Source organism: Rattus norvegicus, chromosome 2 (assembly GCF_021556685.1).
Source record: "Rattus norvegicus strain SHRSP/BbbUtx chromosome 2, alternate assembly SHRSP_T2T, whole genome shotgun sequence".
Taxonomy (NCBI): Eukaryota; Metazoa; Chordata; class Mammalia; order Rodentia; family Muridae; genus Rattus; species Rattus norvegicus.
In genome coordinates this window covers 130,885,996-130,958,084 of record NC_141535.1, presented here as the reverse complement: position 1 = coordinate 130,958,084, position 72,089 = coordinate 130,885,996, and the positions used below count along the sequence as shown (strand labels likewise).

Genomic DNA, 72,089 nt, shown 5'->3' with positions numbered 1-72,089 from the left:
GGCTAAACTCTATCAATTATTAATTTTCATGTCCATACTGTTTATAAATTTTGAAATTTTTGAAAACAACTACTCTTTTAAAAAAATTTGAGTACTTCATTTAAATTAGATAAAATATGCTAGCAATTTTTATCATAAGTAAATGAGGATGTTTGCCTTTCTCAATTATTATTATTAAGAATTTCGAACAATTAAGGAAATAGTAAAAATCACTGAAAATTAACTATGGTAATATCCCTTGAGACATTTTATTGGGAGGGTTGGCCAGGTATTTGGGAACATGAAGTACAGGTCAAATATCTACACATATGATACACATTTGGCCAGAAATGATAAATGTAAACTAAGAAAACAGTGCTGTTACAGAAAGTGCTACAATAGGCAAATTTAGAAGATATAAGCATAAAACTAAAGGTCTGTAGGAGCAGTTAAAAAGCATCTTGAGAGATACGGCACAGATAAAATTGCCCTCTCAAAAGTCAAGAGGAACACACTGAGCAATGACATCAATGACTTTTGTCACCCACATGCACACACACACAGACACACAGATACAGACACACAAACACACACACACTCATACACACACACAAACACATGGAGAGAGACAGAGACAGAGACAGAGAGAGACAGAGAGAGGAGTGGCACACGAGGAAGGGGAGAAGGAGGAGGAGGAAGAAAAAAAGGGAAGATTGTAAATCACAATCATAAAGACTGCAAAAAAGAAAACTTGTTTACTTGCTATTTTAAACAGGGAAATAAGCAAAAAAATTAAGTAAAATCTAATACTGATAATGGTAAATACTTGATAAAGAAAGAACAGCACCCAGTTTCTGTTTTAACACATTGTAATTTTGTTATTTTAAAGTTTGATTTCTCTTCTTTTTCATTTTTATTGGATATTTTCATTTATCTATATTTCAAATATTAACTACTCTGTGGCTTCCACTCTGGAAACTCCTTATCATATTGCTCTACCCACTGTCTCCATGACGGTGCTCCCCCACCGACCCATTCTTTCCTGCCTCCCAACCCTGGCATTTCCCTAGACTGGAGCATCAAACCTTCACAGGACAAAGGGCCTCTTCTCCCATTGTTGCCCCACAAGGCCAGTCCTGTGCTACGTATGCTGATGGAGTCATGGGTCTCTCCAGATGGACTCTTTGATCTGTGGTTTAGTCTCTGAGATCTCTGGAGGGTCTGTTTGCTTGATATTGTTGTTCTTCCTATGGTGTTGCAAAACCCCTCAGCTACCTCCCTTCTTTCTCTAACTCCTCCACTGGGGACACCATTCTGATTCCAATGGTTTTCTTTGAGCAACCTCCTCTGTATTTGTCATGCTCTGACAGAGCCTCTCAGGAGACAACTATATCAGATTCCTGCCAGCATGCACTTCTTGACATCTCCAATAGTGACTGGGTTTGTTGACTGAATGTGGGATGGATACCCATGTATGGCAGTCTCTGGATGGCCTTTCCTTCAGTCACTGCTCCACACTTTTTATCCATATTCCCTCATGTGACTTTTTTCTTCCTCCTCAGAAGTATTGAAGCATCCACTTTTTGTCTTTCTTCTTCTTGAGCTTCATGTGGTCTGTAAATTATATCTTGGGTACACTGAAATTTCAGGCTAATATTCACTTATCAGTGAATGCATCCCATGTGTGTTCTTTTTTGATTGGTTTACCTCACTCAGGATGATATTTTCTAGTTCCTTCCATTTGCCCAAAACTTCATGAAGTCATTAGTTTAAATAGCTGAGTAGTATTCCATTGTGTAGATGTACCACATTTTCTGCATCCATTCCTCTTTTGAAGGGTATCTGGGTACTTTCCAGTTTTTGCCTATTATAAATAAGGCTGTTATGAATATGCTATGAGCATATGACCTTGTTACATTGTTGGAGCATCTTTGTGTATATGCCCAGGAGTGGTATAGTTGGTCCTCAGTAGTGAAATGCCCAGCTTTCTGAGCAACTTTCAGACTGATTTCCAGAGGGTTGTACCAGCTTGTAATCCCACCAACAATGGAGGAATGTTCCTCATTGTCCACATCCTTGACAGTATCTGCTTTCCCCTGAGTTTTTTACATTAGCCATTCTGATTGGTGTGAAGTGGAGTCTCAGGGTTGTGTTGATTTGCATTTCTCTGATGACTAAGATGTTGAACAATTTTTTAGGTCCTTCACGGAGATTCATTATATTCCTCAATTGAGAATTCTTTATTTAGCACTGCAGCCCTTTTTTAATAGGAATATTTGGTTTTCTGGAGTCTAACTTCTTGAGTTATTTTTTATATATTAGGTATTAGGTCTCTATCGAATGTAGGGTTGATAACAATCTTTCCCAATCTGTTGGGTGCCATTTTGTCCTATTAAAAGTGAACTTCGTCTTACAGAAGTTTTGCAATTTTATGAGGTCCCATCTGTTTATTGTTGATCTTAGAGCATAAACTATGAGTGTCCTATTCAGGAAAATTTCCCCCCTGCCCATGAGTTCAAGGCTCTTTCCCACTTACTCTTCTATTAGTGTCAGTGTATCTGGCTTTATGTGGAAGTTCTTGATTCCCTTGACCTTGAGCTTTGTACAAGGCAAAAAGAACGGATCGAATTGCATTTTTCTACATGCGGAACCCAAGTTGAACCAGAACCATTTGTTGAAAATGCTGTCTGTTTTCCACTGGATGGTTTTAGCTCCCCATAAAGATCTAGTCACCATAGTTATGTGGCTTCATTTCTGGGTCTTCAGTTCTATTCCATTGATATATGAGCCTGTCTCTAAAGCAATACCATGCAGATTTTATCACGATTTTTTTCTGTAATAAAGCTTCAGTTCAGGAATAGTGATCTCCCCAGTAGTTCTTTTAGTATTAAGAATAATTTTTGCTATCCTGTTCTTTTTACCTTTTCCAAATGAATTTGCAAATTGGTCATTATAACTGTATGAAGAATTGGTTGGAATTTGGATGGGGATTTCAATGAACCTGTAGATTGCTTTTGGCAAGATGGCCATTTTTGCTATAATCTGACCAATCCATGAGCATAGGAGATCTTTCCATCTTTTGAGATCTTCTTTGATTTGTTTCTTTAGAGACTTGAACTTTTTTTCATACATATCTTTTACTTGCTTCGTTATATTCACACCAAGGTATTTTCTATTATTTATGAGTATTTTGAAGGGGTTCCTTTTCTTATGTCTTTCTCAGCCTGTTTATTTTTTGAGTAGAGGAAGGCTACTGATTTTTTTGAGTTAATTTTATATCCAGTCACTTTGCTGAAGTTTTTTTTATCAGGTTTAGGAGTTATGTGGTGGAATTTTTGGGGTCAATTGAGTATAGTATCATATCATCTACAAACAGTGATATTTTGACTTCTTTTCCAATCTGTATCCCCTTGATCTCCTTTTTGTTGTTTGATTGCTCTGGCTAGAACTTCAAGAACTATATTGAATAAGTAGGGAGAGAGTGGGCAGACTTATTTAGTCTCTGATTTTAGTGGGATTGCTTCCAGATTCTCTCCACTTAATTTGATGTTGGCTACTAGTTTGCTGTAGATTGCTTTTCCTATGTTTAGGTATGGGTCTTGAATTCCTGATTTTTCCAGGACTTTTAACATGAAGGGGTGTTGAACTTTGTCAAATGCTTTTTCAGCATCTAATAAGATGATCATGTGCATTTTTTCTTTGAATTTGTTTACATAGTAGATTACATTGATGGAATTTCGTATATTGAACCATCCCTGCATCTTTGGGATTAAACCTACCTGATTGTGATGGATGATTGTTTTGATGTGTAATTGGATTCAGTTTGTGAAAATTTTATTGAGTAATTTTACATTGATATTCATAAAGGAAATTGTCCTGAAGCTCTCTTTTTTTGTTGGATCTTTGTGTGGTTTAGGCATAAGCCTAATTTTGTTTCATAGAATGGATTGCATAGTGTCATTTCTGTTTTTATTTTGTGGAATAGTTTGAAGAATATTGGTATTAGGTCATATTTGGAGGTCTGATAAGTTTCAGCATTAAACCCTTCTGGTCCTGGGCATTTTTTTTTTTTGTTGCGAGTCTTTTCATGCTTGCTTCTATATCTTTAGGGGTTATGGTACAGTTTAGATGGTTTATCTGATGCTGATTTAACTTTGGTACCTTGTTCCTATCTAGAAAATTGTCCACTTTATCCTAATATTCCAGTTTTGTTTAGTATATGAAAATTAACACTTTGTCCTTTCAGAGAGAGCAGTGTTCTGCTGAGGACTATAATCTCCTAAAGTAGAATAGATAGTTTTTCTTTGAAAATACCAGATTCTGTCTTTCTGTGTAATGAAAATCCATTGGGACATATTTTTACTTATGATTTCATGAATAAAGTACATATTCTTAATATTTATATCTAATAAGCTTATGTATATTATAATTAAGTATATTTAATATAATTAAATTAATATTTATATGACATTTATAAAATTAAATTGGCTATTGGCATGATGAACATGTTTAATTATACAAAGCATATTTTAAATTATTTACTTTTGATAGTTTAACATAATACATCATCTCCACTTCTGTTCTTCCTTCCAAACCCTTACATATATACTCCCTTACTGTCTTCCAAACCCATGATTTTTTAAATTATTTGTTGTTACATAAAGATACACACAACCACATAATACACACACATACTTACCCTCATATATATATATATATATATAATATTCATCCTGTATGGCATTATAATGTGTACTTTTTACTCATGTGCTTTGCTCACATTCACTCCCTCACATAAATCCTCCCAGATCCATATCCCCACGTCCAATCATCCAAGTTAAAATCCTCTTTTTATAACCTATCAGCAATTTTTTGAAGCTTATTACTGTTTTATTGAGCAATATATAATAACCTCCCTTTGATGTACACATATAGACATACATATACAAACAACTCCTTATTTTCAACATCTATCTATTGTGATATTTTAACATGTATTTATTTTTTATGCATATGGTTTGCTTTGGAGTGTGTGTGTGTGTGTGTTTGTGTATGTTTGTGTGTGTGTATGTGTATATGTCTACTTATGTGTGTGTGTGTGTGTGTGTGTGTGTGCACGCATGAGTGTGTACCACAGCATGACTTTTTATTTTATTTTTTGCATCTTTATTAACTTGAGTATTTCTTATTTACATTTCGATTGTTATTCCTCTACCTGGGTTCTGGGCCAATATCCCCCTAGCCCCTCCCCCTCCCCTTCTACATGGGTGTTCCCCTCCCCATCCTCCCCCCATTACCACCCTCCCCCCAACAATCACATCCACTAGGGGCTCAGTCTTGGCAGGACCAAGGGCTTCCCCTTCCACTGGTGCTTTTACTAGGCTATTCATTGCTACCTATGCAGTTGGAGTCCAGGGTCAGTCCATGTATAGTCTTTGGGTAGTGGCTTAGTCCCTGGAAACTCTGGTTGGTTGGCATTGTTGTTCATATGGGGTCTCAAGACCCTTCAAGCTCTCCTAGTCCTTTCTAAGATTCCTTCAACGGGGGTCCCATTCTCAGTTCGGTGGTTTAATGATGGCATTCGCCTATGTATTTGCTATATTCTGGCTGTGTCTCTCAGGAGAGATTTACATCTGGTTCCTGTCTGCTGATCTGAAACGACTTAACTGTCTCTTCAGTTCATTGTAACATATCTTGTTTTAAATAATATACAATACACATTCTACACATGAAAACTCTGTTTACATTATTTCTACTCCCCACTGTTCTTACTTCTCTCATGCTCTACACTGTTTCTAATTATTGACCACTTCTTCTGATAATTATTGGTCCTACAGATTTTTAAACAACATAAAAGAATTTTAATTGCTTGCTTTTTTCTACTAACTAAAACACTGTATAGCCTTCTAAACTATATTACAATTTTTAAAAAATATTCCTACATTTTATGATTTCAAAGTCCCATACAAAAGTTTTATCTTCTTTTCTCCTAAAGATATTAAGTTTTAATACAAATTTATGGAAGTATATGATAGTTCTCAATGATGTGCTGTAATCAGGAAACATAATTCAAAGAAATCCATTTCTCCTTATGTTTCTTTGGACAATTGTGCTTGTCTTAGTGGTATAAAACAAATTAGAACAATGCAATAGGATAAAAGGGCTCGACTATATAGGAGGAATTATATATATTCTTTGTTTTCATCAAAGATCTTCTATCCTCCCTTCCTGCCATTTTCCTCCCCTTTTTCCTGCCTTCCTCCTTTCCTTTCCCTGTGCCTATTTCTCTACTTCCTTTTGATCCCCATATCGCTGAATGTGTCTATAGATGTCTTTCTTTTGTTATTATTCAACATATCTCAATAACACCTTTTCATGATCTTCTTTCTTTTTGGATTTTGCATCCATGACTTTATCCATTAACTTAAATTTACTTTTGATTGCCATGTAAACCCTGGTGGTCAATTAATGATGTAAACAATAGTGAAACATCTCCAGTACCTGACAGGCATTTCCTTGATGAAGTGAAATATGCTCTCAGCAGCATCAATGTTTCAACCTAGGATACAAGCAAGTGTTCTCTAGTGATCTATGGATTTCAATGTCTATATGATTTGGGCACATTTTCTTATTTGTTTTCCCATTTAAAATGTTCTCCAAGAATAAGGCTTTCATGTTCCTCCATATAGAAATTCAATGTTAGGCCTAATGGAGTGAAAAATGTTACACAAGCTTTGTGCTGATATGAATTATAGTATGGTAGGCCATAGACTTCAATGTTAATAAACTAAAAGCCTACATGAGATAAGGTCTCTTTATGTAGAAGCACATATAAAACAATGTTACATGCAGAGGGAGGATGTCACCAAATAGAGAGTTACCTCTCTTTTTTCTAAGAGGAAGTGCATGTATATACAAGTTTATTTCATATACTAACCTTGTCATTGCATTATTTTCTAATGTGAATAATGTGGATTGGCTATATTTGGATATTGAAAAGATTAAGATACATGTATAACAATATGAGTAAATACTTGGAAAATAATGACAAAGGGTTTATATATGAGTATATTTATATCAGCACTTGATATTAAAACTAACTCTAAAACATAACAAACTCATCAATTCATAATGGGGAGAATATAAGAAACCAATTATTAAAGTAATTTTATAATGTAAATTTACAACACTATGAAAGATTTACTATAAATTTATGCTGCAAGGAATCAGATCATAATGCTCTGGGAAAACATATTGTTAGGAGGCATTGGTATATCAATTCATTTTAACAGTGACAAAAATGGAATTGCGTTTGTTTTCAAATTGTAAGATATACCTAGTGATTCCAATAGAAATGGTTTATGTGGAAGCACAAAGTTGTCACTAACCTAAGCATTCCTAAACAGCAGGAATCAATCTAGGATACCATAATACTAGATTTAAAAATACACTTGGGAGGTGTGTAAGACACAAAACAGCATGGGGTTGCTATAAAAACAGACAAGCAGAAAGATAAAACTGAATGGTGAACCCACAAATGAACCAATGCAGCTATAATCATTTGAATATTGAAAATAACACTAAAACCCATTTTAGTGAAGAGTTGCCTACTTAACAGATATCACTAATGCTGAGTGCCTATGTATAAAAGATCAAACAATCTCCATTGCCTCTCTAAAAAAAATCAACTCGGTGTGACGGTCAGACTACCTGAAAGTATCAGAGGGTGAAATTGATCCTAGAAATAAGTTCATAAATGGGATTCAAAGGACATAGGAAACAAAAGAAAAATAGACAAACGAAGTGATAACAAGTTATAATGGCCTATAGATATTTTTAAAATAATATACAACCATCTCAAGATTTCAAGATTCCACCCATCAGTTTGTTAGTGCAAGAAAAAAGAGTCAGTAACATAGGAGGAAAATATAAGTGCCCATTTTTATTGTGGCACTATTACATACATACATACATACATACATACATACATACATACACACACATACATACATATGCATACAAGTAGAAAGAGAAAAACATTCAGACAGACAGACAGACATAGAGAGACAGAGAATGACTATTCAAACATTACTCAATTTTGAGGATGAAATACTGGATTGTTTGGAGATTTTCAAGGAGTTCTTTGTTGAAACTATTCTATTAGATATAACCCAGTTTGTGTGCTGGAAGCGTCATTTTGTGGCAAAAGATGCCCAGTTTGTGCTCTGTCTCCCTTATTATCTGGCAATTTTATTTAGATCACCTTCATATATGTATAGATTCCTGAATGCTTCTACTGTGTTATGATTACATAGTATCCCTCAAATTTCCCTTAGTTTTATCTGACTTGCCCCATTAATTCTTTCCTGTCCCCCTCTTCTCTTCCCATCTTTACTTTATCATTTTGTTCCAGTCGGCTCCTTCACCAGCCTTACTATGTATTCCATTTCACTCTCTGAGGGAGATCTATATGAACTTGGCCCTTGAAATAACTTTCTCTAAGAATTGTAGCTTGATTATAATTGACTTAAAAGTTTAAATTCACAAATATGTAGATATATATCATATTTATCTCTGCTGAGACATCTTTTTCAATACTCCTCCTTTTAAACTCTTTCTATGTCTCTGGGATATGACTAGTAGACTATTCTTAAGATCCATATGCTAAGAGTACTTCCCTAAGCAGATTATTAGAGGTTTCTAGCACAAGCCTCAAATGATACAAACAGTCAGATCAAAACAAGAGAACACATTATTTTTTAGTACACTTATACATAGTTATCATGGTTCTGAGGACTTCAAACTATTTTTGGAAAAATAATATAGCAAAATAAGAAATCATTGTCACTTTGCTTTCAAACACTAGCAATTTACTTGATCAAATGTTTTCATCCTTTCTGCCCTCTTCTCCATTTACATTGATGAATCATCTTATAACACACAAGAGACAATATCATTCTTTTCAAACCAGATGGTCATTGTCTATTACTAATTGAGAATGTGCCAGTTCAGTGAATCAAGCTAGGGAATATGTTCTTCAAATAGGCCATGGAAATTCGGGAGGTACAGTACAAGGAGATAGTCCTTACGGGAATTAGTTATTCATTGAAGAAAACTAGCTAGAAATATCAAATTTGAATATATCATCATTAAGATGTAAGTGATATTTTTCACATTTGAAATCCTTGATTAAAAAGATGAAAATGTAAATTTTTCCATATAGAAATCTTTGTATTGTCTCAGAGTGTTTTCAATCTAGCCATGAACTTATATTATCATAAAGAAGTCATGGAAAAGATAGCATCTCAAATCAATAAGCTTTTGTTTGATATAGTCAAGAAGGCAGCATATGTAGTCATGTGCATACAGGCTGTAATCTACCACACACAATACAAAAGCAAAAACAAGAAAAAAAAACAATACAACAACAACAAAACCAAATATCAAAGCTATAAACATTACTGAACTTGTTTTTGTCTTTTTAAGAAAAGTAGGAACAACAGCAATGACAAACTTGTAGAAGGTTTGACATTTTAACCTAAGTACAAGTGACTGTCAGACTGTCACTATTGATAGGTGTTGGAACAAATCAGCACACTTTGGGGGCAGAGCCAAAAGAATGGATTTATGAACAATGGTAGAATATCATTGCTGTTGACATTTTTCTTGGGCCTTCTTAGGCACAGTAGTAAAGCACAGACTGGACTATCCAAATTCTATCAAGTGACAAGTACAATGTGCTTGATAGAGCCAAAGAAAACAAGGATTTACTCTATTCCTCACTGCAGTTCACACTAACTACAGATGTAGAAAATTTATTCCTTGTATCCAAGATAGAATACGCAGTAATTGCCAAACTCAATTCTCTTTGCAATCCTCTGAGCCCTGATAACTGGCGTGTATGTATTTCAGGTGTAATGTATGGCTCACATTGTCCTTTATTGACATACTAGTCATTTCTTCAAATTATATTGTGTAGAGATGAAGATGAAAAGCTTTGCTCTTTGTGACCTTACCATCGATGAGCTCTGATATCAACCTCATGTTACCTGAAACTTCATTCTTGCTGTGTAGTAAAATAGCTCATATGGGGAGGCTTAGAACAATGGTGGGGGGAGGGCGGCAGTGGGGGGAGGGTTGGGAGGGGAACACCCATAAGGAAGGGGAGGGGGGAGAGGGATGTTTGCCCGGATACTGGGAAAGGGAATAACACTCGAAATGTATATAAGAAATAATCAAGTTAATAAAAAAAATAAAATGTAAAAAAAAAAAAAGAACAATGGTCTTATTAGCTCTCATGGTTTCTGTGGTCAGAAAATTAAAAGAAATTAAATTATGAGTATATTAATATCTCTGCTAGGGGTCATACACCTGGTCCCAGACCCATGGATAGTATACCTCACAGGAAGATGGAAAAATGTGTGGACTGCCTAGGAGGGACTAGGTATGAGGGCTCTTTCAAATCTTTCCTGCTTCTGATACCAGTTTTGGTCTTGACTAGACTAAGTATAACAAAGATGAGTGTCCAGAAAGAAAGATAGGAATATGTTTTATCTATTAGCTAAGTTTTGCAAATGGCTTAATACTAAGGAGAGCATATTCAGACAGCAGATGGAGAACACCTGATGCTCCATTATGGCAGGCTTCTCCAGGTTTGGATGAAGTATGGAAGAAATAACTTGTAATGGCTTTGATTTGTAAATAGGAAGATCATATTGTTTTCTATAAAATGGCTGAAACATCAGATGACAGAATGAAGTAAAAGAGAGACCAAAAGGGGCAAGAGGAAAATAGAAAAGTGTAACAAAATAAATGTCAACACATACAATTAATTAGAGAGAATTAACACAATTCTTTCATTGAGAATGTATGGATCTAATTTGTGTATCCATTCTATAAATACAATTGTTAGACATCTAAGCATAAAATGAAATGATGAGCAGAAGTCAAACATTTTGAAATCATATTAAAATAGTTTCCTAGCTTAAAGGATAAGATATGAATCTCTGAATTTGGAAATAAATGTATTAATCTTAATATTGTTAATATTTTCCTCTTGGGACATTATTGCTTCTCCATTTTTAATAATAATCTAGGTCAAGTACCAGTGTGAATGAAACAAAAGTTGCAGTATTATGATCAGAAATGTAAATAACTAAATAAATGGGAACATACCACCGTCAACTTCAGCTGGTTACTAGGTCAGTGTTTCATCCTCCACTTTAGGTGATTTTAATAATTCCATCTGCCTTTAGTTCTCAACAAAGCATTCTTGGATTTTCTAGTTTACTTTTTAGTATTTGAAAAGTAAGATAAAAATCAGATAATGTGTCTCTTAGCACCATCAGACACTGAGTTTTATCATTTTTCTTTTGACTTTTGCTAGTATCTCTGATTATAGTATGATGTGTAATTTACTTACGTGAAGTGTGACTGACTCTTCACTTTGGCTCTGTATTAATAAGCTGAATAAAATGTTACCAGTAACATCCTGAACCCTGTGACAGATCTGCTGGTGATAAAGCTCATGGAATATAAACATGTAGTCCTTCACTCGGGCTTTTCCATATTACTTCTTTTTCCTTTCTTGGTCTGCAACATTATGAACCTAATTCACTTTGGCAAATTTTTACCAATTAAAAATGCTCTGTTTCATATGGAACCATTGAAAATCAATTAATCCATTTACAGTTAGCAGTACTCCTCTGCAAAAATCTCATCAGAAGTTATTCCCTTATAGCATTAACATTTTTTTTCCTTTTTCTAGGAAAAGGGTTCACATCTCCTCTATTTTCAGTTGTGATAGTATCTGATAATACCATTCTAATTAAAATATTCTTGAGGTACAGATTAGTCTACAGTGTACTTTGGAATCTCCAGATGAATCATAGCCCAGAGCTCTTCTTTTTGGGTCACATTATGACACAAGACATCAGTGACTCTTCCAGTAACTGTCTCCATTATCTGTTTTGAGATTCACGGCGGCAGTGACTCTCCCAGTATTTGCCTTTGCACTATGCATTTTCAAGTCAAAAGGAACAGTTTCCTGGAAGTAGCTTTGCTCTATTATCCATTAGAATATTCAATACAGCTTTTGCATATTTTGAAAATCTTTCCTTAGTGTCATCATATGTTGTTAGCCAAAGTCACTCCATTTGGTAAAATGCTTTCATTTTGGTTAAAGTATGGGAGATCCTATATCTAAGGCATTTGATTTTCCAGATACAGTACTAACACAAATTTATTTATGTATTTATTTATTTATTTATTTATTTACTTTGTTCTCCATATCTTCATGATTTATTCAGTGACTGTAAGCCCATACTGTAGACTATGCTTTATTTGCAGGCCTTAAAACTTTCCCCCTTCCTGTGAAACCTATTCAAAAGTATTCAAAGTACACAATGTGAGCATGACTGCCAAGGTAATTATGCTCTAAATAAATCTCTTACCCAAAAGGGGAATCCATCTCAGCCCCTGAGTCCCAGACTAAAATCTTTCCTGTTAGACCTATTGATACATTGCAATGAACCTTGCTTCCTCCCTGAAGGATGACATCACTTCCTGAATATCAGGTTCATATTCTATTATCTACAGAATGCACTATATGCTACACTTTATTTTGTCTTCTCTGTTCTCTTTCCTTTCCTTTTCTTCTTCTTTTTTTCTTCTCCTTTTGTCCATATCTCTGTGTCTGTCTCTGTCTACAAACATCCCCCCTTTTTAAAAAATATTATTCTTGGATATTTTATGCATTTACATTTCAAATGTTATGCCCTTTCCTCCCTCTCCCATACATCCTAGACACTCACCCTGCCTCTGCAAGGACACTCCCACACCCACCCATTCACTTTCACCATTCCCCATATTGGAAAAACAAGCCTCCACAAGACGGAGGACTTTTCCTCCCATTGATGCTGGACAATGCCATCATCTACTACATTTGTATCTGGAGTTGTGGATCCCTCCGTGTGCACTCACTGGTTGATGGTTTAGTCCCTGAGAGCTCTGGTGTGGTTTGGTTTGTTGATACCATTGTTCTTTCTATGGTGTTGCAAACCCCTTCAGCTTCAAACATTTCTCTAACTCCTCCATTGGCTTTCCATTTTTCAGTCAAATGGTTAGCTGCAACCATTCTCATATGTATCAGTAGGGCTCAGGCAGAGGCTCTCAGGGGACACTGATATCTGGCTCCTATCAGCAGGCACTACAAGGCAATAGTAGCTGGTCTTGGTGTCTGCACATGGTGTGGATCCCCAGGAGGGGCTGTTTCTGGATGACCCTTTCTTCAGTTTCTGTTACACTCTTTGCCCCTGTATTTCCTCAGTGAATATTTTGTTACCCTTCTAGGAAGGAATGAAACATTCACATTTTGGTCTTCCTTCCTGAGCTTCATACAATCTGTAAATTTTTTCTTAGTTATTCCAAGCTTTTGGATTAATATCCACTTATCAGTGAGTATATACCATGTGTATTTTTTTGTGAATGGGTTACCTCACCCAGGATGATATTTTCTAGATCAATCCGTTTGCCTAAGAATTTCATGTAGTCACTTGTTTTTAATAGCTGAGTGGTATTCCATTGCGTAAATTTGCCACATTTCTATATTCACTCATTTGTTGAAGGATATCTAGGTTCTTTCTAGCTTCTGACTATAGTAAATAAGGCTACTATGAACATAGTGAAGCATGTGTTCATGTTATATATGGGAGCATATTTTGGATGTATTCCCAGTAGTGGTATAGCTGGGTCCTCAGGTAGTACTACGTCCAATTTTCTGATGAACCTCCAGACTGATTTAGAAAGTAGTTGTACCAACTTGCAATCCCACAAACAATGGAAGATTGTTCGTATTTCTCAACATCCTAGCCAGCATCTGTTGTCACCTGCGTTTTTGATCTTAGACATTCTCACTGGTGTGATGTGTAATCTCAATGTTGTTTTGATTTGCATTTCCCTGATGACTATGGATATTAAACATTTTTTAGGTGCTTCTCAGCCATTCCCTGTTAATCAGTTGAGAATTCTTTGATTAGCTCTGTACCCCATTTTTAATAGGGTTATTTGATTCTCTGGAGACTAACTTGAAGAGTTCTTTGTATTTATTAGATAATAGACCTTTATCAGATGTAGGATTGGTAACGACTTTTTCTCAATCTGTTGTTTGCGGTTTTGTCCTTTTGACGGTGTCCCTTGCCTTACAGAAGCTTTGCAGTTTCATGAGGTCCCATTTGTTGATTCTTGATCTTAGAGAGTAAGCCATTAGTGTTCTGTTCAGAAAAAATTTCCCTGTTTCTATGTGTTTGAGACTCTTCCCCACTTTTTCTTCTAATAGTTTCAGTGTATATGGTTTTCTGTTTAGGTCTTTGATCTACTTGGTTTTGAGCTTTGTACAAGGAGATAAGAATGAGTCAATTTACAATCTTCTACAGGCAGACCTCCAGTTGGACCAGCACCATTTGTTGAAATTCTGTCTTTTTCCCATTGGATAGTTTTAGCTCCTTTGTCAAAGATCAAGTGACCATAGATGTGTGGGTTCATTTCTGGATCTTCAATTCTATTCCATTTATTTACCTGCCTGTCTTTGTACCAATCCCATGCAGTTTTTATTATGATTGCTCTGTAATACAGCTTGAGTTCAGTGATAGTGATTCTCACCGATTTTCTCTTGATGGGAATAGTTTTGCTATCCTGGAATTTTGGTTTTACAAATGAATTTGAAAATTGCTACTTATAACTCCATGGATAATTGAATATGAATTTTAATGTTGATTATATTGAATCTGTAGATTGCTTTTGTCCAAAGAGCGATTTTTACTATATTAATAATGCCAATACATGGGTATGGGAGATCATTGCATCTTCTGAAATCTTTTAGATTCATTCCTTCATAGACTTGAATTCTTGTCATAGAGATCTTTCACTTGCTTTGTTAGAGTCACACCAATGTATTTTATATTGTTTGTGACTATTGTGAATAGTGTTGTTACACACATTTCTTTCTCAGCCTGTTTATCCTTTTAGTAGATGGAGGATATTGATTTGTTTCAGTTAATTTTTTACCCAGCCACTTTGCTGAATTTGTTTAGCAGGATTAGGAATTCTCTCGTGGAAATTTGTGGGTCACTTAAGTAAACTGTCATATTATCTGCAAATAGTGTTATTTTGACATCTTCCCTTCCAATTTGTATCCCTTGGACCTCCTTTTGTTGTCTGATTGCTCTGGCTAGGACTTTGATGTTGAATAAGTAGAGAGAGAGTGGGCGGCCTTGTCTAGTCCCTGATTTCAGTGGGATTGCTTCAAGTTTCTCTCCATTTAGTTTAATGTTAGCTACTGGTTTGCAGTATATTGCTTTTACTATGTTTAGGTATGGGCTTTGGATTCCTGATGGTTCCAGGACTTTTATCATGAAGGGGTGTTGAATTTTTCAAATGCTTTCTCAGCATCTAATGAAATGATCATGTGGTTTTTATCTTTCAATTTGTTTATATAATGGATTACGTTGATGGTTTTCCATATATTAAACCATCCCTGCATCCCTGGGATGAAGCCTACTTGATCATGATGGATAATTGTTTTTATGTGTTCTTGGATTTGGTTTGCAAGAATTTTGTTGAGTATTTTTGTATCAATATTCATAAGGGAAATTGGTCTGAAGTTCTCTTTCCTTGTTGGGTCTTTATGTGGTTTAGGTATAAGAGTAATTGTGGAGTCATAGAAGGAATTTGATAGCGCTCCATCTGTTTCTATTTTGTGGAATAGTTTGGATAGTATTGGTATGTGCTCTTCTATGAAGGTCTGATAGAATTCTGCACTAAACCCTTCTGTTCCTGGACTATTTTTTGTTAGGAAACTTTTGATAACTGCTTCTATTTCTTTAGAAGTTATGGGGGTATTTAGATCATTCATTTGTTCCTGATTTAACTTTGGTAGCTGGTATCTGTCTAGAAAATTGTCCATTTCCTCCAGATTTTCCAGTTTTGTTGAATATAGGCTTTTGTAGTACTATCTGATGATTTTTTTCTAATTTCCTCACATTCTGTTGTTATGTCTCCCCCTTCATTTCCTATTTTGTTAATGTGGATACACTGTCTGTGACCTCTGGTTAGTCTGGCTAAGCATTTATCTATCTTGTTGATTTTCTCAAAGAACCAGCTCCTGTTTTGGTCATTCTTTGTATAGCTCTTTTTACTTCTACTTGGTTGAATTTGATTATTTCCTGCTGTCTACTCCTCTTTGGTGAACTTGCTTCTTTTTGTTCTAGAACTTTCAGATGTGCTGTCAAACTGTCAGTGTATGGTTTCTACAATTTCCTTTGCAGGCACTCCAAGCTATCAGTTTTCCTCTTACCACCGCTTTCATTGTGTCTCATAAGTGTGCGTATGTTGTGCCTTCATTTTCATTAAATTCTATTTTTTTTTTGGTTCTTTTTTATTTTTTTTTTTTTTCGGAGCTGGGGACCGAACCCAGGGCCTTGCGCTTCCTAGGTAAGCGCTCTACCACTGAGCTAAATCCCCAGTCCCTTCATTAAATTCTAAAAAGACTTTAATTTCTTTCTTTTTTTTTTCTTCATTGACCAAGTTGACATCGAGTAGAATGTTTTTCAGCTTCCATATGTGCGTTGGGGCTGTCAGATGTTTTTGTTGTTTTTGAAGACCAGTGTTAGTCCAAGGTGTTCTGATAGGATAAACAGGATTATTTCAATCTCCCTGTATCTATCGAAACCTGCTTTGTGACCAATTACATGGTCAATTTTTAAGAAGGTACCATGAGGTCCTGAGAAGAAGGTATATTCTTTATTCTTTTTTTTAGGATGAAATGTTCTATAGATATCTGTTAAATCCATTTGGTTCATAACTTCGGTTAGTTTCTCTGTGTCTCTGTTTAGTTTCTGTTTCCATGATCTGTCCATTGTTGAGGGTGGTGTGTTGAAGTCTCCTACTCCCCTCATTTTCTTACATGGTATAGAATAAGCTTAATGTGGATGGAGACCAAATTTGCCTCATCACCTCCTGATGACTAAAATTCTGCACTCTGCTTAATCCATTTCATGTGCATTATAAGTAATGAATGGATCTTTTACATTCGTAGGTAATATTCTAGTGTTAAATTCTTTCACAGTTTGTATCAATTCTATGAAAACATATTTTCTGAGAAAGAAGAGAAACAGTGGATGAGGGTAAACAAAATAAAACTGAAAAGACTATGGATATTTATGATGTAGGAACAGTGATAAATGAAGTATATTAAAGGAAGATCAAAGAACAGGAAAGTTGCCTCAGTGGGTAAGCACACTTGCTAATTTTGCACAGGAATGAGCTCCTGTTTCCATCACTTACATGGCACCTCCTAGCTATTCATTCCTTTTTTTGTTATGGAATCAGACATATTTTCTCTGTTCAATGAACTCAGTCACACACATACAAATTAATAAAGTAAATGATTTTTTAAATTGTGTTACTTATTTACATTCCAAATGTTGCCCTCTTCCAGGCCCTCCTCCAAGCATTCTTTACCCCATCACCCCTCCGCTTTGCCTGTGAGAGGATACTTCCACACTCACCACCCTCCCCCACTACCCACCCCCTCTACTACCCACCCATCTTTACCACACCATCACTACTACCATCCTGCTTCCTTCAGGCATCAAATCTACAGAATTAGGCACATTAGCTCCCACTAAAGCCAGACAAGGCAGTCCTCTGCTACATATGTTTTGTGGTCTATGGACTATTCCATGTATGCCCTTTAGTTGGCAGCTTAGCCTCTGGGAGGTCGCTAGGGTTCAGGTTAGTGAACAATGATGTTCTTTCAATCGGGTTTCCATCCCTTTCAATTCCTTCAATCCTTTCCTTAATTCAACCATAGAGGTCCCAAACTCACTCCAATGATTGGCTGTAAGTATCTGCGTCTGTCTCAGTCAGCTGCTGGTAAAGGTCAACAGAGAACAGCCACACTAGGCTCCTGTCTGTAAGCACAACATGGCATCAGTAATAGTGTCTGGGTTTGGTGCCTACCTATTGATTTGATCTTAAGTTTGGTGGGCCACTGGATTGCCTTCCTTCAATTCATGCTCCACTTTTTTGTCCCTGCATTTCTTTTAGACAGAAATAGTTATGGGCCAACATTTTGAAGGTAGCTTGGTGACACCATTTAATCTACTGTGGGCCCTGTCTGTCTATTGGAGGTGGTCTCTTCAGGTTTCATCTTTCCACTTTTGGGCACTTGGGCTGAGGTCATTCCCAATGTGTCCTGGGAGCTTCTCACATTCCAGGTCTCTGAGACTTTCTAGAGGTTCCCCTCAATCCCCCACCCCTCACAATTGTATATTCCCATTCATTCTCCTAGGTCTCTGTGCTGCTCTTCTATGTCCCACAATACATGACCCTGCATCCCTTTTAAGGTCTTATGCAAGTTGTGGTACATTCCTTGTGATAAAGGAAAGACTTATCATAAATGTGATTAAAAGAATTTTTTATTTCAGACTCCCCTCTTATCTGTTCTAAAATTTTTTAAATAAAGCATACCAACATTTTAATTACAAAACATTGCATTTAATTTGCATTGCAAATGAAATGGAATAAATTAATTAAATGGCCAAAACTTTAATCTTATGACCTATCCAAATACGCATATACTTTATAATTTTGCGAGTTCTTTGCTTTATCCTATCTAATTTAAAGCTCTAGGGTAGGAAGAAATCAGTGCACATGGAACACGTTTTGGAACTCAAAAATTCTCTTCTTCCTTTTACCATGCTCAGTTCTTCATTTTAATTCTTTTATTTATCTAATTTCTATTTGATTTCTTTGTGTCAAGGGAGGGCCAGTTTATGTGAAGTTTGGATAACTTTCAGGATTCATTTCTTTCCTTATACTATATGACTTGGGGATTGAACTCACATTATCAGGCTCTCTGAGAACCATGCATACCCACTAAATCATACCCCCAGTGCCAATATGCTTCCTATTTCTAAGAGAAGTTTCAGATAGCTTCAGTTCCTCTCCAGTGTTTTTACCCTCTGCGCACCTTCCAAAGCACTTCCAGAATGTTCTTCTAAGATTGAAAATTTATCATAACACCCAGCTTTAAATCTTTCAGTGGCTTAGTCTCATAAGTAGGGAAAGGTTGGGTATAATTTGTTGCCTGTCTTATTTATATTATCCTTTTTCCATTATGCCTCCCTCTTCTCACTACACCTATGATTATTTATAGATGCTTGAAAATGACCTTCTCCCTTGCTCCTCTGGGCCTCTATGCAGGATTTTTGCTGTGTAGAATGACTTTCCCCCACATTTTGCACTTGGTTAAATACCACATGTGTTCAAATTTACAGTTCAAGTGTTTTCAAGTGGTGGGTTTTCTGGAGCTCCTCATACAAATGTGTTCACTCTCTTACTTTCCAAAATGTGTGCATTATATTCTGTATGATCACATTTAGCTCTTATTACAATGCTGTGTTCCTATTGCAAACACTCTGAGAAATATAAATTTTTCTGTCACTTACAGATTCTGAAAACTGACATCTAGACAAGCATTCCATACCTAATGCAGGTAATAAGTTGGATATTCTGCTTATAAAATATTTTCCCTAGGTTAGTAATATTAAATATCCACTTGACATAAAAAAATTCTACTAAAATACAAAAAAGTTAAACAAATGTGTTTTTGTAATATTATTCTTCTTTCTCTGATTCATTTTGTCACCTGCCAAACATATTCTCATTTCTTACTTTATGGATGTTCTATCACCATGGAATTGAGAAACAACCTTATTGTTTGTTATTTGTTATACTTCACTTGTTTGGATGTGCATAGGTAGTTGTTATGATAGCTGTTGTGTGTGTAAGCTAGAGGTGTTTGGTGTTGGCTGTTAAGTTTCAACAACTTTTTGGGTTTAGATCTCTGGATTTTGCATACAACTTTGGCCACATTCAATGTCTTCTTCATCTCACTGAGTATCTATTCCCCTTTCATGTGCACCCAACTTTGAGTCCTCATTATTTTTATCTATCACAAGCAGTTGCTACAGGATATATGGTGATGGATGTGCAGTTTTTCTCTGGTATATGATAAATCCTCCAGTGTAACTTTTAGGGAGAGCAGACTTACTCCCACAGCAGCCAATTTTTCTGCTATATCTCCTCAGGTAGGAGTAAACCTTATGTCTAATTCTGCTCTCCATGCTGGAATTTCATGTGACTTGACATTGCTTAGAACATTGTTGTGTATGATTTTATGACTGGTGTGATTTCATGTCCTCAGTTGACGTGATTTTCAATAAGACACTATTTCTTTGTAATGAACAACAGCCTCTTATTCTCATGTTCAGTCCACAACTCATCTACAGTGGCCCCTGAGCATTGACATGGTGGTATATGGAATTGATGTTGCCTTTAAGGCTGAGCATTCTTATGGGATAAGGTTTCTTGCTGTCCTGAGACATACCAAGTATTCTCTGTGGGCTGAACAGTAAATCTCAGAAATCTGCCCATTTTGCCTCTTTAAAGATGAATTTGCAAGTGTGAACCATGTGAGTTTCCATGTGAGTTCTTAGGATCAATTACAGTTCATCATGGTTGAAGAACCAGTATTTAACCAATTGAGCTAACTCCCTAAGCTCCCTTATATTTATTTAATTATAAGAGAGTCAGAGAATGATGCCTGGGCCATGAAATTAGACTTCATCAATATATGTTTCCCAGGTACCTAGAATTATAATCCCATACTACTTAGAGGTTTGTTTTCTTCATATAGATCTACTGTGTTATAAATTATTTAAAAACAGTATCTTTTATTACATTTTTAAAACATATTAAATTTTTATTTTTTGTTGTGAAATTTATTTCTCTTTTTCATCATTATTAATTGGGTATTACTTCTTTACATGTGGATTGTTATTCCCTTTCACATTTTCCTGGCCAACATGCCCCTAACCCCTACCTGTCCCCTTCTATATGGGTGTTCCCCTCCCCACCCTCCCCCGATTAAACCTCCCCCCAACAATCACGTTCACTAGGGGTTCAGTCTTGGCAGGACCAAGGGCTTCCCCATCCACTGGTGCTCTTACTAGGCTATTCATTTCTAACTATGCAGTTGGAGCCCAGGGTCAATCCATGTATAGTCTCTGGGTAGTGACTTAGTCCCTGGAAACTCTGGTTGGTTGGCAATATTGTTCATATGGGATCTCAAGCCCCTTCAAGTTCTTTCAGTCCTTTCAAAGATTCCTTTAACAGGGGTCTCATTTTTAGTTCAGTGGTTTAATGATGCCATTCGCCTATGTATTTCCTGTTTTCTTGCTGTGTCTCTCAGGAGAGATCTACATCTGGTACCTGTCAGTCTGCATTTCTTTGCTTCATCCAGCTTATCTACTTTGGTGGCTGTATATGTATGGGCCACATATGGGGCAGGCTCTGTATGAGTATTCCTTCTGCCTATGTTCTGAACTTTGCCTCCCTGTTCCCTCCCAAGGATATTCTTGTTCCCCTTTTAAAGAAGTAGTGAAGCATTCGCATTTGGGTCATGCTTCTTGAGTTTCACGTGTTCTGTGCATCTACGGTAAATAGAGCATTTGGACTAATATCCACATATAAATGAATACATACCATGTGTTTTTTTTTTTTTGTGATTGGGTTACCTCACTCAGGATGATATTTTCCAGTTCCATCCATTTGCCTATTAATTTCATAAAGTCATTGTTTTTGATAGCTGAGTAATATTCCATTGTGTAGATGTACCACATTTTCTGTATCCATTCCTCTGTTGAAGGGCATCTGGGTTCTTTCCAGCTTCTGACTATTATAAATAAAGCTGCTATGAACATAGTGGAGCATGTGTCTTTGTTATATGTTGGGGCATCTTTTGGGTATATGCCCAAGAGAGGTATAGTTGGGTCCTCAGGTATCTCAAGGTCCAATTTTCTGAGGAACCTCCAGATTGATTTCCAGAATGGTTGTACCAGTCTGAAATCACACCAACAATGGAGGAGTGTTCCTCTTTCTCCACATTCTCGCCAGTGTTTGCTGTCACCTGAGTTTTTGATCTTAGCCATTCTCACTGGTGTGAGGTGAAATCTCAGGGTTGTTTTGATTTGCATTTCCCTTATGACTAAAGATGTCGAACATTTCTTTAGGTGTTTCTCAGCCATTCAGCATTCCTCAGATGTGAATTCTTTGTTTAGCTCTGAACCCCATTTTTAATAGGATTATTTGTCTCCCTGTGGTCTAACTTCTTGAGTTCTTTGTATATTTTGGATATAAATCTTCTATTTGTTGTAGGATTGGTAAAGATCTTTTCCCAATCTGTTGGTTGCCATTTTGTCCTAACAACAGTGTCCTTTACCTTATAGAAGCTTTGCAGTTTTATGAGATCCCATTTGTCGATTCTTAATCTTAGAGCATAAGCCATTGGTGTTTTGTTCAGGAAATTTTCTCCAGTGCCCATGTGTTCGAGATTCTTCCCCACTTTTTCATCTATTAGTTTTAGTGTATCTGGTTTGATGTGGAGGTCCTTGAACCACATGGACTTAAGCTTTGTACAGGGTGATAAGTATGTATCGAACTGCATTCTTCTATATGTTGACCTCCAGGTGAACCAGCACCGTTTGCTAAAAATGCTATCTTTTTTCCATTGGATGGTTTTGGCTCCTTTGTCAAAAATCAAGTGCCCATAGGTGTGTGGGTTCATTTCTGGGTCTTCAATTCTATTCCAATCGTCTATCTGTCTGTCTCTGTACCAATACCATACAGTTTTTATCACTATTGCTCTGTAATACTGCTTGAGTTCAGGGATAGTGATTCCCCCAGAAGTCCTTTTATTGTTGAGGATAGTTTTAGCTATCCTCGGTTTTTGTTATTGCAGATGAATTTGCAAATTGTGCTGTCTAACTCTCTGAAGAATTGGATTGGTATTTTAATGGCGATTGCATTGAATATGTAGATCCCTTTTGGTAAAATGGCCATTTTTACAATATTAATCCTGCCAATCCATGAGCATGGGAGAACTTTTGATCTGAGATCTTTAATTTCTTTCTTCAGAGGCTTGAAGATCTTATAGAGATCTTTCACTTGCTTGGTTAAAGTCACACCGAGGTTTTTTTCTATTATTTGGGACTATTATGAAGGTTGTCATTTCCCTAATTTCTTTCTCTGATGGTTTCTCTTTTGTGTGGAGGAAGACTACTGATTTATTTGAGTTAACTTTATACCCAGCCACTTTGCTGAATGTGTTTATCAGGTTTAGTAATTCTCTGGTTGACCTTTTCGGATCACTTAAATATACTATCATATCATATGCAAATAGTGATATATTTACTTCTTCTTTTCCAATCTGTATCCATTTGATCTCCTTTTGTTGTCTGTTTGTTCTGGCTAGAAGTTAAAGAACTATATTGAATAAGTAGGAGAGAGTGGGCAGCCTGGTATAGTTCCTGATTTTAGTGGGATTGCTTCAAGTTTCTCTCCATTTAATTTAATGTTAGCTACTGATTTGCTGTAAATGGCTTTTACTATGTTTAGGTATGGGCCTTGAATTACTATTCTTTCCAGGACTTTTATCATGAAGGGGTGTTGAATTTTGTCAAATGCTTTCTCAGCATCTAATGAAACGATCATGTGGTTTTTATCTTTCAGTTTGTTTATATACTGGATTACATTGATGGTTTTCCGTATATTAAACCATCCCTGCATGCCTGGGATGAAGCCTTCTTTATCATGATGGATGATTGTTTTGATGTGCTCTTCGATTCGGTTTGCCAGAATTTTATTGAGTATTTTTGCGTCGATATTCCTAAGGGAAATTGGTTTGAAGTTCTCTTTCTTTGTTGGGTCTTAGTGTGGTTTAGGTATAAGAGTAATTGTGGCTTCATAGAAAGAATTCGGTAGTGCTCCATGTGGTTCAATTTTGTGAAATAGTTTGGATAATATTGGTATGAGGTCTTCTATGAAGGTCTGATAGTGTTCTGTACTGAACCCATCTGGACCTGGGCTCTTTTTGGTTGGGAGACCTTTAATGACTGCTTCTATTTCTTTAGGAGTTATGGGGTTGTTTAAATTGTTTATCTGTTCCTGATTTAACTTTGGTACCTAGTATCTGTCTAGGAAATTGTCCATTTCCTGAAGATTTTCAAGTTTTGTTGAATATAGGCTTTTTTATTAGAATCTGATGATTTTTTTTGAATTTCCCCTGATTCTGTAGTTATGTCTCCCTTTTCATTTCTGATTTTTTAAATTTGGACACACTCTCTGTGTCCTCTCGTTTCTCTTGCTAAGGGTTTATCTATCGTGTTGATTTTCTCAAAGAACCAACTTTTGGTTCTGTTGATTCTTTCTATGGTCGTTTTTGTTTCTACTTGGTTGATTTCAGCTCTGAGTTTGATTATTTCCTGCCTTCTACTCCTCCTGGATGTATTTGCTTCTTTTTGTTCTAGAGCTTTTAGGTGTGATGTCAAACTGCTGATATATGCTTTCCCCTGTTTCTTTCTGCAGGCACTCAGAGCTATGAGTTTTCCTCTTAGCACAGCTTTCATTGTGTCCCATAAGTTTGAGTATGTTGTACCTTCATTTTCATTAAGTTCTAAGAAGTCTTATTTTTTTTCTTTATTTCTTCCTTGACTAGGTTATTATTGAGTACAACATTGTTCAATTTCCATGTATATGTGGACATTCTTGCCTTATTTTTGTTAAAAACCAGCTTTAGCCTGTGGTGATCTGATAGGATGCATGGGATTATTTCTATCTTTCTGTGTTGCTTGAGGCCTGTTTTATAACCGATTATATGGTCAATATTGTAGAATGTACAATGAGGTGGTGATAAGAAGGTATATCCTTTTGTTTTCAGATAGAATGTTCTATAAATATCTGTTAAGTCAATTTGGTTCATGACTTCTGTCTATGTCTCTGTTTAATTTCTGTTTCCATGATCTGTCTATTGATGAGAGTGGGGTGTTGTTATCTCCTACTATTATTGTGTGATGTGCCTTGTGTGCTTTGACCTTTAGTAAGGTTTTGTTTATGTATATAAGTGTCCTTGTATTTGGAGCATAGATATTTAGGATTAGAGTTCATCTTGGTGGATTTTTCCTTTGATGACTATGAAGTCACCTTCCTTATCTTTTTTGATGAATTTTGGTTGAAAATAGGTTTTATTCGATATTAGAATGGCTACTCCAGCTTGCTTCTTCAGACCATTTGCTTGGAAAGTGGTTTTCCAGTCTTTACTTTGATGAAGTGTTTGTCTTTGTGCATGAGGTGTGTTTCCTGTAGGCAGAAGAATAGAGTCTTCATTGCGTATCCAGTTTTTAAATCTGTTTCTTTTTATTGGGAGTTGAGTTCATTCATGTTGAGAGATATTAAGGAATAGTGATTGTTGCTTCCTGTTTTATTTGTATTTGGATGTGAGATTATGTTTGTGTGCTTTTCTTCTCTTTGTATTGTTGCCAAGATGATAAGTTTCTTGCTTTTTCTAGGGTGTAGCTTGCCTCCTTTATTGGGCTTTACCATTTATTTTCCTTTGTAGGTCTGGATTTGTAGAAAGATGTTGTGTAAATTTGGTTTTTTCATGGAATATCTTGGTTTCTCCGTCTATGTTAACTGATAGTTTTGCAGGATACAGTAACCTGGGCTGGCATTTGTGTTCTCTTAGGGTCTGTATGACATCTGTCCAGTATCTTCTGGCTTTCATAATCTCTGGTGGGAAGTCTGGTGTGATTCTGATAGGTCTGCATTTATATGTCACTTGACCTTTCCACCTTACTGCCTTTTAATATTCTTTCTTTGTTTTGTGCATTTGGTGTTTTGACTATTATGTGATGGGAGGAGTTTCTTTTCTGGTCCAATCTATTTGACGTTCTGTAGGCTTCTTGTATGTTTATGGGCATCACTTTCTTTAGGTTAGGGAAGTTTTCTTCTATGATTTTGTTGAAGATATTTACTCCTCCTTTGAGCTGAGAGTCTTCACTCTCTTTTAGACCTATTATCCTTAGGTTTGATATTCTCATTGAGTCCTGGATTTCCTGTATGTTTTGAACCAGTAGCTTTTTCCGTTTTACATTATCTTTGACCATTGTGTCGATGATTTCTGTGGAATCTTCTGCTCCTGAGATTCTCTCTACTATCTCTTGCATTTTGTTAGTGATGCTTGTATCTATGGCTCCTTGTCTCCTCCTTTCATTTTCTATATCCAGGGTTGTTTCCCTTTGTGCTTTCTTTATTGCTTCTATTTCCATTTTTAATTCCTTCACCTGTTTAACTGTGTTTTCATGGAATTCTTTCAGGGAATTTTGTGATTCCTTTCTATAGTCTTCTATTTGTTTATTTATTCCTCTGTTTCTCTAAGTGAGTTCTTTATGTCTTTCTTGAAGTCCTCCATCATCATGATCAAATGTGATTTTAAATCTAGATCTTGCTTTTCTGGTGTGTTTGGATATTCAGTGTTTGCTTTGGTGGTAGAATTGGGCTCTGATGGTGCCATGTAGTCTTGGTTTCTGTTGCTTGGTTTCCTGCGCTTGCCTCTCAGCATCAGGTTGTCTCTGGTGTTACTTTGTTTTGCTATTTCTGACAGTGGCTAGAAAATCCTATAGGCCTGTGTGTCAGGAGTGCTATAGACCTGTTTTCCTGTTTTCTTTCAGCCAGTTATGGGAACAGAGTGTTCTGTTTTCAGGCGTGTAGTCTTTCCTGTCTACTGGTCTTCAGCTGTTCCTGTAAGCGTGTGTCCTGAGTCTACCAGGCAGGTTGCTTGGAGCAGAAAAGTTGTTCTTACCTGTGGTCCCAGGCTTAAGTTGCTCCTGGGAGGCTGCTTTTGAGTTCTCTGTGAGGGCAACAACCAGGAGGGTCTGTGCTGCCTTTTCCTGGGGCCCCCATGCACCAGGGTCCCAGATGGCATTAGGTGTTTTCCTCTGGATTCAGAAATGTGGGCAGAGTGTAGTCTCTTCTGGCTTCTCAGTCATATCTGCCAGGTGAAGCTTTAGCTCTCCTTCCCACAGGATTTGGGTGCAGGGAGCTGTTGACCAGGTCCCTTCAAGTCTGTCAGAGTTGGAGTGTAGGGGCTCTGCCAGTATCTTTTATTTCTTAATTAAAATTTTCACATATTTGTGCAACATATTTTGATCTCATACAGAATCCAGCATAGCTGCTTAAAGGGGAAGTGTGATACATTCCTGCCTGTAGAGCATCACCAGGCCTTTGATCCCCACAATCCCCAGGTGTGCTGGTGACTGCTGTTGCCCTGAAACTCATCTACTGTCTCCTGTATTTACTTTCAATCTTTGTTCCTGAGAAGTACACCTCCCCCATTACTCAGAGCTAATGATGCCATAATACATGAAACAGATGTAGTTCTCCAGAATGAGGAATGTAGGTAGTCAAGAGTCTGTGGAGTTCAGGAAACAGGTCTTCTGCTTGGCCAGGGGGAAGGATCTAGACAGCATAACCATAGAGGCCATAAAATCCTATATGGTTCTTTGCAGAATAGTTCTTTGTCAGATACATATTCCTTCTGGTCCAGTGGGTTAACTAGCCAGCATAACCTTGGGGACATCAAGGAGGAATATTAAAGTGGTCTCAGGAAGAAAAGTTATGGATAGGAAAGGAATGAATCTATAGAAAACAAGCAAATGATAGATGGATTTATTTTCCAGGAGAAATACTTGCATAATCTCTAGAAATTTAGAGAAGAGTATATGAGGCCATGGAATTGCTAAGAGAGGAAACAAAGATTAGAGGCATAAATTATGACATATAAACATATAAAAAGTTAATACTTCATTCTCCTGGCTACTTTGAGGATTGAAGGTGACAATAGCTAAAGAGATAGGAGGGAGGGAGGGAGGGAGAGAGAGAGAGAGAGAGAGAGAGAGAGAGAGAGAGAGAGAGAGAGAGAGCTAGCTAACTGGATTACTTGCATGAATTTTAAAATTTTATAAGGAATTATTTTAACCTTGGTCTTCTATCACATTTCTGTTATTACATGAAAATAGTTACTAAAATCTGCTCTCTGCTGTACCACAAAACTTCAAGAACTGTGTTCAGCTACCTGTGAATAATAGGCTGTGTAAAAACTATAAGGAAATGTGCTTTATTTTGGTGTTTAGTTTCAGTTTTAAGGAAGGGTGTTTGGGACTATTATTCTGGTACTCTGAATTTATGTAAATATTGAAATTTAAAAAAATATATTAATAAAGATCAAAGCTTTGATGTTGTAACTTTAGTAAACAAAAGAATGGGCTTAGGCTGTGTGGTTGGGAGAAGGCTAAAGAATGGAATTGGGGAAGACAAAAGAATGAGATGGAAAAATGAAGTCAGGAAAAGATTGATGACTGATGAGAACCCCTAGGTACAGAGAGAATACTTGCACTGACAGTTTGTATCCACTACTGACACCAAGCTTCAAACTGTCCCATATCCTCTTTCCTTCCCAACTTCGTGTCCTCTTGTTTTCACTATTAGTAAACCTTGAGTCCAATTATCATTACCCCATGCACTTAGATCTGAAGTTATTCACTCAAACATCAACAGCCTACCAGCATGCCTATCCCTAATGAAGCATGATTCTTATCCTCAGAGAAGCATGGTTACTAATAGAGCCTCTGTATAGTGTGTGGCCTCAGAATCCTCTCCCTATTTGTATGCCATACATGCAGAGCCCAACATACATTGATATGGAAACTCTTCCTGTTCATATAGTGACAGTAGTTCCATGTAGTCTGTGGTGGAGAAGATATCAGTGGTCTTACTTAGCCCAGAACTGCTCAAAAACACATTATAATATACAGTAATTTCTGGTTTTAGTATTTATTTTCTATTTTCAGTATATTTTTATTGTGGTTAAAAAGTTTCAAAAAGGTGTGTGCTCTTTGTGATCAGTTTCCATGAGCACTGATTTACACCCTCTCTTCTGGGCTCCCTGTGACCCAGGAAGTCTGTGAGCTGTTCCAGTACAGCACCTTGTCCGGCTGCTCCACTCTCACTCACAGTTCCCTTTGCAGGTTGCCACCATGCCAGGCACACACATCCCAAACTTGGTGGGCTGGTTCGTCCTGCCACCATATACTCACTTGAACTTAACTAAGTTGCCATATGAATGAACACACCATACGGTAACCTCTGATTCAATTGAAAATATGTAATTTGACCATCTAGACAACACAAAATCTCGTACTCATCTATCTCTTAAAAAATAAGGACAAAAGGACAACCAACAGATTGGGAAAAGATCTTTACCAATCCTACAACTGATAGAGAATTCATATCCAAAATATGCAAGGAACTCATGAAGTTAGACCACAGGGAGACAAAAAGCCCTATTGAAAGATGGGGTTCAAAGCAAAACAAAGAATTCACAGCCGAAGAATATCGAATGGCAGAGAAACACATAAAGAAATGTTCAACATCTTTAGTAAAAAGGGAAATGCAGATCAAAACAACCATGAGATTCCACCTCTCATCAGTCAGAATGGCTAAGATCAAAAACTCCAGCAACAGCAGATGCTGGCAAGGATGTAGAGAAATTGGAACACTCCTCTGTTGTTGGTCGGATTGCAGACACGTACAACCATTCTGGAAATCAGTCTGAAAGTTCCTCAGAAATGTGGACATTGCACTACCTGAGGATCCAACTATACCTCTCTTGGGCATATACCCAAAAGATGCCCCAACATATTACAAAGACACGTGCTCCACTATGTTCATAGCAGCCTTATTTATAATAGCAAGAAGCTGGAAAGAACCCAGATGCCCTTCAACAGAGGAATGGATACAGAAAATGTGGTATATCTACACAAAGGAATACTACTCAGCTATCAAAAACAATGATTTTATGAAATGCATAGGCAAATGGAATGGAACTGGAAAATACCATACTGAGTGAGGTAACCCAATAACAGAAAAACACACATGGTATGCACTCATTGATAAGTGGATATTAGCCCAAATGCTTGAATTACTCTAAATGCACAGAACACATGAAACTCAAGACGGATGATCAAAATGTGAATGCTTCGCTCCTTCTTTAAAAGGGGAACAAGAATACCCTAGGGAGGGGATAGGGAGGCAAAGTTTAGAACAGAGATTGAAGGAATGCCCATTCAGAGCCTGCCCCACATGTGGCCCATACATATACAGCCACCAAACTAGATAAGGTGGAATAGGCAAAGAAGTGCGGGCTGACAGGAACCAGATGTAGATCTCTCCTGAGAGACACAGCCAGAATACAGCAAATACATTGGCGAATGCCAGCAGGACATCACTGAACTGAGAAAGGGACCCCCGTTGAAGGAATCTTAGAAAGGACTGAAAGAACATGAAGGGGCTTGAGACCCCATATGAACAACAATGCCAACCAACCAGAGATTCCAGGAACTAAGCCACTACCCACAGACTATACATGGGCTGACCCTGGCCTCCAACTGCATACGTAGCAATGAATAGCCTAATAAGGGCACCAGTGTAAGGGAAGCCCTTGGTCCTGCCAAGACTGAACCCGGAGTGAATGTGATTGTTGGGGGGGATGGGGAGGGGAACACCCATATAGAAGAGGAGGGGGAGGGGTTAGGGGGATGTTGGCCTGGAAACCGGGAAATGGAATAACAATTGAAATGTAAATAAGAAATACCCAATTTAATAAAGATGGAGAAAAATAGTCATAACATCCTCTATCTATATCCAGAGAAGAATCTTAATATTTGCTGCCATGTTCCCCAGGTCCTATTCCTCTCCCTCTCCCTCTCCCTTTCCCTCTCCCTCTCCCTCTTCCTCTCTGCTCCCCCCTCTGTCCCAAAACTTTGTCCCTGCCCATCCTCCCTTCTCATCCAATGACAGGACTCATTTAATCTGCCTTAACCTGTATAATGACATGAACCCACATATTTCTATCTCCATTCTCTTTTATGGTTGTTTTCTTTTTTATCTTATTTTTACTATTTATGTTTAAATAAATTTTGATCATATTCTTCCCTTCCTCCAAATACTTTAAGAATCTCTTCCCATCTCTATCCCACAAACTTCAAATTCTTTCTTCAAAAAAAGAACCAAGTAACCAATATAACAACAACAAAAACAACACTAAAACAAAATAAATAGAACTAAGCCCCCAAATTAAACAAACAACCAATCTGTAACCAAATAAAAGCCCACATATACATACCCATGAATGAAAACAAAAGTTATGTGATCTATTAATGTTGGTCACTCCTGAACATGAGGCCTCTTCTGGAGTCACTGATATACCCAATGTCTAATGAAGAAAACTGATTTTCCCCTCTCCCACTAGGTATAAATGACAGTACAGTGGTTAAGTATTACTCTAGTGGCTAAATTTTCATTCACTTGTTGTTTACAAATATAACAAATTGAGAAAATAATAAGATAAAGCAAAAGCTATCATATTGAGGTTGGACTCTGTGTTTTAATTTCTAAATTTCTAAGTCAAATTTTCTTTACTGTTTAAATATTGGTCTTTGATCTAAACCACAAAATATCACATTTAAAGTGGTTATTTAATCTTTTTTGTAACCATAATTCTTGGTAAAGAATTTTGGAAATCTTAGGGTCAAAATTAAATCATCCACATGGAAAAATTATAAGACTGTTTTAAGTACAATGATATTTGTGTACAGGGATGCCATAAGGAGGGTTTTGTAAACCAACTAAAGTATTAAAAAACAAGAAACAGTGTTTCAAAACTATTTTCTTTATGATTAATGCAAATAAAATAAATAGACTCTATGTGTATGATTCTTTTGTTAACCACACAACCCTTCACAAAGATAGATAGATAGATAGATAGATAGATAGATAGATAGATGATAGATAGAGACAGAACAGAGAATTCGTTTGTATGTTTTATATATCTCAAAATAAATATTTAATTTTACATACCATTATAATATTCCTGGGCTTTTAGACATTCAGAAATGACTGAAAGATGGGTTGGAGGGCTCTGGCCCCATGGATACAATTTGATTCTGTACCTTTATAAAATGGCTTTAAGGAGGGACTTCACTCCTTTTTTTCCTGTGAACATTCATGGATAACACACACCCCTCACTCCACCCACACATACACAGAGACCACATGTGTCCCATGGTGCTATTTAAAGTTTCAATTTAAAATCTTTGTGAAAGCACATCCATGTAACTCTCATATTCTGCTTTCTGCTGCATAAGGGCAGAAAACCTGTTTTCTTTGTGTGGTCTGGAACTCAAGATATCATTTGAAAGCAGGGGCAGAATCCTGAAGCTATCCATATCATGATAGCAGATAGTGAAAAATACATTTTCATTCTTTATAAATAACCCAGTCTCAGGTACTTTAAAAATATACACACAAACTCTGTAATGTCCATGCACACTCATGAATAACACACACCCTTCTCTCCATTCATACGTACACATAGATCACATGTGTCTCATTGCTTTATTTAACATTTCAACTTAACAACATTGTGAAGGCATGTCCATGAAAATCTTCTTATACCATTTAAAGTATAATAGTCAGTAAATTACCTGAGTTCTTCATATCATTTAATAAGTTGTTGGTTTTGTTGTATTAAATGACCTTTGTTCATTTTTATGCTAATACAGGATTGCTGTATTAGCACACTTAATACAGACAATAGCATTAATCCAGTTGGTCAGGTGAAGTGACAGAAATGTGTGACTTGTCTTATTTTGAGTTTGTGATAGTTTAATCAAACATAGATCCAGCCATAAAATGTGTTTATTTCTGTGTATGAAAGGAAAAAGGGAGGGGCAATTTGACAGAAGAGGTGTGGAGAGAAAATGGGAAAAAGCAGAGAAGAGAGGAGAGAAGAAAAGGGAAAGAATGGGAGGGGGACAGGATTAATTTTAAGTAATTAATTTAGGTTAGAACCAAACCCTAGTAAGGGGTATTATTTCTTTTATCCACAAGCCCTACAGAAAGCTAGAGTGAGAATTCTGTCTCTCTTAGATATTAGTGTTTTGTTGATGTTGTTGTTTTTGTTGTTTTCATTTCAGAAGTACAGATTAAATTAAACTGACTTTATTACACAAACATATCTTAATTTCCTATGGTTTTCATCTTAAAAAATGCCATGGCCATTAGAAATTATTGATCAGAAGCATATTTTGTATGTACAGGTTTTATTGTCCTTTCTAGTGATCTGCCAAGTGATCTGCTCAGTTGCATGGTCATCACTACTCCAGAAGGATGACCAAAAAATTGCTGTATTATCATCAGATGGGTAAATATAAAACTTTAAAACTCGAAATATGGTTAACGAAAAGCAAGTGTTGGTTTTTCTCCACATCCAAACAGAACATTGCAAATCAAGCTGCTGATTCATCAACAGGGATGATGTGTTCAGGCCAACTCAGGTCAGAGGTAATCACATCATGGTGAAGATTATGGTTAAAATCAAGGTCTCAGGAGCCAGAAGAATATGATTTGAATGCCATATTTTATATTTTTAAGGTAATTACTTATGGACTGACATGGATTGTTATATCTTCCTTCTTTTACAGAATTAAGATGAATAGGTGTGAAGTATGTAGGAAATGAGGCTCCCAGGGACTAAACTGCCAACCAAAGAGTACACATGAAGGGACCCATGGCTCCAAATGCATATGCAGCAGAGGATGCTTTCGTCTGGCATCAATGGAAGGAGAGGTCTTTGGTCCTGTGAAGGGTCAATGCCCCAGTATAGGAAAATGCCAGGACAGGGAGGTGGGAGTGGGTAGGTGGGTAGGGGAGCATCCTCATAGAAGCAGGGGGAGGGGATGAGATAGGGGGTTTCTGGAGGGGAAACCAGGAATGGGTATAACATTTGAAATGTTAGTAAATAAAATATTCATTAAAAATAGAATATTTTCCCATGTATAGGTGGTTGCAAAATGTCAAATTATAATATGGGAATGCATGAATAGTTACATAATTAATTTAAATTTCTGTGTCATGGAGTAAAACTTCTTGAACATAGGATAACTGTTTACATATTCTTTCATGGTTGCCATTCTCCAAATTAAGTTGCATAGTTATGGGAAAAGCTATGGGTCCTAAAATTATTAACTATAATATACTTCACTGAAAAATGTTTACTGCCTCTATGTAAGTTCCAGCATTCATTTTTACCACTATTATTATATTAAAATTATACTTGAATTGCTATTGACCTTAGTACTGTCCATTTCTGAACACAACATTTGAAATAAGTAGATATATAACTTAACATGCAACATATATAGAAATGAAAGCACATGTAGATGACAATTTTCTTTAGCAGTATTTAAATGGTGGTATGACTTGAAATCTTAATAGTGCATGAAGAATACTGATGCAGTAATAATAATGGTTTTCATTCAATCATTTGAAACCTACAATGGTTAATTGTCAAAATAACATATTTTAAACACATGTCCTATGTTATAAAACAATGATGTCTGTAAAAAAAATTGAATAATAAGGCCAGAAAAATAGCTCAGTGGGTAATGGCACTTGCTATCACAGAAAGTGTAGAGCTCAGTACCCAATTTCCTCAATGGGGTTATTTCACTTGTTGGTGTATATCTTCTTGAGTTCTCTCTATATTTTGGATATTAGTCCTCTGTTTGATGTAGGGTTAGTAAAGATCTTTTCCCAATCTTTAGTCTGCTGCTTGGTCCTATTGACTGTGTCCTTTGCCTTGCTAAACATTTTCAGTTTCATCAGGTTCCATTTATCAATTGTTGATCTTACTGCTTGGGCTAAGAATGTTCTGGTTAAAAAAATTGTCTCCATGCCAATGCCTTGAAAGTTAATCACCCCATTTAGTCTTCTGTTAGAATTATGTGGATTTATATGAATTATTCTACATGCAGATATCTAGTCAGACCAGTATCATTTGTTGAAAATGCTTTCTTTTTTCCATTGTTTTGCTTGGGATTCTTTGTCAAAAGTCAAGCAACTGTAGTTGTGTCAATTTATTTCTGAGACTTCAATCCCATTTTATTGATTATTCTCTTTGTTTCTATACAAATTCCATGTGGTATTTTTCACTGTTGGCACATGTATAGCAGATGTGCAGCTTGGTGGTCCCCCAACACCTGGAGCAACCAGTGTTCCTGATTTTGTTTCCTGCCTGTGTTTCCATTTCCCCTAACTAGACCACCTTGTCTGTCTCAGCAGAAGAGTCACCTAGTCCTGCAGTGACCTGATGCACCATTGTGAGCTGATAACCAAACGGCTATCCTCTTGTCAGAGGGAAAAAGAAGGAGAGGAAAGAACGGGGAGGAACTTCGATAGGATTTAAAGTGAATTAATTTATTAATTAATTAAGGAAAAAAACTAAAATATAATGTGACTGGATTCTCAATTATACAAATGAAAAAGAAAGAAACAAGTTAAATCATTAGAAATCACACAATAGGAGAGATCAGATTTCAGAAAGTTATCCTTTGATATTCACATTTCTATATTAACATAACTGAACACACACACACACACACACTTTCTCTCTCTCTCTCTCTCTCACACACACACACACGCACACACACATACACACACACAAACACACACATACACATACACAAATACACACACATGCAAGTATAAATATATATATATATATATATGTATATATATATATCATGAAATAAATAATGTGATTTTAGGCCTATCAATAATTTAAACTATATTAAATCCATGCAAGTGTACTACTTATTTAATATTTAATATCCAGGATACTTATAACTTAAGTTGAAATAATCTTTGTATTAATTACAAATAAGGCATTATGAGTCTGTATTATATATAAAATTGCAAGCTTTTGATAAAATGTTTGAACTGAGACTATAGCATACTTTAAGTATCACCTTGGGTAGCTTACTGATATTTAGAAGTATTATTTGCTCAACATGAAATTTGAGTAAAAGCCTTTTTAACAAAATAATAGAGAAAGTTCTTACAGTCAGTTGCTCAATAAATTTAGTGAGTTTTTCTTTGCTTCCCGGTTCAGATTGGGTGTAATTACATACTACTGGATCATAAAGATGGTTTTTACCAGGTATTTTACTGGAACATGTCCATTATTCAGCTTGAATTCAATTCAAATTTATTACTTTATTACCTTAGAATGAACAAAAATTATACAAATAAATGAGCTAATTAAGTATAACTTTAAAGTTCTAGAGTGAGTGAAGAAAATATTAACCTATTAAACACAGTATCTTAACTTTGAAGGGAATTTTTTCTTTATTTCTTCATACTTATTTAATTGTATTATTAAATAATTTATTATATTATTGCATCCCTTTTTCTGTGAAGGGTTGGGGGTCCTCCTGAGTATCCCCCCACCCTGGCCCTTCAAGTCTTTATGTGGCTAGGCACTTCATCTCCCCCTGAGGCCAATGTATATCCCAGCTAGAAGAATATGTACATATAACAGCTTTTAGGATAACTGCAGCTCTAGTTGTTTGGGACCCACATGAAAACCAAGCTGCACATATGCTACATATGTGTAGAGAGGCCCAGATCCAGTATATGTATTTTCTTTGGTTGGGAGTTCAGTCTTTGAAAGCCCCAAGGATTGAGGTTAGATGATTCTGTTGGTCTTTCTGTGGAGTTCCTATCACCTTTCAGGAGTGGAGGTGAATGAAACCCTTCCTCCTAGTTTTCCATAAGAGCCCCATTTACTATTTTTCAGTGGACTGTAGGTGTATAACTCTATCTAGGTCAGTTGGTAGGTGGAGCCTCTCAGAGGACAGCAATGCTAGATTCCTATCTGCAAGGATAACAGAGTATAGTTAATAGTGGAAGGCATTGAGCTTGGACATGAGATGGATCACAAGTTAGGCTAGCACTGGTTGACAAACCTTCCGTCTTGATTCTAACTGCAATCACTACATTTCTTTTAGACAGGATACATTTTGGGTTGAAAATTTTGTGGTGGACTAGTGTAGATCTAACTTCACCAGGGTTCCTGCCTGGTTTTAAGGAGACAACCTCCTCAGGTTCCATTGCCCAGTTCTGTGAGACACAGCTAAGAATACCAGTTCCGATTCTTCAGCACTTCCCCTATCTCAGGTCTTGGTCTCTTCCTGGAGAAGATGTATATCTACCTCCCACCCCAGGTTTCAGATTTCCATTCACTCTCAGAGCCATCCACCCATCCCCCTGCCCCTCCCTACACCAGACACTGAATCCCCACTTCCCTTCTAATCCATTCTCTCATTTATTTCCCTCCCTCAATATGCTTTCCATGACCTTTCCATTCCCCCTACAAAGTCAAGGTCCAGCATTCTTCCTTGTGCTTTTCTTCCTGTCCAGCCGCCTTGGTCTGCAGGGCATCCTGCATTTTATGGCTTTATCCACTTATAAGTGAGTACACAGTGTGCATGTTCCTTTGGAATTGGGTTGCCTCACTCAAGATGATATTCTCAAGATCCATCCATTTGACTACAAAATTCATAATGTCTTTGTTTTTTTTATAACTGAATTGTATTCTATTGTGTAGATATATCACATTTTCTTTATCCATTCTTTAGATGAGGGACATCAGTTTCTGCCTATTACAAAGAAACTTGCAATGAATATAGTTGAGCAAGTGTCTTTGTGGGATGCTGGAGCAGCTTTTGCATATATACCCAAGAACGGTATAACTGGGTCTTGAAATAGGAATATTCCCATTTTTCTGGGAAACTATTAAATATATTTCCAAATTGGTTGTACAAGTTTGTACTCCCACCAGCAATGAAGTGTTCTTGATCCACATTATTACCAGCATGTGCTATCTCTTAAGTTTTTATCTTAGCCATTTTGATGGGTGTAAGGTAGAACAGAGGTTTGTTTGTTTGTTTGTTTGTTGTTTTTTTTGGTTTTAGGTTTTGTTTTTTTGGGGGGGGGTTTCATTTCCATGATGGCTAAGGAATTTGAACATTTTTTAAAAAGTGCTTCTTGGACATTCAAGACATCTGTTGAGAATTGTCTGTTTAGCTCTGTACCCCATTTTTAAATTGGGTTATTTGGGTTTTGGCTATCTAACTTCTTCAGATCTTTGTAAATTTTGGATATTAAACCTCTGTCAGATGTACAGTTGGTAAAGAACCTTTTTCAAAGCAGTTTTGCCTTATTGACGCTTTCTCAGCTATTGTCAGTTCCTATAGAAAATGTACGGATTCTGACATTTCTAGGACGTAATGCAATGTCTAATTTGAAATGATAGGAGAGGGAGGGGGAGAAGATCAGGTAGGGGAGAAGATGGGGATGATATACAGAGGATCAGAAATTTGAACAGAGGTGTGTAGCAATGGGTGATGGGGAACTGAGGGTAGCCACCAGCAAGTCCCAGATGCCAGGAAGGCAGGAGGCTCCCAGGACCTGACAGAAAAGAGATTACCTGAAATGCCCAACAAAGGGAGGGAGAACCTGTAGAAACCATATCCAGAAGTTAGGCAACTTAGCAATGCTCCCAGTTGGTTCACTCACTCATTTCCAAATTCTTAACCCAGAAGAGCTCCTGTCTAAAGGAAATACGGGGGAAAAGTATGGAGTAGAGACTGAATGAAATGGCATCCAGAGACTGCCCCACTTGAGGAACAATCCCATATGCAGACACCAAACCCAGACACTATTGTGGATGCCAAGAAGTGCTTGCTGACAGGAGCCTGATATAGCTGTCTCCTGAGAGTAGTAGGCTCAAAACCAATCACTGGACTGAACACAGGGAAAACAATGGAGGAGTTAGGGAAAGAACTGAAGGGGCTAAAGGGGTTTGCAACCCCATAGGAAGAACAACGGTATCAAGCAACCAGACTACCCCCCCCCTGAGCTCCCAGGGACTAAACCACCAACCAAAGAGTACACATGGAGGGACCCCTGGTTCCAGCTGCATATGTAGCAGAGGATGGCATTGTCTGTGATCAGAGAAGCCCTTGGTCCTGTGAAGGTTAGATTTCCCCCCAGTGTAGGGGAATGCCAGCAGGAGGTGGAAATGGGTGGGTGGGAGGAGGAGAGCAGCCCTACAGAAGCAGGAGAGGCATGGAGGAGTTAGAGAAAGAAATGAAGGGGCAGGGGATGGTAAAGGGGGGTTCAGGAGGGGAAACCAGGAAAGTGGTTAACATTTGAAATGTAAATATATAAAATATCCAATAAAAAAGAAGGAAAGAGATGACAGACCATTTTCATTTCTGAATGAATAAAACATTTTGAAACATAAATGGCATTTTATTAAATTGCTCAAATATAGTAAATTAATGAAAATATCTGCTTTTTTTTTCACTCCTGTGATTTAAAGTATCTATTTCAGAGTCCCAGGAGGCCTGGTTGCAAGGGAATGAAGCCTAGGCCTTCCCCCCTGTAGAATAATTTAAATATGGCTTTGGAAAAGTGTCTGCTTCTAGTGTAACTGGAGGCTCAAGAATATCAGATGAATGAAAATCACTATCAACTGTTGGTTCTACTTGAGATATTGAAGAAGTGATGTTCTCTGTGGCAACAGTTTGAATGATGACTCTTGGTATATGACACTGTACTGTGACATTGTCACTTGTGTTCAAAAAATGTTCTTAGGATGAAGCATGAATAATGATCTGCTCAGGAAAAGCAAGCAACAGCTGCCAGGGTTACTGTAGGACTTGTGAAAGAGAAAGGCGTTGGCTTGAGCTGGTAGGTAGGTGCCTCGAGTACTAGTGGGCTGTAAATGGAAAGATGGTGGAATCTCAAATGTTTGTAGTGTGCCACTGTTTAGTGTTATTGTTTCTGAGTCAACAGAAGCAGCAGGGGATTCTGTTGAAGCAGGAAACAAAACATCCTTATGGTTTGTAATTTGCCTTTTAAGGGTCCACCAGTTATTTCGAAGCCATTGTGGTGAACAGACACTGCTTCATCCCTTAGCTAAAAGATCCCAGCTTATGTCATTTTCATCAGCTTCATCAAGCTCAGCTATCCTAAGGATACGATTGATTTCATCTTCCTTAGTCCATTCAGCACCCCCAATCTGTTTCCAGTTCAGGTGGTTGAGCCATCTAGAACAACATTTCTTTTCTGAGTAGGTACCCACTCTTTCAGCTACAGCTGCCCAAGACACACCCTGTGTGACTATGTCACCTGGCTTTTGCTTGTTAATTCATGAACTACCTCTGTAAGTGGCTTTCCTTCTTCTTCTGCCCATTTCCCTGTGTTGCAGGTATCCTTCATCAGCTGTCAGTGGTTTTGACAGAAGAGGAACTTCTTTGTAGGGCCACCCATATTGTTGCCCAGTCATTGCCATGCTTTATCTGGAGCTCCTTGAGCTTCTCAATGTCTTCAGGAGTGTATTTTCCCACATTGTTCCTGTCACCATACATGCACAGCACTCGTCTATAAACTGTCAACAGGTCAGTTCCGCCTCCACACTATAGTCGTGTAGAAATCTTTTCTTTCATCTTTTGACATTTCAAAGATGATTTCTGTTGCATTTTTATTCTGAGAGCTTCAGATAGCCCTTGATGTTGTTGATCAAAGTATCGATTTCTTCCTCGGACTATATCCCCTGCTTCCGTTTATGTCCTTTGTTAGTGAGAGAATTCTTCTCTACTTTAGTTGTAAACCATGCTTGGATAAATGTTGAAACTTCCTCAGTACCCAATGAGGATATTTCATCCAGTTGATTATTCGGTAAAATCTGAATTTGTGTCACAGTTCCCTCAGAAAGTTCATCATCTGCCACTCTGTAGTTGCCCTCATGGTTGCCTCAAAGCACTGATCATTTTTTCAAAGTGAGAGTGCCACAATTGATATGCATGATATGGAGTAATCAATGCTCTGATCATTCTCAGAGGACAAATAAAACTTCTTATGAAGAGGCTCAGTACTGTCTTTGAGGCTATTTCATCAGGGCCATTCTGAGGGAAATGAAGAATGAGGTCTATGTCCTGAATAAACATCACAGATTTTATAGTTTCTACTGTTACTGTGTCAGACTCCTCCTTGGCCTAAGATGACTATACAACTATCATTTAATAATACTCATGTATCTAAACTCAGGGAACAAAATAGCATAGAACTGATGAATAGCGTCATGGTCAGAATAGAGAAAGAAATTGCAGACAGTGAACTTAAGTGGGAAGAACCACCTTCTGACTTAGCCATGTTACTGAAGATTGAGAGTCTCCCTCCATAGTATATAAAGTTTACAGACAATTGATGATGAAGCAGTACATACTGTTCCTTCACCACCTGGCCTTTTCTAGGCATCTGATGATATAGATACTGAATCTGTCTTGCCTTTGACTTCACTAGCACATCCCATATTTCAACATTGTCAGAAAGAATCAAATAATAATTGGATCATCTTTGGGCAGTGCTGTTTCTGAAGACTCAAAGGATGTTGAGGACTTGGTAAACTGTCACTAGATTATTAAGAACACGCAATTCAGGAAGGCACATTGTTGACTACATTGTCTTCAAAGAAAGCAGCCATCCCAAGAGACTTGGTTCGCTGTTCCTCTGACTTGTGCATAGCTGCTCTGCTTAAGCCATGCACATTGTTGCCTCTGTTACCTTTTACCTCCTTTTAAGTAGATCGTCTGAGGTCCAATTTTACAACAATGTGTTATGATGGAGGATAGGAAGTATGAACTGCCCCAACTTAAGTTTTGTGTCAAGAAGGAGTCACAGTCACTGCGGCTACTTCTGTCAGCAAAGCTTACATACTCTGGTCTAAGTGTAAGCAGCAATACCCATCTCCCCAGTTAGACACCTAGCTCTGTCAGACTCAAGCTCCTCTGGCTATAATTCTGGTTATATTATCAACATGATCCAGCTTACCTTAGCAGTGTCTTTCAGAAAAACTAACTTATGAGTTCATGACATGACTGACATGCAAATCCAAAATCATGGGAGGTGGTTGTGATGGTTAACACATTGTTGGCAGTGGGAGCCGACTGGGGCAGGGATAGAGCAAAGCATTAGAAAGTCAAAAGAATTCACTATCCGTGTTTGACTTTTAACTTTAACTTGTAAAGGAAATGTGGTTAAAGTGGTAACAAAATGCAGTGGTAACAAAGCAGTTATCAACCCTCATCAGAAACCAGTCATTAGTTTACAATTAGGGCTTTGAAGTGAAATTAAATGCCTGTATCTGATCATCATGACTTTTTATTGCACATTTTACTATAAAAATGTCCAGAGGATAGTTGATATTGTTCCCTTAATACCTTACCTGGTAGGGGTACAGTATAGCTTCTCCCTCAGGCACTTTTAAAAAACAGTTTGTTTCTCTAACAACAGAAACAAGCTGGGAAGAACCCAGATGCCCTTCAACAGAGGAATGGATACAGAAAATGTGGTACATCTACACAATGGAATATTACTCAGCTATCAAAAACAACGACTTTATGAAATTCGTAGGCAAATGGTTGGAACTGGAAAACATCATCCTGAGTGAGCTAACCCAATCACAGAAAGACATACATGGTATGCACTCATTGATAAGTGGCTATTAGCCCAAATGCTTGAATTACCCTAGATGCCTAGAGCAAATGAAACTCAAGACGGATGATCAAAATGTGAATGCTTCACTCCTTCTTTAAAAGGGGAACAAGAATACCCTTGGCAGGGAAGAGAGAGGCAAAGATTAAAACAGAGACTGAAGGAACACCCATTCAGAGTCTGCCCCACATGTGGCCCATACATATATAGCCACCCAATTAGACAAGATGGATGAAGCAAAGAAGTGCAGACCGACAGGAGCCGGATGTAGATCGCTCCTAAGAGACACAGCCAGAATACAGCCAATACAGAGGCGAATGCCAGCAGCAAACCACTGAACTGAGAATAGGACCCCCGTTGAAGGAATCAGAGAAAGAACTGGAAGAGCTTGAAGGGGCTCGAGACTCCATATGTACAACAATGCCAAGCAACCAGAGCTTCCAGGGACTAAGCCCCTACCTAAAGACTATACATGGACTGACCCTGGACTCTGACCTCATAGGTAGCAATGCATATCCTAGTAAGAGCACCAGTGGAAGGGGAAGCCCTGGGTCCTGCTAAGACTGAACCCCCAGTGAACTAGACTGGTGGGGGGAGGGCGGCAATGGGGGGAGGGTTGGGAGGGGAACACCCATAAGGAAGGGGAGGGGGGAGGGGGATGTTTGCCCGGATACCGGGAAAGGGAATAACACTTGAAATGTATATAAGAAATACTCAAGTTAATAAAAAAAAAAAAAACAGTTTGTTTCTGTATCAAAAGAAAACAAATGAAGGGTCATTTATAAGGTGAACCCAAAACTAGCCTCTAAGGTTTTAATGATATGATCCTTATAGAAAAGTCCAAAAAACAAAAACAAAATAAAAAAACAAAAACAGAAACTTGTATAAGTTATTTTATTTATTATTGTTATTAGATATTCACAATCAAAGTTGTCTTTTCACCATCTGTTTTATTAATGTGAAACCGTAGTGATAAGTAAAAGTTGGTTGCTAGGGAACAAAAATTGTATATTCAATTTAAAAGAAATAAAAGAATATTTGTCTTAAAATGAAAATATATAAATAAATAAATATGGCTTTGGGCCCCAGCCACTGGGAATGGCAGGCAGGGTGATTTGTGGAGCATGTGGCTTGGGAGGAAGGTGCTGTTCAAGAGAAACAGGATCCTCATGCCCTGGCCTTGCAAGCAAATTTCTTTTCAGATACTAGTAACATAAAAGTTTATAAAATAATACTGGAATATAAAAAATTTTATACTGAAAGTATAGTTTTTCTCACATAGTACATCCTGATGAATATTTCCCTCTATGCCTCCCAGTTCCTCAATTCCCATCTCATTTGGATCTGCCCCCTTTCTTTCAGGATTCTAAGGGATAATAATAAAATAAAATAAGATATGATCAGGTAAAATATGATAAAGCAAAACCTAAGAAATTGGAATTGGTTAAAGCAAACAAACAGAAAAAAAAAAACAGAGCCCAAGAGAAGCAAAAGAAACAGAGACCCACTCATTCACAGACTCGGGAATCACAAAAACACTAAACTAAAAAGAAAACATATATGCAAAGGTTACTTAAGTCACTGTGAGTTTGCATTGCTCTGCTCACGTTTAGGAGAGGTGTTTTCTTGTCCTCCAACTCTCCTGGCTTTTGACCTTTTTCTGTCTCCGGTTTCACAGCCCTTCCGGTGCCCTGAGGGGATGGAAGATATCCCTTGATGGAGATACCCAAGAGTCTCTCATCCTCTATGTAATGTCTGGATGAGAGTCTTAATATTTGTCCCTATCTGTTTAGAAACAAGCTTCTCTGATAATGGCCAAGCAAGGATCAGGTATATAATTATAGGCAGAATGGCATTAGAAGTAATTCAAGATATGCAACCTTTTCTTATTTTTTTCCTTCTTTTTATAGACCAGTAGTGTTTGTTTTTACCCTAGGTCCCTGGGCTAGCTAGTCTTAAGTTCTTGGTCAACTAAGAAGTTTTGCATAACATTTCCATCTCCTGGAGTGAGCTTTAGGTCAAAATGATATTTGTTGGTTACTTCCAGAAGCTGAATGCCACCATTACACCAGAATATCTTGCAAGTTGCACACCATTGTAAATCAAAGTGCTGTGGCTGTCATGGTTTCTGTTTCTTTTGGGAGCCTGCAGAGTACCTTTCTATACCAAAGATGCTAGAGAGTAGGAGTGATGGGTCTGTAAAGGCATCAGTTGGACTTCTCCATGTTCAATTAGTTTTGTAGATACTGGATATACACTGCCTCAGGAGTGGGGCCTTGCTGTCAGTTTGAGAAGAACCTATACACATTAATGGAAAGAGCCTAGGCTCTTTAGGGATTCCTATGGCACCTCTTTGGCCAGGAACTCAATTGGAAGCCCTTAACTCTACCTTTCACTAATTAGAGGACTACGAAATTGAAAAAAAAATATAATAGTAGCATAAGACAAAGGAGGTGATTTCCTTTAAATGCTTAAATAAAGACCGAGTGTTACTTTATTTTATGTTTTGAGTTGGAAGGAATTAGACAGGATAGTGTTCATACCACTCCAACTTCTCTGCCACATGTTAGAACTTGTCCTTCAAGTCCTGTATCACACTTCAGTGCAGTTCTGTTTAGCAGTACATGGCTGGTTATGATAGCCATTTTATGTCACTCATTTTATGAAGTAAAATCTTTCTATGATTTAAAAAAAAAGACTTTTCTTTAGTGCTTACATACTTTTATTTTTAACTATTTATTTTTATTTCATGTGTATCAGTGTTTTGCCTACAAGGTTTTTCAGTGTGAGGTTGTCAGATCTCTTGAAACTGTAGTCACGTGTGGGTGACTCACATTCTGAGTTGCACTGAGGGTGCTGAGAATCAAACCTGGCTTCTGTGGAGAAGACAGTGCTCTAAACCACTTAGCTATCTCTCCAGCTGTTTCTTAAATTATTGAGTTCATTTATGTCATTGATTATATTTTTTATTTCTATATTTTCAGCATGGGGCATGCCATTTTTTCTTTCTCTGTAATTCTAATAATTCTTTTAGTGTAGTAATTAATGAATCAATTTCTTTCATTTTCATTTAGCAAATTTAGTTTGAGCTCCATTTAATAGAATCATTCTTCATAAATATTCAATTATCAGTAACTGAGAAACAATAATATTTATCATAGTGCAGTGGGGGAGTGAAAATCCTTCAGAAGGGATAAGATAGATGCTCAAGTGGTTAAGAGTTTATGGTGATTTTCCAGAGGAATCAAGTTGTCTTCCTAGCAACTCAAAACTGCTTGTAATTCCAACTCAGGAGATCTGCACCCTCTTCATGACACTATAGGGAATTGAACCCACCCACCCACACACACACACACACACACACACACACACACACACACACACACGCAAGCATGTACACACACACATTTGAACAAACAATAAAATAAAATATAATTATAAAATCATATTAGAGTGCTTAACAATTTTTCTTAACCTATTGATTTTACATCCCACTCAGTATCCCCCTCCTGGTCACTCCCTATCAAAATCCTTCCTTCTTTCCCTCACCTCTTCTCTTCTAAGATAGTGGGAGTTCCCTGTGTATACTCTCCTATGCTGGCATATTAAGTCTCTGCAGAGCAAGGGATATCTTCTCTCTATGAGTTTAGACAAGACATTGCGCTAGAACAAAACCCAAGGACAAACAACAGCACTAGCCCAGTTTTTCAGGACCAAAGCAGCATATATATGCTACATATGCGTGGGGGAGGCCTACTTCCAGTCCATGTATGCTCTTTGGTTGGTGTTTCAGTCTCTGAGAGCCTCAAGTTGACCTCTTAGTCTTTCTGTGGAGTTCCTAGCCTTTTGAGGACCTGAAATCCTTCCCATTATTCTTCCATAACAGCCCCCAAGCTCCATCCACTGTGTGGCTGTGAATGTTTGCATCTGTCTGAGTCAGCTGGTGGTTAGCACCTCTCAGAGGACAGTCATGCTACACTCCTGTCTATAAGCATAACAGAGTATCAATAATAGTGTCAGATATTGGTGCTTGCCCATGGATGGAGCTCAAGTAGGGAGAGTTACTGGTTGGCCTTTTCCTCAGTCTCTGTTCTATCCCCAGTGCCTGCATTTTTTGTAAACAGGGTAAATTTTCAGAAAGTTTTGGGATGGGTTGGTGTTCCTGAGATTGTGTTGCTGGGGTTAGTGATTGGCTACAGGAGGTGGCTGTTGCAGGTTCAATATTACCAATGCTGTGAGTCATAGCTATGGTCATCCCCATTGATTCCAGGGCATCTTTCTTATCCTCTGTCTCTGTCTCATCTTGGAGATTCCCCAAACTTCCCCACATCTGTCAATTGCATATGATCATTCAATCTCTTGGCCATCTGACCATGTCTTTTGTCCCTCCCCACACCCAATCCTAAATTCTCCCATTCTCCTACCCAATGTATCTCCAACTTAGCTCACTCCCTCCATTTACTTCTTATGAGTATTTTATTCTTCTTCCTATGATAGATTCAAGCATCCTTCCTTGTTCCTTCTTTCGGTTTGTTCAAAGTCCTGTGTTTTATGGCTAGTATCTATTTAAAGTAAGTGCATATTGACAGTGTCTTTTGCCTTATAGAAGCTTTTCAGTTTCTTGAAGTCCCATTTATAAATTGCTGATCTGTGAACCTGAGCCACTGGTGTTCTCTACAAGAAACTGTCTCCTGTAGTAATTTGTGAAAGAGTATTTCCCACATTCTCTTCCATAAGATTAATTTATCTGGTGTTATGTTCATGTTCTTGATCCACTTGATCAAATACACTTCAGTTGCATTCTTCTACATGGAGACAACCAGTTAGATGAGCACCATTTGTTGAAGATACTTCCTATTTTCTTTTGTATGGTTTTGGCTTCTTTGTCAAAAATGAAATGTCCATAGGAATATGGGTTTATTTCCAGATTTTCAATTCTATTCCATCTATCAACTTTTCTTTGACTTGCTTGGTTAGATTTTCTTTCTCAGTCCATTAATCATTTTTATGAAGGAGAGCTACTGATTTCTTTGAGTTAATTTTGTATGCAGCCACTTTGCTGAAGGTGTTTATCAATTGAATTATCGGATTCTCTGGCAGAATTTTGAGGGTCACTTGTGTATGCTATCATATCATTCTCAAGTATCAGTACATTGACTTCTTCCAAATTTTCCAAGTTTTATTCCTTTGATCTATGATAGTCTTATTTCTCTGCTAGAACTTCAAGTATGATATTGTATAAATTGGGATAGTGTGGGCATCCTTGTCCATGATTTAAGTTGAATTGCTTTAATTTTCTCTCCATTTAGTTTGATGTTGGTTATAGGCTTGCTGTATATTTCTTGCATTATTTTTTTAGGTAGGTGCCTTGTCTCCTTGATCTCTTTAATAAATTTAACATGAAAAGCCATTGGATTTTTTCAAATGACTTTTCAGCATCTAATGGAAGAATCATGTGATTTTCTTCAGTTTCTTTATATGATGGATTACGTTGATAGATTTTTGAATATTGAACCATGCTTGCTTTCATCCTTGGGATGAAGCATACTTTATCATGGTAGATGATATTTCAATATCCTTGATATAGTTTGTGAATATTTTGCTGAGTATTTTCCCATCAGTGTTTATATGGAAAATCAGACTGAGGTTCTCTTTCATTTTTGAGTCATTGTGTGGTCTAGATATCCGAGTGATTTTGGCTTCAAAAATGAGTTTGACAATGTTGCTTCTTTTTCTATTTTGTGGAATAGTTTGAGGAGTTTGGGTAGTAGTTCTTCCTTGAAAGTCAGGTAGAATTTTGAAGTAAAACCATCTGTCCATAGCTTTATTCTGATTCATAGACTTTTCTATTTCTATTTCTCCAGGGATTACAGGCCTGTTTAAATAGTTTAACTTATCTTGATTTAACTTTGATAAATGGTACCTGTTTAGGAAATTGTCCATTTGATTAAGAGATTTCAATTTTGTGAAGTGCAGGCTCTTTTTCCTCTGTGTCAATTGTTATGACTCACTTTTCATTTGTGATTTTTTTATTTAGATACTCTTTCTTTGTATTTTGTTTAATTTGTTTAAGGGTTTGCTTTTCTTGTTGATTTTGCCAAAGAATTAGCCTTTGGTTTTGTTGATTGTTTATATTTGGTTTGTTCCTAACTGATTGATTTCAGCCCTGATCTTTTTCTGCATTCTATCCTCTTTGGTGTGCATGCTTCTTCTTGTTCTTTTTGTTTTTGTTTAACTTCTTCTTCTACTTCTTCTTCTTCTTCTTCTTCTTCTTCTTCTTCTTCTTATTATTATTATTATTATTATTATTATTATTATTATTATTATTTGTTATTACTATCATTTTTCTTCTCTAGAGCTTTCAGGTGTACTTTTAAATTGCTGGTATGAGAAATTTATAATGTCTTTATGGAGGGATTTAGTGATATGAACTTTCCTCTTAACACTGCATTCATTGTGTCCCATAAATTTGGGTATGTTGTGCTTTCATTTTCTTTGAACTCCATTTTTTATTTTATTCCATCTCTTCCTGACCCATAAATCATTTAATAGAGAGTTATTCAACTTCCATGAGTATGTAGGCTTCTTCGTGATTTGTTTGTTCTTTAAGTAGCTTTAATCCATGTATGTCATATAAGATACTAGGCATTATTTTAATTTTTTGTATATGTGCAATTTTAGAGGATTCATAAAGTGCTAAGAAGAAGGAATATTCTTTTGTGCTTGGGTAAAATATCTATAGACATCGATTAGGTCCATTTCATTCATACTGTCCATTACTGCTGTTATTTCTCTGTGTATATTTGTCTGGATGACCTGTTAGTTGGTGACATCTGTCAATTGGTGACACCTGTTAATTGGTAATAGTGGGATGTTGAAATCTCCCACTTAGTATGTACATTTGATGACTGATATAGCAATGTTTCTTTTACAAAGGTAGGTGTCATTGCATTTGGGACATACATGTTCAGATTAAGATATCATGTTGGTGGATTTTTCCTTTGAAGAGTATGAATATCCTTTCCTATCTCTTGAAACTCTATTTTATTAGATATAAGAGTGACTACCCTTCTTGGGTCTGTTTGTTTACAATTTTTTCAAGCCCTTTACTCTGAGCTAATATCTATCTTTATGGTTCAGATGTGATTTATTTATGCAACTGAAACTTTTAATTGTGGAATTGAAGCCATTGATGTTGAAAGATATTAATAACTAATGATGGTTAATGGCTAACATTTTGGTGTTGGTGATGCTAGTGTGTGTGTGTGTGTGTGTGTGTGTGTGTGTGTGTGTGTGTCCTTTTCTTGTTTTTTCTGGCATGCAATTACATATTTCATGTGTTATCTTAGATATAGTTATCCTCTTTTGTTTGTGGTTTATACTTGTACTACTTTCTGTAGGGCTTGATTTGTTAATAGATGAGTTTATAAAAGTCCTGAAATATGTTCTTTCGATCTATGCTGATTGTGAGTTTGACTGGGTATAGTAGTCTAGTTTGGCATATTTTTTTAGAGGTTGCAAAATCACTGCCCAGGCCCTTCCAGTTATTAAAGTCTCTTTTGAGAAATTGGGTATAATTCTAATAGGTCTGACCCTTTTCTCCTTATTTCTTTAAATATTCTTTCTTTGTTCTTTAGATTTTATGTTTTGATTATTATGTGGCTGGAGAGTTTTCTTTTCTGGTACAACATAATTGTTTTTCTATAAGCTTTTAGTATGTTAATAGGCATCCCTTTCTTTAGGTTGGCAAAGTTTAACTCTATGACTTTGTTGTCAATATTTTCTGAGCTTTGGAGCTGGTACTCTTTACTTTCTTCTACTCCTATTATTCTTAGGTTAGGTTTATCCCAAGTTTCCTGGTTGCTTGGTGTCAGGAAATTTTTAGATTCAACATTTTCTTTGGCCAATATATCAATTTCTTCTGTAGTATCTTCTACACCTGGGATTCTCTTGTCCAGTTCATGTATTCTGTTAGTGCATCTCTTTTTCCTGTTCACTTCTCTAGCTTTCCATCTCTAGGATTCCCTCAGTTTGTGTTTTCTTTATTCCTTCTCTTTCTACTTTAAAGTTTTACAGAGTTTTATTTATTTCCTTCATCTGTTTAATTCTGTTTTTCTTGTATTTCTTTAAGTGATTGATTTCTTTCCTCTTTAAAACCTCTACCTGTATGATTCAATTTTCTTGTATTTCTTTAGGGGATTTATTAATTTCCTCTTTGATAGCTTCTATCACCTTTAAAAGTTTGGGCTTACGGTCATTTTCTTGTGCTTTGACGCTGTTAGGTGTGCTTGCTACAGGAGGGTGGCTGTGTTCTGAAGTTGTCACATAGCCCTGGCAGTTTTTGCTTGTGTTCCTTTGAGGACATTTAGCCTTCTGGATGGCTTTAGTCAGTTCATGCTCCCTTTGTAGTTGGTATTAAAAGGAAGATTATCCTTAACGGTCCTGGTGTGGCAGGCCTTTGATGAGTATCCTTGGGTTGTATGGTACAAGATCAGCAGGTCTATATGGTTAAGAGCTGCAGTGAGCAGAGAAGTTGTGCAAGAATGGGGGCTGCCTGGACTAGCTGGTTTCTCTGAGCAAGTTGCTGTGATCCAGAGGACTCAGCAAGCAGGGAAGAAGGTTGCGGGAAGGGAGCCTGCATAGTTTACATATGATGAAGGTAGTCAGAGAGGTGGGAGGAGAAGGCTCCATAATTTTGAAAGATTAAAACTTGCAATATTTGAACAATCTTGGCTTTCAGTACACTTTGGTGCCCGTTAATCAGTCCATTCTATTACAGGGAAATAAGTTAGGACATGATTTTGCTTAGAAGAAGATATGGGAAGGGACAAATCTCGGAAGAGAAATTAATGGGTCATGGGTCAAGAACATGCTGAGCATGTTTTACAAGGACTTGAGATCAAATCACAAGCCAGTATATATACATATATATATATATATATGTATGTATATATTGATTCCTGTAACCCACATGCTAGAGGTTACAGGCACTGGATCTTCTGATCTCAAGAACCATGATTTTAACATAAAAGTCAGACTTCAGTTTCAGCGAGAGACCGGCCTTTAAACAAGATGGAGAGAAGTAAGATTATGGGTGTATGGTGTCCAGAAGATCGAGTTGGGTTCCTGGAACTGAAGTTACAAATTGCTTTGAGCCCCTTGTGCATGTAATTGAACAAGTGTTTTCTGCAAGAGAAGGAAGTGCTGGGAACCTTTCAGTCATTTTCTCAGCTTCCTTTTTCCTATTTTAACTTAATTAATTGCAAATGTGGAAAGCGAAAATCTTAGTATCTTAGTATCGTCATATTGTGACTTAACATACTATTTAAAGATACGTTTAACTTGCTGCATGATGTTGCTATACATGCTTCATTAGTGTAAACAAATCAATTTTAGACTTTAAATTCATGTACTACTTTTATCAAAGTGATTTATCCAAAATTGAAGTCTGTGTGTCACTCCAAGTTGGCAATGTCATCTTCATAAGTAATGAGAAATGTTCCACAGTTTGATGGTATTTGCATATGGCTGTTCACTAACAACCTCATTTTTCAATTCTGCATATGATTTCTAGAATTGTCCCATCACTGTGATTCATTCGTTGAAAAAGACTAACTTAATCACATCTTTGCAGTGATTATTTTTGTTACACTTTCTGCCTTGATGATTTTCAGAGGTCAACATCCATCATTCTGTGTTTTTTTGAGCAATGCTTTTCTCTCTCTCCTCTCTTCCTGTCTAGATATATTGAATAGTAGATATTTTGCATATTGCTGTAGATACTGCTGACGTAGAATTCAAGGAAGGAACAACATGGTTGAAGATTAAAGTTTGGAAGAGAACAATTTAGAATACCTAGTGCTATTTAAAAGTATTTGAGAAACATGAATACGAAACATGTCAAATTTCTTTGTTGTGATTATAGACGGGATGAAATCAAGACATCAGGAGTTAGCTAGTAATGACAGGGGAAGAGATTCAAACAGGAGCTTACTACAGAAGAACAGTGCTTTCTCAGGATAGAATTATGTAAGGTCAAGATGTAAATGTCTGACATGGCTGTCTGATGTAATGAAGCATCCTCATTTAGTAGGTTTCAAGCAGCACATGAGGTTGTGGACTCCAATAGAATCCATAGATTATCCCTAAATCTCCGGCAGAGAGAGATCAATTTGAAGACTCCTTTTGTTTCCTTGACACCATCAGTGAAAGGAGGAGAGGAGAGTGAAGCTCTGGTAGGCCATCTTGGAAGCTCTTACTGATTCTGTGCAGGGGGAAAGGTTTAAGTAGAAGAGCGACCACAGAACTTGAGTGGTTTGATGACTGGAGCAGTAACCAGAGTGAATCTTACATTGGAGGCTGGCAGAAACTTCGCTTAATTTTAGTGTAGCACATACAAGAAGAAATTACACATGTATAAACCAAAAGAAAAATAACCTGCTTTGTTTCCCTCACCTTTGCACCCTGAAGATGACCCTTGGGTAAAGGTAATAAGAAGATTTTGAATTAGTGACACAGACTCTGGAAGTCAAGGGAAGAGCAGAAGCAGACTCTGTTATTGCAGGATTGGCATGTGCCTTTATACACTCCACCTGTGCCCCTTTAGTTCATAACCGCCTGTTCCGTGTAGTTGGAACCATCTGATTGGTTGTTCAGGTCATGCTCTCAGGGCTATCATGCAGTTCTCTGGGTTAGCAGATACAGAAGCAACTATGGAGTATGCGTGGGTCACTGTGGACTGCCAATCAGAACATGCTGATTTATTCTGCCTACATGGCTTCTATAACCTATGCAAGCCTTATGACCACATAGGGCAGTGTATCAATTTTTAATACAAAAATTATGGTTGGAAGGTATAACAGGAAAATTGGACCCTATGGTGAGCAAGTATCGGGGATGAAATTCCAGAGTGTTTGATAAAATTCAGTTATAAGAATATACAGTGTACTTCCTAAATTAATTATTTCATTATTTATTTTGGTATTGGAATAGATCTCTTAGGCTTGTTTTGAAAACAACAGGATTTAGATAAGATAAACTAAAAAGCACAAGAAAAGCAGATTTAGTTTATGGTAAAATAACCCCTTGAAGCTTAATAAATATATCTAAAAGCAAATTACATAAAATATAATAAATGGTCTCATATTTTGTTTGGTTACTGCAAGCTTATGTTCCAAGTATTCAATAATTGTGAGCATGACTTTGTGTGTGTGTTAGTGTGTATGTCATAGTATGCTTATGAAATTCTGATAATAATTGGCAGAATTAACTTCTCCTCATCCATCATATGAATCGTGAAGTTCAAATATATGTCTTCAGGTCATAGGGCTTAGTGGTAGTACCATTACATACTGAGTCATTAAGAAAATATTGAAAGGTTACCACTGTCACAGATCATAGGATGAAAATTGCCAGATTCATATACAAATATATTTTGAAATTCCTTCCTGATCTAAACTCTGATGGTTGTTTTGTTTAAGTAAGAATAATTTGATGTTTTCCTCATCATTTTTTGAAGCCCAGCAGATCACTCACGTTTATTATCAATTTAGTTTCATATTGTAATATCTCTAAGTCATGTATGTGACACGCTCATTCTGAATCTCCCCAAGAGTCCTGCAGACACTGAAATATGCAGGATGTTATAATTAATGATACAAATAGCATCCACCCCTCAAATCTGTCCTATGTGCTGTTACCATACCCAAACCACCATGTCAACCTTTACATTTCATTTTTGTTTATAGACCTCTCCAGAACACTAATATTTATTCTCCACTTAAATATCACCTGTCAAAAAATTTAAGGTAAACATTTATTTAAAAATAAACTATGACCCTAATTGTGGATTATCTCAATATGCCCAAAATATATGCTTAATTTCTGATCTGTCTTTATCTATTATATGTTCAACTACACTTTGTCCTCATACATGTGTTGATGTCTTGATCCTTATTAATTCAGAATGAGACTCCTTTAGGAAATGTGATCTTTAAAGTGATAGTTTATATAAAGTGAGGTCACAAGTGAGGGTCATAATTCTCTAATCTAAGTATGATTGATGTTCTTATGAGAAAAGTAAATTAGAATAAAGATAACACCCAGACCTAGGGTCGACAAAAAAGGATCTAGACAGAAGGGCAGGAACAGAATACTCAGAGAAAATTAAACTTTAAAAGACCCTGATCTTAGATTTCTACGTACAAGAACTATAATAATTATATGTGTGCTTCTACAAATCACCCATCTGGTAATTTAGTAGCCCAGGCCCTTAACACTATCAACAAAAGTTGTAAATTATATTTTGTTTTGTTCTGTGTTTGTTGTTGTTTTGTTTGTTTTGCTTGGTGTCTGTGTGGAGCAGGTTGTTCATGTATGACAGTCTGAGCTCCCCTGTGTAGTCAAGGATGATCTTGTACTGCTGATCCTCTGGACAGCTCTCAAATCCATCGTGTTGATATAGAAGCAGAAGCCAGCATACCTGGTTTTATTAAATGCTGGGAATCAAAAACAGAGTTTTGTGCTTGCTTGCCAAATATTCTACCAAGTGACCTATAGCTACAGCCCACAGAAAAATCTTGTTTTCATGAGGATCTGGCTTTCTCTGTTAATCTTAGGTATTGATATTTTAGATGATGAACATACATGACAATCATAATTGACATTAAAATGGCCCATAAATCATGATGTACAGTTTTAACCTTGAAACATAATTTCAAAGACCTGGTTTAATGTCCAAATTAGAGCAATGTTACCTTTGAAGAACAATGTTTAAGCATTTTTATACATCTTGAATATAATTAGCAAAAAGAAACAATAAAATAATAAAACCAGAATGGATAAATATGTTTATAAAAATAATGTATGCACATACACACGTTTGTGTGTGTGTGTGTGTGTGTGTGTGTGTAGTGTGTGTTTGTGTGTGTGTGTTTGCCTGCATATAGTTTTAACTTTTTTAATACAGGTGAACAGGACATATATCTCCTCACATATGGACTCCAGTACAGAATAAAAACTAATTTCTCTCAAGTGTATCTTGATAGAACAGTGAGTGCAATTCAGGTTCCTTATAGGAACATGACGGAGAACATACTCATAGGAAAATTGTGGAGAGCTATAAGCAGTAGAGAAAAAGTTCCCATTCAGTTTTCATTAACTGCTTACTACCCATAAGTCTCCTGGCGAGGAGAAGTCTTTCTTCCTTACGTAACTGCGAAAAAACTTTGGGAATGGATAGTGCTATATGAGTCCCTCCCACAGTTGCTGAGAGGGAGCCTAATCTCCAAGATACTAATCTCATGCGGGTGTTCTTCTGGTAAACATAGCTGCTCACAGCGTCAGACTGAGGCACCCTGATCATGTCCATTGATCACTTTTCATAATATACTCCTCAATTTTAACATTCATCTTGACCCATCTTCCATGGAACTTCCTTAGGTTTCAAAATAGTGACTTAGATATTCCATTTACGGCTGAGCATTCAACAGTCATCTGTTTTCAGTATACTGACTTCTATGAGTCTTTGTAAAATAATTTAGTCCACTAGAAAAAGAAACTTTTCTGATCAAAAATAACATGCATCCTAATCTATTCATATATGGGAATTTGAAACTCTGATGCATCCATTAATAAAACTAGTGCAATGGCTTCCTTACTACAGGCTATGAAATCCCCATCCACTCATATTTGATCAGGGTTACCTTTGCAAGACATGAATTATTTCTGTGGAATGTGCCTTCTGTCCAACCAGAAAGTAACTGGCTAAATTTGCAATTATGCCACCGATGCACTAGTGTGTACATAGTTGCATATCATGTTAGCAGTGTACCATTCAAGGTCCACTACTAAGCAGTAAATTTGCTGCTGATAGTTCTACCTCATCAGGCTACATAGAAACACTATTAAAGCAAACTGACCATGAAGAATATTAAATCTGTCTCTCTGGATTTTTCCATACCTTGAAACAAAATCTGTGGTATTTTCTGCATTAAAGTCTTAGGATAGCCAACAGCAGTTTGTTGTTTGCAGGAGTGCTGTATTATCCAGGTATTTCCAGTGAAAAAATTATACGTGTGTGTGTGTGTGTGTGTGTGTGTGTGTGTGTGTGTGTGTGTGTGTGTGTGTGTTAGACTTTAGGGTGGCTTACAAGTTATGGCCTGAGTATTCCACAATGGTTGTTTTTCAATGGAAAATAGAAGAATTTTGTAGTTGTTCAATCCAGGAAGCTGGATTTCTCAGCATATTTTTTTTAATACACTGTAATCTCAAGATGCAGTCTGTAATACCAGTGAGTGAATAAATTTGCTAGGGAGAATAAGAACAAACAGGCACAAAGGAATTGATTCATTTTTCCATGTTCTTTATGTAGGTTGCGACCATATGGTGCGGTCCAGATATAAGGTTGATCTGCTCATCTACCCACTTTAAATTGTCCGATTTAAAGTGGGTGTTCCTACTTCAAAAGATTTAATCAAGAAAACACTGTCACAGATGTACCCAGACATTGGTTTTTTAGTTATTTCCAGATGTAGTCAAGTTGACAACCGAGAGGACCCATTACAGACCCCAAGGTTTATACATAGATAGGAAATTGTAATGAGGTAGAACAATATCTTCCATAGGATTTTCACCTCAAAAAATTTAAAGCTTCTTGAAGCTTCTTTTTCAGTGCACACAGTGACCTTCATTCAAAAATTTTACCACTTTGTTTTTGAGTAGTTTAAGAGAAGGATTTAGGTAATTATTACTGTATACATTGTTATGTATCATTTATTCCTTACCAAGCCAGAATTTTTGCAGGAATTTCACAGGTGTGTCTGACCACTGTACCTTGCATGACATGACTTTCCGTTCTTGCTTCCTTATGTTTCCTTGTCTTCAGAAGATTTAATGACTCTAAAACACTTGGCAAATGAGTATAATGTCACCTATGGAATGAAGTACTTATAAATGGACATGATTACTGAAACACAACTCTTGAAAGAACCTATTAGTAAGGTCACAGTCCACTATGTTCAGATGGGTTATCTGTGCTTGTTGCAAAAAAAGACTCCCTATCACATAGGGGCTTCTTCTTTTCTGCTTCACCTTATGTAGAGAGTGTCTCTAAGCACAGGTGCCTGACCTTATTTAGATTACGACCCCACCCAAGCTCTTCAGGATTCATATGTTCCACTCAGCTCTTCCTGTTGTATGATAATTTGGGACTGTGTTATGACCAATCAGTTCTTCTCATCCATAATCCCAACCCCCACTTCCCAGGAAATTCACTTAGGCTATGGACAGATTACAGGTTCAAGCTCCTCTCTCCAGAGAAGAACCTGGTTGGCAAGGAAATGTTCTTATTCTCTTCACGGAAATGAAGCATTTCCAGCATCTCTGCTTTACACAATAATGGACCCACCCTGTGAAATTGCCCCACTCATCAATATTTATATAGACCTTGTTCACCATGAATAAAGCTGACCCATGTCACAGAAGCTCATCCTAGAAGATTGTACTTATGACCTACCAAGCCCTCTTCCCACTCCACTAAGAGAATATCAAAGAAAACAATTTAACAATGTCCAATCTATGACGAGATCACATTGCTTGTATGAATTGTTTCCTGAAAAGATTACCATTTGTATCAATGACATTGATGGGAAACATTATTTTATTTCACCATCCACAATACAGTTTCTCTCCATGGTGTATCCTGCTTCTTTACTCCTGTCATACCAGGAAGGTCTTGCATTCCTCTCAACAATTTCCTTCTTTTTTATTGGATATTATTTTATTTACATTTCAAATGTTATCCCCTATCCCGGTTTCCTATCTATAAAACCTGTATCCCATTCCTCTTCCTCTATGAAGGTGTTCCCCCACCCATCCACCCACCCTTTCCTGCCTTCCCACACTGATATTCCCTTACTCTGGGGGGTCCAGCATTGGCAGGACCAAGGGCTTCTCCTCTTATTGGTGCCCAAACAAAGCCACTCTCTAGACCACATGGAGCTGGAGCCGGCAATCATTGCTCTGACCAACTGAAGTCTAATAGGGATGTGTGCATGCATGTATGTGTTGCATGTGTGTGTGTGTGTGTGTGTGTGTGTGTGTGTGTGTGTGTGTGTGTGTTTACTCTCTTGTGTGCAGGCATGCATATATACCAAGGTGAGAGGAAAGGGTAGGGTGTCAGATGTAGTTATTATCTTCTGCTTTGACAGAAACTTGGTCTCTTATATGCAGCTACAAATCCCAAGATAGCTAGTTGTAGGAGAAGTAGAGACTTGCAGTATCTATCCTGACTTAACATGGATTCTAGGGATACAAATCCAGGTCTCATGCTTTCACAGAAATCACTTTACATACCTATCTGTATCGCTGTGTTCACTTGCTAAGACTGATAAATTCTGGCCCAAACTGTGGCTCGAAATTTCTCTATTGGTTGTGTAAATTGCTAAGAGAGCACTGACTTGAATGAGTAATTTTCACCTACAGGACACCTTTCATATACAAAAGAGTGTGTCTCTGTGTACACATGTGCCTGTAAGTATTTGCACTCAGAAGTGTGTAAGTGAATAGCAGAAGTTAATATTTGCTGTCTTCCTTTACCTCAATATAAATTAATTTATGACACAAGTGCTCTCACTGAAACTTAAACTGGGTATCTGAGCCAGCAAGCACCGAGACTCTTCAGTTTCCAACCCACTAGACAGTAGATTACAAGTGCATACTGCCATTCCCAGTAATTTTGTGTGAATGCTGGGGACTGAGCTCAGGTCTTCATCCATGTGAAACAAAACCTACCCAGGGAACACTATAATTAACCCCTGTGTTCTCACATTTAAGGGACATCATTATTCAACTTATGTTTTAAATCATTAAATGCAGTTCAACAAGGAAGCAAATCACTTACAATTTCAAAGTAACATTTCCCTGATTTATTCAAGTTGTTGTATGATTGTCAGGGGAAACCAAACTGAACTTCAGAATCACTCAGAGAATCTAACAGAGGCAACAATGCTCAGTTAACCCGTCCACATTGAAGGGTTAATAACCCAAAATCTTCAGGAGACCTGAGAAACACATTACAGGAAGAGTTTATGTTATAAGGCAGATAGATGGGTTCCATCTAGGGTTCACCATGTCAGAAGAATTCCTGGCGAGGGCATCAGCATGATAAAGAACTTCCCCAGGAGAAAATAGGCCTGAAAATGTTAACTTCTTATACTAAAGTTCCATTTTCTGCTCTCTAGACCCCCAGGTACCCTGAAGAGTCTCCACTCAGAGGAGAAACTGTTGTCTTCAGATATCCTGATGAAAAGACGATCTGTGTCTAAAGAGGTCAGTATACACTGCCTTTCATTCCCATGTCGTTTATCACAATACTCGTACTTATTTATTTTGTGTTTTATGGCATCATTTAAGAATTTTAAATAACACCCAATATAATTCTTATGTTTATCCAAATTTACAAATAAAACCAAATAAAACTTTGATAGTTTTCCCATCTTTATTACCCAAGCTAAGGTAATATTTTGCAAAATTATTTTAGCATCTAAGAGATCATTTGGATACATCCCACTTAAGTGAAATCAAATGTATTTAGAAGAGTATGAAGCGGTGGCTTATTTTTAGACTTCTGAATATAAAACAATTATTCTGTTTAGCTTTATGGTCAATGATGATATGCACGGATTTACATTCAGAGGAGTTCATACCTTAGAAACACTTTGAGTAGAATGGAAAAAAATTGCTTAGAAAAGGCATGAATACATAAAAATGCCAATTTAAGAAAATTTAATTTTGGTGCAATTATATATGTCCTGGTTCTATCATATGTAATAATAATTTAAGCATGACTTCTGCAGTTTGAAATATTTTGTATTCAGTAGAAAGCATAATCAGGTATATAGAAGTAGGGAAGATGGTTTATTGATTAAGAGTACTTGCTGCTCTTGCATAGGAATTCAGAAATCATCACCACTATCATGGCTCAGAATCATGTGTAACTCGGGTCCAAGGGAATCAAATGTTTCAGGGACACTTCTGGTACATTTACATTCTTGTAGGTACAGCACTAATACATGTGAGATAAAGACTAACCTTAAAAAGAAAAATAAAGTCAACTCTTACAGAGTGAAGTAGAAGCATTCCCAAGGATTTAAGGCTAGCTTGAAATACATATTGAGTTATAGGTAGAGAATCTGTTCAAAAAGAAAGAAAGAAAGAAAGAGAGAAAGAAAGAAAGAAAGAAAGAAAGAGAGAGAGAGAGAGAGAAAGAAAGAAAGAAAGAAAGAGAGAGAGAAAGAAAGGAAGAAAGGAAGGAAGGAAGAAAGGAAGAAAGGAAGAACGAAAGAACGTAGGTACTAAATACTAATACATGTAAAGTGTAGATTGAGTGAAACATGTATATGGTATATGCTGTGTAGCTTGAATATGAATGCAAGGGACATTATATGTTTAAGTAGGATATAACCATTACCATGCAGTTATTTGGGACAAGATTCTTGGCCTTATTTCTTGTTTTACTCACATAAATGCTGAATAAAGGACAATATGCTCATCCCAATGAGCCACATAAAGAAATGTCTGAAGTGACTTCACAACTCTTTTGTCTTCTTCTTATTCTGGTCCGTTGGTAATTCCTGTATCTGTAACACTGTTTCTTTTCAGAAGAAACAGATTTTTTCCATGTTTTGTTTTTTTGGTAATTGGTCTCAGATGACTAGATATCATTTTGCTATATATTATTTAAAGTCTTGCCTATCCAAGAAAATTATCTGTAAGAACTTCAATTTAGTATGAAACAATAATTTTGTAAAAACAAAGTCAGTTTATAAACAAATTCATTGACACATTTATCAATTACATGTAGGAAACAGATTCTGGCCCAAACTTTATTAAATAACTATTGACTATATTACTTAAGTAATACAAAACTCTAAAGTAGGATTAAATGTGAGGATTCATTATTTTAGATACCTTATATTGCTGTGCCAACATATCATATCAAGTCAACATTTATAGTTTTGCTTGTGAGACTAGCATTTAACAGCTAAGCAAGCCGTATAGCCAAACCAAGTCAACTTTTAAAGGAAGATATTTAATTGGCTTTACCATTTCAGAGGGCAAAATTCCAAAATGGTGTATCTAAGCTTTGATAGCAGAACAGATGATTTTGTACCCTGATCTGCAAGTATAATGCTTTTCCCTCATTGACAGCCCTCTTCCAATGAGGACAAATCTCCTGATCCTTCCCCCAAAGGTCCACCGACTATGGACCAAGTGAGCATATTTATCTCATTTAAGCCATTCCACTCATTGGCTGGACAGATCACTCTACCAAAATATTTCAAAACGTAATTTCTAAACCCCAGACATTCTTCCTACACTTGCATATATAGAACTTCAATATGTAATTTGTAAGAAAATATATAGAAACATCTAAATACATTTACTGATTTATATGATTCAGATAACACATAAATCAAAACCCATTTATACATTTCTTTAGTATTTATAATGATGCAAAGTTGTCAACGCCAGCATCTTAACTCATACTATTTTTCCCAACAATTACTTTCACCAAATTGATATTGGCAGGAAATAAGTTTGGTTTTATTTATTTATTTTTTGGCTTTGTTTTGTTTTATTTTGTTTTGTTTGTTTGTTGTGCCTTTTCATTGGATGAAAGTCAGATTCATAGAAGCATGTCACTTCAAGCTCATATTTTCCTCATTTATCAGCCTCACTAATGTGATTATCTTTTTATTTAGTGACTGCCATTTTAATATGGGCAAGTTCAGAGTGTCTTGTTAGAAACAGTTGATTGTTCAGAGAACAGGATGTTCTGTAAGTTCCTATGTGACATTATCAGTGCTGTCATATTTGGCTCTGTTTTCTACTGAAGAATAACCTTCAACTTCTCTACCATGTGAGGTGATTCTGCAAAGATATAATGTCTGTGGCATTGATCGAACTTGATTTATGTTTGACTGTGTATTTAGAATAAGGAAAAGAAAATCCTCCCTTGTTTTATCCCTGTTACAGAGAGTAAGTGTGTATGCATCTAGGTTACATTTCCATATTCACACATTCAGTACACACAGTGGAATAGCTTTCAAATCTGACACTTCTCAATGTGGACACTAAATGACAGAAAGCAAGTTGTTTCCGTAGTACAGGATAGCCAAGAAGAATGCAAAGGTTTTGTGTAATCTAATCTCTTACTTCTATGAATAGTATCATCCAATGCCTACTTTCAAAAGTGTAGTGTTAATTGGACATATTTTAATATTTATCACAACTAAGATTTTACAAAAGGTATGGCTTACATATTAGTTTACTCTCAGGAAAATAGTATATTAGAGAAGAGACTGTCTTTGATTTAAAAGTTGTTTGATGCTTTTAGGAGGCAGGAGAAGAGCAACCTTGCTCTGCCTGCAAATAAGTTTTCATTTCTTTTTATACACAGCAACCTGTCACCTTTTTGTTTTTCTTTCTAGATAGAAATAGGGGACAATATTGAAAGAAGTAATGCCTAAGTGAACAGGAACTGGACATTAAAATGTATATCTTGTCCAAAGTGATGTCTGCAGATGCTACGAAATTGTGACTGCAGAGGGGCAAGTGGGGCTGTTGGTTCCTACTGGTGAGAATGGCAGCAACTCAGAACTCGCTTTTATGGTTTTTGTTCAGAGGAACAATCCATTATCTCTTTTTCTCCTCCCTGGGATCAAATACTATTTTCGTGAGGATTACATCCTGTACTAAGCAGCCCTGGAGGCAGTAGCGTGAGCTTTGAATGTCAAGCTTATTTCCAAATGAAACCCCTTTACAAGCTCAGAGTTGACTTAGAAATTGAAATCCAGGTTATGTAATTGATTTTTAAAAGTTTTGAATAGGAAACTCTTCTAACAAAGTAAGCATCCAAAAGACTCAGAGGGAATAAAAAAATTATAGCAGAAGCAAAGAAATGCAAGGTTTGGGATAATTTGGGATTCTTGATAGATTGTATGCATGCCAAACAATTGATATTTTCATAGTAGTTTTATGCAAGCAATTTTATCAGTAGCTTATTGCAAATGGGAAAATGAAACACAGAAAGTTTAAGCAAAGCACATTTTCCAAGTTGCATACTTACTTGGCCTGAAATCATAAAACTTCATGATTTTTGAGGACACCAGTCTCTGTGACTTTGAGTGATTCATCCAACAGAAAAGCAAATAAAATAATTGTGTTTGTTTTGTAGGGAACACAGCTCTTTTCTAAAATAAAAGTTAAAGTGAGTTTCACAAGAAATTTCTTTTTTTAAATTTTGGATATTATTGATAAATGTATTCCCTTTGCCAATTTAAGATATCAGAGAATATTGTATCAAGGAAATAATTATTATGAAGTTCTGTATGTAGAAGAAACAGATACTAAAGTACATAAATGGCTCACTTTTCTTCCGTTTCCTCAGAATAACATTTGTAAAAAGTTTTATTGTATGTTCTTTGCCATTTTCTTTCCTTTTCTTTTTTAATTTACTGCAAACTTATTTTTATTCTAAACATTTATAACATAAGTGCAATATTTTAACCGTAAGTCGCTTAATGTGTCTGTACATGTTGGTGCATGCGTGTGTGTGTGTGTGTGTGTGTGTGTGTTTGTGTGTGTGTGTGTGTGTGTGTGTGTGTGTGTGTGTGTGCTGAAACCAGATCTCACCGTGTAGCTCAGGCTTTCTTGAACGTCCTATGTTCCTATATCTATCTCACCATCTCATGCATCCAAGGCCTGAACCAACAAAACCATGAACATACACGAACACCATATAATTGTTTCTTTCTTAAATCTGTTTTATATACCTGGAACAAAATGTTTATGTAGCTGTAGACCTCATTGGCTTCTGGGACCTACTGCTACACCACCATTTACTTCTCTCTATTGCTCTGATACCTTTTGCTGTAAAAGCCCAGTGACCTCACCAGTATGGTTTTGTAGTGGTTGCTGCTCACATTATTGTAGTCAGTCATTAACTAAATAGATAGATTCAACAATGGCCTCCTATGTACAGAAAAGATTGGGCTATTGAACTTCATTAGAATCTATTCCAAACTAGAGTTTTGATGAGAAAGCTCACTGTATAGTGAAAGGCATATGAAAAAGTCAAACTTGACAACTGTAGTTATTTCAGGTGTAGATAAGAGGTGTATATCATCTTGATAAAGTCTGCATTTATTTTCACATTTTCCTCTCTGTTTTGAATTTTAACTCTTCTCAGGCTCATCTCTGCCTTCCCTAAATTTTTCTACACTGTTTTTCTTTTTATACACACTCACACACTTCTAATTTTGTCTCTCTTTATCTCTCTCTATCTCTAAATTTATATCTATATTCATATCTAATCTATATCAGTTATATCATATCTATCTATCTATCTTCCTATCCATCTATGAAATCTACGTTATGTGACTGATCTAAAATATATATGTAAATATTCATATATACATAAATATATTATATATAAGACAACACATATATAACACATATACTTGAGCCCCAATACCTAAGTACATGTTATGTAGCTAGGGATAGCTGCATGTTTTAAACATTAATTATCTGGCTTCTGTCAGTGTGTCCAAATCAAAGTGAAAATTCTTGAACACTGTTTGAAACAGCCATTTCCTTGTTAGGACACAGGAGTGACTGTTGTTGTAGATATTAAGATTCCCAGAATTTAATGAATTCATTTATTTTGCAGTGTTAAAGGAGAGCCATAGCAGTCATCCCTGATTGAAATGTCTTTATATATTTATTTTTCTGAAGGCTCCAAGTTCTATGAGGATGATGATGAAGAGCGAATGTAGGAGACAGCAGTTATGGATGAATCTCAGAGAATACTCACATACACATAGTAATTCATAGAGACTGTGACAGCATGCACATGTGCATAGGGTCAAACTAGGCTAAATCTCAACACTGGGAATGGGAAATCGAATTAACATTCCACAAAAATACCAAGAAATGATTTTGCAATTGATACCTACTTTGGAGCAAAAGTTAACTTTCTCCAGTCCTGTGTCAGGGAACATAAACCCGATCGAGAGTAGGAGACCTCATGTATCAAAGTAACTGACCATCACAAAATGGATACTGTGTGTGTGTGTGTGTGTGTGTGTGTGTGTGTGTATGTTATAATTTGACTTACTGATTTTTCTGTGTGTTTTTAACCTTTTTTAAATTTTTTTTCTTTTTAACCTTTTTTTTTAAGAAAAGGGAAGGAAATTTTAAATTGAGTCGATAGTAAGGTAAGGAGAATTGAATCTGGGAGGAGTTGAGTAGGTAAAATAGATGATGAAATTCATTGCATATAAAATATGTTTTGAAGAAAAACAAGATTTCTGATGATTTAATCCATAAACCCAAATTAGTTTACCAGTTAAGAATAATGATATAGAAGGGAGCAACCTCTTCGATTGGAAATGAGAAATTTCATGGATAAGGCAAGCAAAGAAGAAAATGTATCAAAATGTTTAGAGGTAAATGGTCTGTAAACAGGCTATCCCCAAATCCTGTAGAACATAAACTCTCTGAAGGTAAAGCTACTCCATGTATTGTCTTTGATTGTACCAAGACCTCCTGAAAGTGTTCTAGACAATAATCAGGGCTGAGACATTTCCCAAATGAATGAACGGTTGCAGAGATGCATAGAAATCCAGAATATGAATAGAACATTTCTGCTAGATTCATTTAGAGCATCTGAGCAGAAGGCAAAGACAAGTAAGAATGCATTATCTTAACGGAGAAATTGTTTTTGAAAGCATCTTCCCTCCGTCCCCCTCCCTCCCTCTCTGTCTCCCTTCCTCCCTTCCTCCCTTCTTCCCTTCCTGCCTTCCTCCCTATCTCCCTCTCAGCCCCTTCTCCTCCCTGTTTCCATATCCTTCTCTCTCCTAAGGTTTGTAAATGGTAGAGTATTGTAAAAATTATTGTCATTTGAAGTTTGGAAAATATTTATGGGCACTGCAGCTTGAGAATAACAATTCTGATGTTTTCTTTCTCAGGAGTGAGGTTTAGTACATTTAGTATGAGCTGTTCTTTAGTCACTTCTCCCCGGCACTCTTTGAATCTTAAAAAGTGTGTCAAGAATCTCTAAGATTCTAATCTAAAGTTGTTTTTAGATCAAACACAAATTGAATTTAAGCACATTTTTGACTAATAGATTTGCCATAGTGTGTTTTTTTATAGCTACTTATGGAGGCTCGGGCAGGTAATCAAATTCTGGCAAGCATTCTCTCCTCAACTAAAAATAATAAAACAATCACAACACACACCACTTGCCTCCACATTGTTCCATTGAACTAGAAGAGATGATTTTCTTTTGCCATCTGATGTTTAAAACATGCATGGGTAATTGCTGCAAAGTCTTATATTTAAATGATCTTTAGAAGATAACACATTCTAAATCTTCTCCCTAGAATGTTATGCAAGTAGCATATTTTATATAATCTTCTTAGGAATATAGAACCTCAGTTAAAGTTACTGGCTACCAAATGCGACTCCAAAATGTGTTATTAAAAATGTAAGCTCAATTTGACAAAAATATATTTCATATCTTTCCTACTGACTTGGCATGTATTTTTTATAGTTTTACGAATATTGTTTTCCTTATAGCTTAACGGAGTCCTTACTTGAGGATATAATGAAATATGTGAAAACAGCAGACGTTCTTTAGCCTCTTAATATTCTGATCTTGAAGTATGGCAGGGAACAGATATAATAATCGGACTGAAGTTTGCCATTTTAAATGAAAGAAGACATGAGAGTACAAGCTTCTAGATCTGCCACAACTGACTTGGCTACTACTTTGACTATTATATTTAAGTATTCTTATTCAATTTAAAATTCAAAATTCAGACTCATCCTGTCAACAGGGTACAGGTTATTTTTTTAAATCTATTTCCGCAATGTTCTATGACTTAAAATAAATACATGCATGCTTCCATGCGGCACGCTAGAGGATCTCTCCCCATCATCTCCAGCTCTCACACACGTCCTGATTGTTCATTCCTTAATTCAGAAATATCCATCTTCTAACTAACTCTGCAGACATCAAGATTTTTCTAACTATATTTTCACACTTGCTATATAAAAATAATAAAATAAGTAAATAAAATCATTTGACTGAGGTCAAAGAGATAGATAGTTCAGTGGTTAAGAATGGATCTGATTCTTGCAGAAGACCTACCTTCAACTGAGACACCAAACCATCTGTAACTTTATCCACCTGGGATCTAAAGCTGTCTCTAGCCAGGGAGAATTTTACCCAAGTGCGCATGTGTTCACATAAACCCACTTGCACATACATAGTCTTTAAAGAAGCAAAAAAAAACTTTAAAATTAATAGTGTACATCTTCAAGAATGATGATCATCTAGATTTTTATTATAAAATATTCAGGCTGTGGTGATATGACAAAAATTTGCAAAATCCTAATCTTGAAATGGTAATATGTGAATCTGCTATAAACTCCCCAGTGGTGTGTACCCTTACTTCTCTTTACTGTCCCAATGTTCTGGGTCACCCCAAAAAAGACCCACATACACAGCCTTATATTTTAAATACCTTAAACAGCTCAATGACTGGGGTACTCCCCAACTCCATGTGGCTAACACACACACCTCTAATTCCCTGAGTTAATACTTACTAAATCTATATTTTATTTTTACTGTCCTGGACTATGCTGGGCAACCATCCCTTGCTTGCTTGCTCCCTACACCTACATACAACTACCTCTTGCTCCTGAAACCTTTCCAATGTTGTCCATATCCTACTCCCTAGTCATGGCAGAATCCTCTCCTCCCTCAGTTCCTTCCCTGGAATCCTAAAAGTGCTGCTTTCTTTCACCCTGAGCAACTTTGGGGCACCAATAACTTTATTGACCAGCCAAAAACCAATGAGGAACAGGCTTCTGTTAGTCCTATGCATGGGACACTGCAAAGATGTTTTTGGGTAACATAACTAGCATGAGAACACAAGACACTTAATAAATCTTACAAAATATATTCCTAGTCACTAATAATACACATTAAAAATATCTTCATTAGTTATTAGATCGGTGTCTAGAAACAATAAGACAAGAATAATGAATAATTCATAGGATTTTATAAATATGATATCCTAGAAAAATTCACCTGTTTAGAGGGCAAATATTTGAGAGGATCCTAAGAATAGCTTAAGTGTCGAGCAAGGCAGATTGGGGAGAATCATATCTCCCCTACAAAAGATAGGAAACAGAGTTGAGATAGAAAGACTAATAGATTTACACATACACACATGCACACACGCATGTACACATGTGTGTGTGTGTGTGCGTGCGCGCGCATGCAATAATAATGGAAAACACCCATGGAAAATCGAGAGTGGGCGCATATTATATATGTATATATTCTTTCTTGTTTTTTCCTGAACTCGGACTGGCTAGTCAACATAGTTGTTCTAGCTCAAACTCCTCTGCAAGCTAAATGATTCAATCTAGCCTCTTCATGTTTCTCAAGAATTGCTCTACTTGGCATCAAACTAACTTTGGCAATATGTTTTAATCTTCTAGCTCCTTCTCATTCTCTGGCACATGTATCTTCACCTGTGTCTAGCTTATTATCTCTCTGCAACCTGTCTCTACACCACTGTCCTGGCCAAACTGTCTCCTTTCTTTCTTCCTGTTGGTGCTGTTCTACTCTCCCTCTATCTTACTGCTCTCCACAAACTCAATGGCATTCCTGTGCATTACTCTCTTCCTGTCAGGTGACACATGGTTGCAAAAGTAGTTTCATGCCACAGTTTCAGCTGCAGGAGTACACTCAACCTGAATAATGCATCTCTGGCTCTCTAGTATACAGATGGCATTACTCTTTCTTATATGCTTGTCTCTTTTGCCTTTCCCTATACCATATTTGTCCTCAAATATAACTGTAGTAAAATTTTTCTAAGAAAAGGATTGAGGGTATTGCTATAGAAGTAAATGACTCTGATATGTATTAGGAACAAACAGCTCTGACCTTGGCCATTCAAACAGTCAAGCCAGACATATTGGGACAAGGAGTTCTGATGTGGAGGCTGACTGCACTAATTGTTCTCTAGGAAATTTAGCCAACTCCTTGGAAAATACTTGAAACAGGAAATGTTCTTGAGAAGCTTGAAGTTCTAGTAGTTAAGAAGATTGAAGACCCCAAGGAAAAGGAACACTGGGCCTAGTTCACTAAGGACAAGGAAGCCTATAGACAATACAAGGAACAAGACAGAGGAAGAATTAGTTGGGTCTACTGGGTTAGTGAGCAATGGTGAGAGCCTACCAAGGGGGATCTCTAACAATAGAAGTTTGACCAGAAATATTATTGGGGAAATTAGACGATACATGCATAATAAAAAATATAAAAGGATGGGTAGAAGAGTTTGGACCCCACGAGGGGTCCTTTGGATCAGTGAACTGACCTTCCTGGAAAGATTGGGACAAAACTGATTTGAGCCCCTGGCATTGCCTGCCTAAGGAAATTAAGGTACAAGTTTTAAGCGATAGAATTTGGGCTTGTGAAGGAGCCTTGGGGGAAGTTGCTAGAGGCATTAATATTGCATATGGAAAAGAGTTTGAAAAGCGTTGTAGAAATGTATATTTGGATGAGTTCAATAAATTGGAAGAAGAGATTCTGCAAATTTAAATAAGCTAAAACTATTGTTACCCTGGTATGTTCAGCACCTTTCTGTTTTCATGCTAATACTGTAACTTCAAGTTTAGGTCTAGATGACCTGTGGTTTGGAGGTTTTTCAGAAAGTTAAAAGTTAATGTGTAACTCTCTTTTTCAGACACTGAACTGTGGCTTTCTGTGTGCATTTTGCTTTCTGGTGACATAATTACATGGAGGTTTTCCTGAAAAATAGTGGGTTTGAAGAAAATAATGTAAGAGCTTTTGATTATTTATTATTGTACAACAAAAAGTATGGAAAGCATGTAACCCATAAAGGACTGAAGTGAACTTGGAGAGAAAGAGACAGAGAGACAGAGACAGAGACAGAGGGACAGAGAGACGGAGAGATGGACAGAGGGAGAAAAACGCCAAGCTGTTTATGAGCACAGTTTCAATAGCAATGAGTTACCTGTCAGTTTACATCTACATTCTTGCCTGATTCCGATTTCTTGCCAATTCAATCCTCCAATTCTTGGACCTCCAGAAAAGACTGAGGCTTCTCCTCAGCAGCCTCTTCCACTTGTACTGTTTCTCTCTCCCATAAGTAGTGTCCCTTATCCTCTCTGTTCTGATAAGAGTTGTGCATACACTATTCTGTTAATCATTTTTTCTGATTCTCTATTCTTTCTGCCACTCAATTAGACTTCACTTTCAAACATTGGTGCTTCTTTTGACAAACAAACTTTACCTTCATTGCTTGGGATTAAAGATGGGTATAAAGGTCATGTTTGTTTTCAAGCCAGAGGAATTAAAACTGTGTGCTATGGACTGAACCACACACTAGGAAAAGGTTCAAATATCCTGTAACATTCGTCCTTTGAGGGACATCTAGGCTATTATGAATAATGATGCTGGAAACATACTTGAGCTAGTTTCCTTGTTATATGGTGGAATACATTTAGGGTACATGCTCAGGAGTGGTATATCTCTTGAGATAGACTGCCAATTTTCTGAGAAAATGCCAAATTGATTTCCAAAGCTATTTTACAGATTTGCACTCCCACCATCAAGGAAACAGTGTTCCTTTTGCTCCAAACCATCGTCACCATGAGCTGTCACGTGAGTTTTTCAACTTAGCCAATCTGACAGGTATAAAAGAGAATTGCAGAGTCATTTTGACATGCAATTCATTGATTGCAAAGGATATCAAACATTTCCTAAAGGATTTCTTGGCCATTAAAAATTTATCGGTTGTATTTCTCAGTTTAGGTCTGTACCCTATTTTTTAAATTAATATATTTGGTTTGTTGGGGTCTAGTTTCTTAAACTCCTTATGTATTTTGAATATCAGTCCTTTGTAACATAAAGGGTTGATGAAGAACTTTTACCATTCTATAGGCTTCTATTTTATCCATTTGATGGTGTCCTTTGACTTACAGAAATTTTTCAGTTCCATAAGGTCCAATTTATTAAGTTTTATTATCTTAGAGCCTGTGAAATTGGTGTTCTGTTCAGAAAGTTATATCCTGTGCAAATGCATTCAAGACTATTTTCTGCCTTCTTCTCCATCACATATAGCATATCTGGTTTTATCTTGAAGTCTTTGATGCACTTAGACTTGAGTGTAGGGAGATAAATGAAGATCTGTTTGTACACCTCAACATGCTGACCTCCATTTATACAATTTGTTGAAGATATTTTCTTTTCTTTTTTTTTCATTGTTCAATTCTGTTTTCTTTGTTTAAAAAAAATCAAGTGTCTAGTGGTATGTAGATTTACTTCTGGGTCTTCTCATCATCTTCAATGATCATTATCAATCTGTTATTATGCCAATGGCATAAAAATTTTATCTCTATTGCTCTGTAATACAACTGGAAATCAGGGATGGTAATATCTCTTTATGTTCTTTTATTGTATAGGATTGATTCTGCTATCCTAATTTTGTTTGCCTATTTTTGGATTTGCTTTCTTTTGTTTTGTATTTCCATATAAATTTGCATATTCTTCATTAAAGGTCTGTATAGTCTTTTGTTGGAATATTGGT

General features: G+C 36.8%; 1 pseudogene; it reads right to left on the bottom strand.

Annotated features, from left to right (window-relative positions):
• Positions 1–39,266: 39,266 nt before the first annotated feature.
• On the bottom strand, positions 39,267–40,665 carry Dmtf1-ps1 (cyclin D binding myb-like transcription factor 1, pseudogene 1; annotated as a pseudogene).
• Positions 40,666–72,089: the final 31,424 nt, after the last annotated feature.